Source organism: Bubalus kerabau, chromosome 4 (assembly GCF_029407905.1).
Source record: "Bubalus kerabau isolate K-KA32 ecotype Philippines breed swamp buffalo chromosome 4, PCC_UOA_SB_1v2, whole genome shotgun sequence".
Classification (NCBI taxonomy): Eukaryota; Metazoa; Chordata; class Mammalia; order Artiodactyla; family Bovidae; genus Bubalus; species Bubalus kerabau.
The window spans coordinates 4,632,463-4,704,355 of record NC_073627.1 but is presented as its reverse complement, the minus strand read 5'-3'; the positions used below and the strand labels follow the sequence as shown (position 1 = coordinate 4,704,355).

Below are 71,893 nucleotides of genomic sequence, written 5' to 3'. Positions count from 1 at the left end.
AGGAAGACGCCCAAATGAACTTTGTGGCCAGCCTAGTACTGGTGTACACTTTTGCTAAAACCCTGTAGACTTACTCTAGGAATATTAGAGGTAAGTGAAATTGACGGAGAAGACATAGCACAAAGGCCGGACGTGGGCACTGAAATCAGGCATTTCTATCATCCAATACAGACGAGAATGAGAGCTCGGCAAATTCATGCTGAACAACTTACATGTAGATATATATTGTATATACACATGTATGGGCTTCCCAGGTGGCACGACTGGCACAGAACCTGCCTGCCAACGCAGGAGTCATGAAAGACCTGGCTTCAATCCCTGGGATGGGAAGACCCCTGGAGAAAGGCATGGCGACCCACTCCAGTATTCTTGCCTGGAGAATCCCATGGACAGAGGAGCCTGGAGAGCTACGGTCCATGGGGTCGTAAAGAGTCGGACACGACTGAGTGACTTAGCGTGCACACAGGCATGTGTCCAGATATGTGTGTATTATACATGAAATGATAAAACAGGCACACTGAGGACCTTCAAAATGTAAAGTAAATAATCTGTGTCAAACAAAACTTGGGAAACATCCCATGATACACACATTCCTTTGGGATCTGCACAGCATTCACGGGAAGCCATGCTCTCCCCGGGCTCATCCAGCTGACGACTGAGCGAAACAGCGGGACTGTGAGGGGCCATTTCTGCCCACTTGTCTTTGCTCCTGGCTCTCCACTGGCTGGCCGAGACGTCTCAGAGCTGCAGGGCAGTCTGGGCCCCTCCCTTCCCCCTTTCCTTTTGTAGGTGTCAGCCCTGGATGAGACTCACTTTCCCTGCTCTATCTCCCTTCTGCCTTGCAGTGAGTAAATCTCTCCACTTCTAGTTCCATCTCTGTGTCCCCTACCTGGAGGACCTGAATTGACACAGAACGATTGCATATGCTAGCCTGTGATGAATTGGTAGGTGGAAAGGGAACATGCACTCTAAATTCTTATCTTGCAGCATGGACTCAGAGGTTCCTGTGTGTGTCTGAGGGCTGAGTCGCTCAGTCGTGTCCGACTCTTTGCGACCCCATAGACTGTAGCCCGCCAGGCTCCTCTGTCCATGGGGTTCTCCAGGCAAGAAGACTGGAGCGGGTTGCCATGCCCTCCTCCAGGGGATCCTCCTGACCAAGGGATCCAACTGAGTCCCTTAGGTCTCCTGCATTGGCAGGCAGGTTCTTTACCACTAGCGCCACCTGGGAAGCTGGACTCAGAGGTTAGAAAAACTTTTAAAAAACAACAATCAAGGGGACTCAAATAGGAAGCATGAGATTACAGGGCAGAGAAGATCAAACCTATAACAACTGTGAGGCGCTGAAGCTCCCATCCAGGTGCAGCAGCATCTTCCGTTTACGTCTTTTATTTATAGCAGACGGAGGACCTCCAACTAAGATGGAGGTCCTGAAACGCCTACGTTCTAGGTTTAGAGCTGTGTCTTTGGAATGTTTTGGTAAATCCTTCCATGAAGGCTTCAGAATGTTTTTCTTTCCCTCTGGGCACATAGTTTCAGTCTAGCTTAGGGGAGAAGGCCTAAAAAAATTCCTTTCAGGCTCTGAATGTCAGCTTCCAGTTGCCCAACTTCTGACCATAGATCTACTTAAGAAAAACACCACCACCAAATCTCTCTCTCTATTCCTCCATCTATCCTTCTAAACATCTGCCCTGTATAGTGGACGCTTGGCCGAGATCCTCTCTTCTCTCCAGGGCACCTCATACACATCAAGTTTATGGAAGATGGCTGGAAGTGCTCCAAGGCGGCCCTTACAATTCAAGGTTACCTTTGCTAGGCTAATGGACTTGCTCAACCTTATGGCGACATTTTATTCACCTGAGGTCTTACTCTGGATCCAATCCAGCTTAAGTTGGTCCTAGGCTGATTAAACACCCCTTGGGTTGGTAGGTCGAATCCGGTCCACGCCAGTCCAGCCGGGTTTCTAAGTCTGCCCCAGTCTGACCTCAGAGCTCACCTGACTCTGCGCCCAGTGGGACGCAGGGCCCAGTCTGAAATCAGAGCCCACGTGACACACGGCCTGTTGAGTTTCTTCCGCCAGCCCCGTCCAGTTCTGGCACGTGTCCAGACTCACTAGAAAAAGAAGCGTTCAGTCTGGCGGCTCATGACCTGGGACCTTCGGAGCCTGGACCCGAGGGACGGCTACATCCATCACCCCCAGAAGCAGAGAGCACGTCCCGCCCCACAGCTCAGCAGGTACCTGAGCCTGGTGGCTCGTTGTTGTGGGGGCTCTGGGGGCTCCTTCCATCCCCTCTTCTGACACCAGCACTGTCCAAAGGGAAACTGAGGCATATTAAACATTCTAAGAGTGTATTTGGGCAAAAATCTCTTTCAATCAGGCAGCATCTGATCAGACTGGAGGCAGCAGGGGCAGAAAGGTAGTTGTAGTGGTGAAAATCAGGTTGGCTTTTGCAAAGTTACTTTCTTTTGGCCGTGGGGGGTGGGCAGTGTCTATCTCGCAGATGATCTAATGATGCTGATTGACTGGTTTGAGATTCATTCCTGGGAGAGCTGAAACTAATTAAGTCTTGATGGCTTAGCATCCATGACTTCATTTTGGGTTCATTGTCTTGTTTTTAACATTGCAGGTCACTAGTTAGGAAGACCTTTTAAAACCCCTGTATAGTCACTTGCCTGCGGTGATGGAAGAGCAGGAGAAGACATTTAAAGAAAGTACTTTATCATTTGCTAGAAATGTGATTGTGTTTTCTACTGGTGATTTACACTTAACTCTTTGCTGGATGAATTAGGCTTTGGCCGTTTATATTTTGACATGTCTATTGTCTAATTCTTTAGGCTTTAAAAGCAGTGTGTGTAATTTACAAAGATGCAGCAATTGTGTAGCAGACTTGTTTGTAGATGGAAGGTTGAAATCAGCAAGGTTAGGGTCCTTAGGCAGTCAGGTGTTGTTTAAAACGGTTCATTTGTCTCTTGCCTTCAGTTCTATGTGATCTCCGTCTCTCCCTCCGTTCCTCTATTTCCCTCTGTCTCTCAGTCTGTCTGCCTTTTCTCTTTTGCACCATTTGTGCACCTGAAATAAAGGACTCCCAGATGACAGGGCTACAGGACAGAAGCCGTCCAAACCCAGGAGGCATTTAGAGGGAGACGTGCTCAGGAACCCCTGTGGGGAACTTGCCCTGTGTGAGAAATGAATCTTCTTTGGGCTAAGGCACCGATATTCAGAGGTTGTTCATTTCAGAAGCTGGTATTAATTATTCTCACACAAGTCTCAAAACTGTTACTCTTCCTGTTGATGCAAGTAAAGAAGCACGCACTTTGCAATTTATTTACACACGTGTTTGTATTTTGAGTCTGCGGGGTCTAGGCTGCTGCACAGGCTCCGTCTCCTGGCGGAGAGCGGGGGCTGCCCCCTGGCGTGGGCGCGTGGGCTGCTCATTGCGGCGCCTTCTCCTGTTGTGGGCGTAGGCTGCAGGCGCGTGAGCTCAGTACTTTGGGCTCCTGGACTCGAGAGTGCTCCTGCAGTAGTTTGGCAGGCGGGCTTGGCTGCCCATCCGCATGTGGCATCCTCCTGGCCCAGGGAGCACACTTGTGACCCTGTACTGGCAGGCAGACCCTCACCCCTGCACCACCAGGGCAGCCCCAGAAATACACACTTCAAACACTGCTCATTTCTTACAGCTTAAATTTTACTCTGTTTTTGTAGAGAAATAACTCCAGAAAGAATGAAGGGATGGAGCCAAAGCAAAAACAATACCCAGCTGTGGATGTGACTGGTGATAGAAGCAAGGTCTGATGCTGTAAAGAGCAATATTGCATAGGAACCTGGAATGTCAGGTCCATGAATCAAGGCAAATTGGAAGTGGTCAAAGAGGAGATGGCAAGAGTGAATGTCGACATTCTAGGAATCAGCGAACTCAAATGGACTGGAATGGGTGCATTTAACTCAGATGACCATTATATCCACTACTGTGGGCAGGAATCCCTCAGAAGAAATGGAGTAGCCATCATGATCAACAAAAGAGTCCGAAATGCAGTACTTGGATGCAGTCTCAAAAACGACAGAATGATCTCTGTTCATTTCCAAGGCAAACCATTCAATATCACAGTAATCCAAGTCTATGCCCCAATGACTAACGCTGAAGAAGCTGAAGTTGAATGGTTCTATGAAGACCTACAAGACCGTTTAGAACTAATATCCCAAAAAGATGTCCTCTTTATTATAGGGGACTGGAATGCAAAAGTAGGAAGTCAAGAAACACCTGGAGTAACAGGCAAATTTGGCCTTGGAATACGGAATGAAGCAGGGCAAAGACTAATAGAGTTTTGCCAAGAAAATGCACTGGTCATAGCAAACACCCTCTTCCAACAACACAAGAGAAGACTCTACACATGGACATCACCAGATGGTCAACACCGAAATCAGATTGATTATATTCTTTGCAGCCAAAGATGGAGAAGCTCTATACAGTCAACAAAAACAAAACCAGGAGCTGACTGTGGCTCAGATCATGAACTCCTTATTACCAAATTCAGACTTAAATTGAAGAAAGTAGGGAAAACCACTACACCACTCAGGTATGACCTAAATCAAATCCCTTATGATTATACAGTGGAAGTGAGAAATAGATTTAAGGGCCTAGATCTGATAGATAGAGTGCCTGATGAACTATGGACGGAGGTTCGTGACATTGTACAGGAGACAGGGATCAAGACCATCCCCAGGGAAAAGAAATGCAAAAAAGCAAAATGGCTATCTGGGGAGGCCTTACAAATAGCTGTGAAAAGAAGAGAAGCAAAAAGCAAAGGAGAAAAGGAAAGAAATAAGCATCTGAATGCGGAGTTCCAAAGAATAGCAAGAAAAGATAAGAAAGCCTTCCTCAGCGATCAATGCAAAGAAATAGAGGAAAACAACAGAATGGGAAAGACTAGAGATCTCTTCAAGAAAATTAGAGATACCAAGGGAACATTTCATGCAAAGATGGGCTCGATAAAGGACAGAAATGGTATGGACCTAACAGAAGCAGAAAATATTAAGAAGAGGTGACAAGAATACACAGAAGAACTGTACAAAAAAAGATCTTCACAACCCAGATAATCACAATGGTGTGATCATTGACCTAGAGCCACACATCCTGGAATGTGAAGTCAAGTGGGCCTTAGAAAGCATCACTAGGAACAAAGCTAGTGGAAGTGATGGAATTCCAGTGGAGCTATTTCAAATCCTGAAAGATGATGCTGTGAAAGTGCTGCACTCAATATGCCAGCACATTTGGAAAACTCAGCAGTGGCCACAGGACTGGAAAAGGTCAGTTTTCATTCCAATCCCAAAGAAAGGCAATGCCAAAGAATGCTCAAACTACTGCACAATTGCACTCATCTCACACGCTAGTAAAGTAATGCTCAAAATTCTCCCAGCCAGGCCTCAGCACTATGTGAACTGTGAACTTCCAGATGTTCAAGCTGGTTTTAGAAAAGGCAGAGGAACCAGAGATCAAATTGCCAATATCTGCTGGATCATGGAAAAAGCAAGAGAGTTCCAGAAAAACAACTATTTCTGCTTTATTGACTATGCCAAAGCCTTTGACTGTGTGGATCACAATAAACTGTGGAAAATTCTGAAAGAGATGGGAATACCAGACCACCTGACCTGCCTCTTGAGAAATCTGTATGCAGGTCAGGAAGCAACAATTAGAACTGGACATGGAACAACAGACTGGTTCCAAATAGGAAAAGGAGTACATCAAGGCTGTATATTATCACCCTGCTTATGTAACTTACATGCAGAGTACATCATGAGAAACGCTGGACTGGAAGAAACACAAGCTGGAATCAAGATTGCCGGGAGAAATATCAATAACCACAGATATGCAGATGACACCACCCTTATGGCAGAAAGTGAAGAGGAACTCAAAAGCCTCTTGCTGAAAGTGAAAGTGGATAGTGAAAAAGTTGGCTTAAAGCTCAACATTCAGAAAACAAAGATCCTGGCATCTGGTCCCATCACTTCATGGGAAATAGATGGGGAAACAGTGGAAACAGTGTCAGACTTTATTTTTTTGGGCTCCAAAATCACTGCAGATGGTGACTGCAGCCATGAAATTAAAAGACACTTACTCCTTGGAAGGAAAGTTATGACCAACCTAGATAGCATATTCAAAAGCAGAGACATTACTTTGTCAACAAAGGTCCATGTAGTCAAGGCTATGGTTTTTCCTGTGGTCATGTATGGATGTGAGAGTTGGACTGTGAAGAATGCTGAGCGCCGAAGAAATTGATGCTTTTGAACTGTGGTGTTGGAGAAGACTCTTGAGAGTCCCTTGGACTGCAAGGAGATCCAACCAGTCCATTCTGAAGGAGATCAGCCCTGGGATTTCTTTGGAGGGAACGATGCTGAAGCTGAAACTCCAGTACTTTGTCCACCTCATGCGAAGAGTTGAATCATTGGAAAAGACTCTGATGCTGGGAGGGATTGGGGGCAGGAGGAGAAGGGGACGACAGAGGATGAGATGTCTGGACGGTATCACTGACTCGATGGATGTGAGTCTGAGTGAACTCCAGGAGCTGGTGATGGACAGGGAGGCCTGGCGTGCTGCGATTCATGGGGTCACAAAGAGTCGGACACGACTGAGCAACTGAACTGAACTGAACTGAGGGGATTCCCATTGCCCCACTCTTGCCTTAAGAGATATTCGGCTCTGTGGGTGGATCAAGTCTAATCTGACACCAATTTTGTTACATACAGTTCTCAGGGCAGAACACTATTATTAGACCAGACATTAGGGAACTGAAAGTAAAGTTTGTTTTACAATAAGGTGTTAGCAGTTGAGATCAGATGAATCTTCATGAGTGCATATTCTTTCATATGACTGTTTTATATGAATATGTTTCCATGGACAGTTTTAGACTATCCAATCACTAAATATCCAGAAAAGGAAATAGAGAAAATTAGTTTCTATGGCCACGTTAACTTTTTCTACATTCTTTAATTCTGTATTTAAAGATTTGGCATGTTTTACTAGATTTTTTAGTTTGCTATCAAAATTTTGGAGTAATATGACAGGGAGGCCTGGTGTGCTGCAGTTCACGGGGTCGCAGAGAGTCGGACACGACTGAGCGGCTGAACTGAACTGCACTGAGACATTGTTCTCACTGGTCTCTTAGGTGAGGGCTCAAAACAAAATTCAGTCACAGAAGTTATTGAGTGTGGTTTTTCCCCTTTCCCCAGCAAAAATGTTAGCTCCTGAAACATACAAAGTCAGTGTTCGTTATTGTCGTTTGCCAGAAATTATCGTTCGTCCCCCTTGGAAGTTGATAACTCCCCAGAATAATCAGAAATAGAAATTCTAATGCTGAAGACTTGGGACACCATATGAGTCATGGGATGCCAATCTTGTTGATAGGAACCCTGTTACACACTCAGGTGTTCCAGTTCAACGAGATGGCATTTCACGTAATTGCTTCTATAGGTTCTAAAGGTTGTCTCTTTATCCTTTACGTTTTATGTGGAAACACTTAAGCTGTCACAGCCTCTCTCAAATCTTATGTGCAAAGTTGGGTTAACAACTCCACTTGTTAGTAAAGATTTAGCAGTCTTGCTTATCTCTACAATTGTAGAGATAAAAGAATACCAATTCTGCACCAGGGCGGGCCTTGCAAGTTGCTTTGGTAGGACTAGGCAGGGAATATATATCCTTTTAATTAATTAAGGAATAAATTACTCTCTCAACATGTTGAGACTTGGTTAAGTGCTGTCTGTGAGGGAGAACAAGCAAACAAAAGCTACAGAATACCCAAATTATTGGTCAGTAAACACGAAATGCGGCCCGTGGACCTTGCCTCTTGTATAGCAGCTGCTAACTAAATGTAAAGGTCATCTCCCCTTTTGACCCAACATTATGATCAAAAATGTGAACCCATGCTTTTAAAAATAACTCCTCTGGCACCGAGAGTGACAGAAGAGAGAAAAAAGAATAAGAAAGCAGAGTCATAAGTTTCACTGCTCTTCCTGCCAATATATACAAACCGACATCCAGAACACAGCTCATTTACATGCCTGTTTATTTTGCTTTCATGGCTGTCTAGAAGCCGAGACCTTTCTCTTTCTGTACACCGGGACAAAGAGATGTGAAGATAAACCTGGACGCAGCCGAGCTCCCCGCAACGTCTTCAACCTTCCATCCCCACCTTGGCGAATGCCCTTATCACCGAGGGGCTTTGGTGTACGTGTGGACGGGTCACCAAAGATTTGGAGAGCATCCTCTGAGTTCTTTTGTTTATTAATATCAGATTGGAAGGTTTTGCCCTAAGAGTTACAAATCCTGCTTGGTTTTAGGAAGATTTGCAGTAGGTGGAAGGAACACAGCAGGGGATGGAATCGTTTCACGGGAACAGAAGCTTGGGATTGGCGGGGCTCGTGGAGGAGGTCACAGCATCCCTGAGCAGCAGGGGATGGGGAGAGATGGAGGCTGATGGTTTCTGTCCCCATTGTTGTTAACAAGCACTCTGCATTGGAGATGGCTCCAAGCACTTTATGAACATGAGCATATTGGGTCCTAGTAACAAGTCCTGTGAGGTGGGTATTGTTCCTATCCCCATTTTACAGATGATGCTCATGAGGCTCAGAGAATTTACGACACTTGTCTGAGGCCACACAGCATGTACGTGAAAGGCCCTGCTTTGAGCCCAGAGACCGTAGCCCCTGACGCCTCTGTTCTTCCACCTCTGTGAGCCCATTCCCCATCTTCCTGCCCCCGTGAAGCTCCCACTCTGGGAATTGGGAGCTGTTTTCCTCCTCCGATTTGAGCCGTTCCTTGACCAGGTTTCTCTCTTCACACTGAGTTCCTGTCATCCCTGTGGGGATGGAGGTACTGATTCCTTAGACCCGGCGTCAGGCTGGCCTTGCTTCTAAGGGGATTTTCAGAAATTGAGTCTTCCTGAAATCAGTTCTCTCTTTGACAGCACGCTTTTCTCTCCTTGAGCTGCTGGTTTCTCTCTCACATTCTGCTTTCAAACGACTGCCTTCAGTTGCCATTCCATCTTTTGGAACCTGTCAGGCGCTAATTTCTCTGTTCTCGTCCCGCCTCCTCCCTTCCTCCTTTAAAAATGAATGGCAGCGGTTTGAGTGGAAATAGAAAACCCTTAGAGGAAGTAACAACAAGGAGGCCCAGCACTGCCTCAAGGAGGAGGAAAACTCCCTGGGGAGAGCTTTTATGTTTTTCAAGAAGAAGGCTGCATACAGGCTTCCCTGGGGGTCCAGTGGTTAAGACTCCACACTGCCAGCGCGGGGGGCATACGTTCCATCCCTGGTCTGGGAACTAAGATCCCGCATGCCACTTGGCCTGACCAGGAAAAAAAGAAATGTCCACATAAATCTCTACAAACTCAGCCTTGAACACAAGCTAGAACAAGCTTTGAAAAACTGCTTTAAACGTGCATAACCAACAACCAGTGGACAGAGTGGTTAATCCTAGGATTGCTCTGCTGAAACGAAAACTTGGTGGCGAGATGGGTGTCGTGTGCTTTGGAGGTTCCTAGCCAGCTCACATGTATGCCCTGGAAGAGAATTGCCATGAACAAAGTGCTGTTAATCTGCTGTAGAAGCAACAGGTCCCCAAGGGCTTCCAAATAAAACAGGCATCTATTCTCCAGGTCGGCAGCTCCTTATGTTCATGGTACTTTGTGCCACTGCAGACTCTCAAGTAAATGGAACACCTTCCTTGGCGTTTTATTGCCCTTTAAATGGATGGGTCCAAACAGCCTGAACCCTCACGGTCTGGCCACCCCTGATCTATCTCCTGTCGTCCTTTGATCCGTCACCATCTGCAAACTCCTGATCTGTTCAGCGCCCCCCTTGAACTCCATGACTCCTCTGTATTTTAATTTCTCTCTCATTATTCATAGTCCACTGGGCTTTTATCTTTGCACTCACTCTTCCATCCTTTTGGAATTCGTGCTCCTACCCTTGCTTCTGCACCATTTTTCACACAGCTACTTCCGCTCATCAGCCTGGGTCTTACCTAACCCTCGGGAGCCTTTCCACCCAGCCCCTCTCTACAGGGATCAGGTGCCTGGAGTTTGTTTTTCCTCTCAGAGGTTTATCCCACACGAGCATTAAATTGGTCAAGACACTCTTCAAAAAGAAGAGTTTTTAATACGTGTGCTGGGACAGCAGGTGTAAGTCAGGCATGCCCAGGGAAAGCTGGTCTGCCTCGTCAATTACTTTGGCATTTCTCGAGTTACTTATTTCCCCCACCGTTTATAACTTACAGAAACGGAAGAACTGTTGCGTGTATGTTGTTTTTTCATTTGCTGCATCTTGTTGCTTGATGCATGATTGGAGCTCAGAAGTAATTGACTATCGTATGTAACAGCAAATATGTAAAATATACATACAAAATAGTAAAATAATGTATTTATAAACAAGTGTTTCACAGCAAGATACAAAGTAATCTGTGTCTATCCCGGCTGTCTGTCAGGCAGTGACCTGGCCACCGTAAACTGAGGTTCTGGTTTTTGTGGTCCTCATCTCTGGGTGAGGGTGACTGAGGCACAAAGAGGTCCAGTGAAGCGAAGATTCAGCCTCATCAGTCAGACACCTAACCACGGGTTTCAGCTGTGCGGTCCGGTGTTTGCCAGCCTCCTTGGCAGTTGCCAAGAGTCATCTTAACATGCTGTTCTCTTTGATTTGTCTCCATTGGGTCCAGTAGTCAATATAGGTCATTATTCATGTGACTTACAGGGAGGAACCTGAGGAGAATACAAAAACAAACAAAACAAAACAATCCACATTGTAAGGTTAGGGGAGATGTTGGAAGGAAAAAAAAGGGAAAAATCCCTAAAAAACTAGACTGGATGTGTTTGAATGAGAGTCTTTCTGGCCAGGAATTGTCAATTAGGACCAAGCTAGTTGAAATGCTGCATAGAATTTGAACAGATGCTGTGTAGCTTCTGACATTAAACATCATCAGCATGGCTCTTAATAAGTTTCCAGCTGAAGGGGTCGTTCCTGTGATCTGTGGGACAATTCTGCACCTGAGCCAATATTTCTCTTTCTCCTTGTCAGTCTTGAAGGTAAGGTAAGTTCACAGAGATCCTTAACAAATCGAAACAGTGGCATTTGTGTCAGATGACTTCTGCCTTTGTAGCTTCTAACTGGAGTTGCTTTCAACATATAGGGATTCTGTTCTCCTTTATCTCTTTCTAGTTTGTATTGAATGGAACTCATGCTCTGATCTAAGACAAAATACATACCTCAAGCCTCCTGCCCTCCTGTATCACTCAACATAGCTATGTGGATGCCATGCGTTAGAACTGTTTTGGCTTTTCATCTTTCTGCATATATCATGCCTTCCCATTGTAGCACGTTATAACCTGATTGGGAGAAACTATGATTGTCCTCTGGTTCCAAGAATAACCAAACAAGGCTCAAAATACCAATCTGATATTATCCCAGGCTAAGCTGGGTTGGAAACTGAACACAACTGAGCTCATAAGCCTTTTAGTCTAAGGGGAATATGGTGAGGGTCAAGGCGGGGGCACTGGAGTCCTCACAGTGTCCCGTAAGTAAGACTTTGCCCATAGAGCTAGTAGTTAGAGGGCAGTTTTGGTCATTCAACATCAGTGTTTCACAACTTCTAAGATACTTGCCAAGTGTGTGAATGCTCATGCTTTTCTGCTGGAAAGCTGAATGAAATAGAAAATATTAAAAAATAAATGACAGACTTGAGAATTCCCCAATATTTTTCAGGGAAGGGGGTTATAGGTTAGAGCCCACATTACTTTTTAAAGAATTCTACTTTAAGACCTATTGAGATATTTTAATTATATTAGAGACTTAATTACCATTTAAGGTCCAATTTTAGGGCTTCCCTTATAGCTCAGTTGGTAAAGACATTGCCTGCAGTGCAGGAGACCCGGGTTCGATTCCTGGATTGGGAAGATCCCCTGGAGAAGGAAATGGTGACCCACTCCAGTAGTCTTGCCTGGAGAATCCCATGGACAGAAGAGCCTGGCAGGCTACAGTCCATGGGGTTGCAAGAGTTGGACATGACTTAGTGACTAACCTCCCCTCTCCCACTCCCAGTTTTAAGTCACTGGAAGTTTATTATTCTTTCCAAAACAAGTTTTTATTTTGCTACAATTTTTAATTATAATCTTTGTTTTAAATCTTAAGATGTTGGAGTGTATGTCATCAGAAGTGGACTTTGTTTTTATTTTTGTTTTGTCAAAGGAGGGACATAGGAATTCTTAAATTTTTAATTTAAGCTTAACAAACAGTCAATCCTAAAGGAAATCAGTCCTGAATATTCATTGGAAGGACTGATGCTGAAGCTGAAACTCCAATACTTTGGCCACCTGATGCGAAGAACTGATTCATTGGAAAAGACCCTAATGCTGGGAAAGATTGAAGGCGGGAGGAGAAGGGGACGACGGAGGATGAGATGGTTGGATGGCATCACTGACTCAATGGACATGAGTTTGAATAAGCTCTGGGAGCTGGTGATGGACAGGGAAGACTGGCATGCTGCGATCCATGGAGTGGCAAGGAGTCGGACACAACTAAGTGACTGGACTGAAAGAATAAAGGGAACTCTCCAGATATTCTCTTTGGTGCTCTGATTTCATGAGCTTTCTCTCTTTGCACAAAGTCACTGAACCCTTCAGGCAAAATTTTCCAATTATTAATATTAGTAGTAGTAGTACTTCTAGTTTCCGGAAATCCAGGGTATCCATAGATGTTCAGACATAGTTGGATGTTGACCAGAATCAAATAATTATACTCCATGTAACTGTATTCTTATTCACCTAATGTAACTAACATGAAAGTTATCATCTGCAAACAAAACAACATGAAAGCAAAACGAAGCAAAAACGACCGTTATTGCGTCTTTCTGTGTCAGAAGCGCGCTGGAGAGCTGACGATTCAAGGATGGATGAGGTACAGTTCCTGAACTTGCAGAATCTGCAGTCTAGCGGTTAAACAGAGATAATCAAATAGCTGTCATCTGGCGCACTGTGTTCTGTAGGGGCATCCCTGAAGGCTCAGCGGTAAAGAGTCCACCTCCAGTGCAAGAGACACAGGTTCAGTCTGTGGTTTGGGAAGATCCCCTGGAGAAGGAAATGGCAACCCACTCCGGTATTACCTGGAGAATCTCATGGAGAGAGGAGCCTGGCTGGCTACAGTCCATGGGATCACAAAGCGTCAGAGATGACTGAAGCGACTAAACAGCAACATGTTCTAAGATGAGACAGATACAGGGTTCTGTCAGAACACTGGTGATGAAGTGGTTGATCTCTCTGAGGGAGTCTTGGGGGGTTATAGAAAGAAAGATAAGCTTTGAGTTAGATATTAGAGGATGAGTGGACTCTCCAGGTAGTCAGGGGAGGCAGGCCATTCCTGGGAGTGGGAGGAGGTCCCCTGAACACGTGGGAAAGATGGGCGGTCCTCCAAGGACAGGGCACAGAGCAGAGGGTCGGGAGAGCGGATCTCGGCAGGAGCACGTGTGCCAAGGGCCTTACAAACGGCACAGAGGCGTTACCTGCGGGGTCCCTGCCAGGTCAGGGGTGATGGGCTAGTGAAGAGGCACCGACCTGAGAGCATGCTGTGTCCATGCAAGTCCTGATTCTGCCGTGACCGGGGGTTGGGGGGGGTCTCCCTCGAGGCGAGTTCTTCACCTTCCTTCTCTCCAAACGAGACGGTCCCTGCAGCATGAAAATTCTAATCTTTAGATTGAGGGTAGTGTTTCATCTGGAGAAATACGAAGCTAGAAAAATGAGCTTTGTTTGCCCCTGAAACTAGAAATACGTTTAAGTCCTACTCCAGTGGCAGTCGCGTCAGCTTATAAACAGCGCTGAATTTATATGCTGTAATCAAGCAGAAGACTTGACGTATAGGCTGACTATCTACAAATACCCTCAGAGAAATATTACAAATGAAGAATGGGACATCTCTTCCTTGAAAAGTGGTAAGAGAAAGAAATAATGGCCTGAGACAAAGGACAGGGCTGTTTTTCTCAGACTAGACTGAAAAGCCCGTCTAATCTCCGGGAGCATCTGGGCTGTATCGCAGACTCCCTCGAGGGGTCGGGAAGGGCTTCTCTAGACGCTCGAGGGCAGGCAGGCGAGCTCTTGACCCGTGGAGGAGGGGGGGTGCCGAAGGAACACGCTGGCCAGGGCAGGAACCTGCGGCCTGGAGTGGGCCAGCAGTGGGCTTCGAGACGCTGAGAGCTGATCCTATCTTACTGGTTCCCAGCTTTCCACTGGCACACGGTGGAAAGCTGGGAACCAGTGAGACGGGATCAGCTCTCAGCGTCTCGAAGCCCACTGCAGCAGGCACCCAGGGTCTCGCTGCCTTTTAGGGAAGAACCTCTGCCTCCACCTCTGCTGTGTACTTGGCAGGGCCGTACTGCTCCACGCACACGGGGAAACTCTGGGAGGGAGAGAGGGCATGTGGGCATGTGTCAGACACTCACGCGGCACCGCAGGCTGCGTGGCGCTCTTCAGCCAACAGGATCGCGATTCAGTCTCCGAGCAGTCCTCCCAAATAAGCAGTGTGTAGTTTTGATGATCTCTCCTTTGTGTAAAACGAAGGACCTGAAGCCCAGAAAGGATGACAGCGCTCAAAGTAAGGGCCGGCGTCAGGCTTTGAACCTGCCATTCTCTGATTCCCAAGGCCGTGCCCGGGTGCAACTTCCTGGGAGAGGCTTGTCGCCAATTCTCTGTCAGATGGGTTCCCTGCTGGGGCGCTGCTTGTCATCTGCTGGAAGATTTCCTCAACAGAAACGGGCCGTTGGAGTCTGTTCCTGCAGGTGGTGGGGCATGCAGCCTGTAATGGCTGACACGTGACCAGCGGAAGGGCGTCCATTTTTCTTTCTTTCTTCAGTTAAGGCTCTGAATTGGATCCAGCTGTTCTTTGATGCAGAGGCCAAAAGACCCCAATATCCTGCTCTTTGTTTTCCTGGAAGTTATTGGCTATTGTTAGCCGTGGAGGCCAGGTCGGAAGCCCTTAAAGAACTAGAAGTTGGGTCCATGGTTAGTGGGGAGCAAGGTCATGGAACAGCAGAGATGATGGTATTTCAAGATGAAGCCTCAGTTTCAGGTCTGACCCAAGCCACGTGTGGACCCTCATGGGCCATCATCTGTAAACAGATCTTAATAGAGAAGCCAACCAGTCCCTGTTCATTTTTCACTTGGAGCAAATAATAATGTCATGATCCTAACAGTAATTCTCACGATTATCAAGTCATTTCTGAATGCTCAACACAGAGCTCAGCTGCTTATGCACGCCATCATTATTGTTTAAATCTCTATCATTTAATGAGCACTTCTTACATCCCACGCTCTTGTACTAAGGCCTTCAGCCTTCACTGCCCTGTAGGGTAAGTGTTGATACAGTCTTCATTTTTAAGGCAAAGAAATTGAGCCCTAGGTTAACCAGCTCTTAATACACGTGATTAGTTAATAACAGGAGCAGGGGGGACTAGGATAGAAATGTTTACTGAGATTCTCAAAGGGCTAGAAAGCAGCTGCGGGAAAATTAAAAATGAAGGGACAAAGAGCACGGTTAGTGAGAGGTCTGAGCAGTGTGCCCGCCTCGTGTACTGTGCCAGCCCTAACCTCTTTTAGCGCCTCTTTTTATCTCCTGGTTTTGCAACCAGAGGGGGCTGACCGTTTGAATTGGCACAGCCTTAGACATGTCTAGAAAAGGGATCCCCAAATTTCCTACTAAATCGGAACTCTGTTGAGGTGAGCAGGCTTGGGCTTTGTCAGGCAATATACCTTTATGGGTCAGCTTGGTTAGAGTAAGAAACTCACTGGCAACCGAACTTGGAACTCAGAAGGGGTTTTCGTCTTCCAAATGTCAGACGTGATAGAGGGCTGCTGCTGAGTCACTCCCCTTTCCAAGGACCAGAGGCATAATCCCCAGCGGAACAATGAGCCGCAGCCCACTGGCGCCCACGGAGCTCACACAATGGGCAGATGTCCGAGCTCCACTGGCCACGGCCCAGAGGCAAACAATAGAGCCGCGGCCAGCTCCTGCTAGAGAGAGCTTCTGAAGCCATGGTATTGCCTTGGCCAGCCAAAAATGCAGTACGAGACCACAGTCATCCACAATCCTCTCACTTCATAAAGAAGGAGAGGACTGGAGGGGTGGGGGGGTCGGGGGAGCTTACGTCCTCCGATGGAGTTTGAGGGAAAGTGCCCCGAGATTCTGCCTCTCTGCCCTTTGGGATGATGGGGTGCCCCAGTTTTAGGAAACATGGGGGCTTACTCCCTGTAGGCTTGGGACTCCATGAAATTAATTGGTCCCAAATAAGAAGAGTGAGGCCCCCCTCACTGCCAGCCTGGGACCCTCACGATCTTTGGTCTTCTCCAGACTCACTCTTTGTTGTAAAGGAGCTCTTTTTTAAGGGGGGAAATGTAGAGAGGTAGACTTGGGAAGGAGGTTTTTATTAAACTCTCCCCAGTCAGCAGTTGTTTTATCCCGTAAAACTGCCTCATGTTAAAGGATCAAAATGACACTGAATTATCTGAGCAGATCCTGTTTCATATCCTCTAAGATGGATGCAGATTCCAAAATTCAGGATAAGCACTTTTTTACAGTTCCTAGAATTCTGTGTATTTGTGTGTTTACATGAAGTGGTACTTCCCTCAAGGTAAATAAAGCAGGTATTAGTTTTCCTCTTTATGGGAAAGATTAGTGATGAAATAACTTGCAAAGGATAGATCACAGTGAATGAGCATCGGAACTGGGGATTTTAATCCCGTCTCCGGGTTATAGGCTCTCTCTGCTGTCTGCAGAGCTCCTCTCCATGTGGGTCCCTCCCTGTTCTCTATCGCTCTGCTCCATTAACGGCCCAGCCTTGGCTCTGACGCCTCCATAAACAGGAGGAGAGTGATGGGGCCTAGGGGAAACCATGTTTGTAAAATTCACCTGGAGCCAAGCAACAGCTTTTGCTTTCTTGGGTGTATTAACTCTGGGCACGAACCATTTGTCCAAGAGGAGCGATTTACTTTTAACTTCATGGAGAGGGGGTGGTTATTTCCTAAGGGATGTTTAGAGGTGACTTTTCTCCAGTGAATAAAACTCTGTCAGTCACACTAAGACACTAAAAACTATAAAGTACAGATGCTTTTGGCTGTGTGGGATCAAAAACATATAAACATAAAAAAAAAAATCACATTTAGTAATTTAAAAGAGGTTTTCTCAGAGCCACTGAATAGCTACACACAGTTCCCTTGGGACATAATTCCAAAAGCTAAGAAGACTTTTGCTAAATGAGGGGAAAATAAAACAGAACAGCACCCCCTTAACTTCGAGAAGACTCCAGCCAAGCCTAGATTTGGAATGGGTTCTAAACCTGGCAAAAAAAGCACTCACCCATCCCTACTGGAAATCTCTCCAGAGAGTCAGTTCCAGCTTTCCAAAAACTTGCAGCCCAAATATGTTTGGCTCCACATCTGAACCTTTGTAATATTTGACATCTATTAGAAATTACCAAGTCAACTTCAGAAACCTAAAATCGAGCCGAACTCGGATGGGTGGGTGAAGGCCAACCAATAAGACGGCCATGTAGCTTAAGCGAACCCCGAACCCGGCCTGAAAGCCCACGGGCAGGCTCATTCACACTCTTGGCACGGGCTCAGGGATCTTTGGAGATATTCATGAGGAAGAAGAGGGAGATCTTGGTTTTCTCTCCTAATCCGTTGCTTCCACACGGCTACTGGATTCTGTGACCTCAAAGGAGCTCTTGAAACTAGGATAACAATGGCCCCAGTGAAAGCAGAGTTCTTTAAAAACAAGGTGATAATTTTTCCTAATCTGAGTTAACCCGGTGGAGCTGGTAACAGAATAAGTGAAGGACTACTTTGACTTCACCGAGAGACTGACAGCTTTTAAGCTGGGAAAACCCAGATAAAGAAAAGACGGAAAAGCACTTACAGATCAGATAAGGTATTAATCCAATCTGGAACTCTCTAGAGAGCAGAGAGGAAGCGGCCAGTTAGAGGGGTCTGGTCTGGCCTAAAAGCTGAGAAGACCCTCGGAGCAGCTGACGGGTGTTTCTGTGTGTTGAGCTGACTGCTCATTTCTTTAAAGGCTGCTGCTTGTAGAAAAGCTGCCTGTCCGCTTTGTCTCTCCTAAGCTTTGGGGGTTGTGTAATCTTACAGCTTGTTTGCCAATGTCAAGGCTCATGGACAAGCTGTCTAAGAAGTAACCTACCCCGTGTCCATTGGAGGCAGCAGGAAGTGGCCGAAAAAGCCGTGTGCCCGGCCCTCAAGCGTTCTGCCACCTAAACAGCAGCATGCCCTTGAGGTAGATCATTTCTCTGAGCCCCAGCGTCTTCAGCAGTAAATGGTTGTTAGAATGTGTTTTTCAGAGTGTTGTCTTAAAAATGGAATGAAATAATGTACAGGCAGTCTCTTAGCACTGTCTGCCATAGGATCCTTTCTAGAAAGGTTATTTAGGTCTGCAAGGAAACGTAAAGTCGGTCTTCCCTTCTGCTCATTCATCGCTTCCCCTTCTCATGTTTTTCCTGGCGTCAGGCAATCTACGCTAATCTCCGCAGCACGGTTTCACGTCGTTATGAGAAGCGCTGAACTTCTAGCCTGCAGTGATCTTCCACCTCTAGATGAAAGCGCAGGAGGAGACAAGACAGTATATATTCATTTTCCTTTCTCTCCTTCCCTTCCCTTCAGCCTGTTTCATGATCCACTCTGCCTGCTTTCCTTGCCTTCCTTGTGGTTATTATCATTAATTTTTTTTTAAGATGTGTGTTTTACCATGTTTGGAATGAATGATTAGCATCTTTACCTGGGCAGGAATGCTGTAAGGTCTAAGCAGTAGCTTTTGACTGATGTTTTGTGACCGACTGAAACACTGATTGCCTCTGTGCAGCATGGGGAGCTTTCAGAAGCCCCTCGTCCTCACCCCGTGTCTCCCACTCTGTACAAAGGCTTCGCCATCTCTTCCAGGTCCCGTTGTCAATAGGCTGATAACGTGATTGCTTTTGCTTTATTATACTTGTGTAGGTACTGTGGCAGCAAACAGAGTGCTTGGCAAGATTAACCAAACTACTGATGAACTGTAGTTTTAATTTGTGTCATTAAAAAAAGCAGGAAAAAATATTCCTTCTCCTACCACTCTGTATTTTTTTGTCATCATAGTTAACCTTAGTCACAGGGCGCAAAGCTCATGTCAGCGTTCAGGTCAGGATGTCAGAGGCTGTCTCAGGTGAAGTCGTTTTCGTTTTCACGGCTACTGGGCTCAGTCTTTGAAAGACGGCATCAAGCAAGTTACCAGGGGACTGGAAGGCCGGGCAGAGGAGCGGCTTCTGGAGGTTTTGATGTTGGGAGTCTGGCGGCCTCTTCTCCCCGGCCTGGTTTTACGGTGTATGAGTGTGTGAAATCGGGCAAGTCGTATAACCTAAGTGGATGCGGTCACCTGGGAAAATGGGCCTGTAAAACTGACCTCTCAGAGCTGTTCCAGGGGTTCAGCGACGTTGCAACGTGTGAGGTGCTTGGTCCAGAGGTGAACACATTTAGTGTTAGATGACCCTCAGCCACTGGTGCTCTCACGGACACAAGTCAGCGGACTCGATGGACATGAGCCTGAGCAAACTCTGGGAGATAGTGAAGGACAGGGGAGCCTGGCATGCTGCAAAGAGTCGGGTGGCAAAGAGTCGGACATGACTTAGTGACCGAACAGCAGTAAAAAAGCCTTGGTGGGGTTGAGAGACGCTAGTGAAGATGACAAGCAGTGGGCAAGACTTTGAGGACTGGACTGAAGTCACCACAGCACCGATCTTCTGCATCACATCCATGACCCACTGGTGACTTCTCTGCTTTCCCCGGTTGCATGTGGAGATGATGCATTTGAAACCTCATGGAGCCATTGGCTTTCTGTGGCTCTAGCTTTGGGGATTTTTGACATGAAGCTCATTTGTCTGCTGGAGAGGCCATCTCTGTGAACAAGAGGGAGATCGAGCCTGAGTCCCAGTGTCCCTCCCCCTCCCCGCCCACCCTGTCTGCGGCCCCCACTCCTTCTCTTCCTGCCTCACAGTCATTTATATAGTCATCTGTGTTTTGAGTACTAATTAGGAATGGGTCGTTTGTTGAGACTGCACACAAGACAGCCCTAACCCACGTGCTCTACATGAGCTTACCAACTGGTAGTCTCGTGGTGAAGGGGAGGGGCGGCCCGCATAGACGTAGAAAAGCAAATACACAGTGTGGTTAGAGCTACAGCGAGTACTGGGTGAGACAGGAGCCTGGATAATAGGGGAGATGCTTCTGATGGAGGATCTGAGCAGAGAGGGGAGGCAGGTGCAGAGCGAGTGCTGTGATCTCCTGGAGGCAGAGCGTGTGGCCGAAGGGGGCCCTAGCAGAGCCTGCAGAGCACCGGCCAGGAGGCCCCGGACGCTGGGCCCCGGACGCGGGGTTGACTCTGAGCAGGATGTGAAGCCCACAGGGGATTCTGAGTGGATGAGGGAGATGATAAAATGTAGCTCTCTGGAGTGCTCTTCAGAATCCCATCTGGGACATGGCTGTAAATGCTGATTAGCGAAGAGCAATCAGACGAGGCATGTTCTCAGAATGGAAATTTCTGCTTTTCCGTTGACTGTTGATATTTAGTTTAAAAACAAACAAGCAAGTGAAGTGCTAGTCTTTCTACTCAGAGATGCAGCTGAGAGCTTTCCCCTCCGTCCTTCTCATTCCCTCTGTTGTCTGTTCTCCTTGGTGTAGGAAGTATTATTCTTCCTGCCCGGTGATTCCATTGAGTCATGGACACTCATTTATTTCAACAATCTATATAAGAAAAACAAGCCCGAGTCCAGGCAGGCCAAGGGTGTCGTTTCAAGTCTGGATGCTTTAAGGCTCACGGGTTGGAGATGGGGAAAGAGCTGACATTCCAGCTGACCGAAAGCAGGGATGAGATGATGTCTCTGCTCAAGTCATCGGGCAAGAGAGCTTTCCCCTTACTCATGGAGGGGTCAGCCCTTTTGTTCTATTCAGGCCCTCAACAGCCTGGATGAAGGCCACCCGCAGGAGGGTCATCTGCTTTACAGACTCTTACCAATTTCAATGTTGATCTTGTCCAAAAAAACCCTCACAGAAACACCCAGCATACTGTTTGACCACATATTTGGGAACCTCGTGGCCCAGTCAAGCTGACGCCAAGCAGCAACCATCACACTGAGCCTTGGGCTCCACGCCTGTGCTGCATGTGTCGGACTGTTGCTGTTCAGTCACTCGGTCGTGTCCAACTCTTTGCGACCCCATGGACTGCAGCCCGCCAGGCTCCTCTGCCCATGGGCTTTTCCAGATGAGAATACTGGAGTGGGCTGCCATTTCCTGCTCCAGAGGCTCTTCCTGACCCAGAGACTGAACCCACGTTTCCTGCGTTGGCAGGCGGGTTCTTTACCACTTGTGGCATCTGGGAAGCCCCGCGCGTTGGACTTTTAATGCTCCTCCCAACACATACGTGTACAGTGCAGTGATGTAGCAGTAGTGAAACAAACACACGAGATATAAATACATCAGCAGATTTGGGGGGAGGAATATTCTCCTAAATGAGAAAGGAACTTAGAAACAGGATTGAATCTAAACTTATGACTTGGTTGAGATTATTTGTCACAGGTTAACATCCACCCACATATGCTGCGTGCACTGAAGATACAGATGCGGGTGTTTTAAATACTTGGCAACGAAAGTCACAGCACACGTGGCACATACATTTTAATATGTCCTGAGTGCGAATCAGTGCCTTAGTAAGCTCCTGATTCATTGCACCTCGGAGTGACCCAGGAACCTTTCAGCACTCCACGTGGCATCCGGCCCTCTTGCCTTGGCCTGGCCCAGAAAACTACAGCTCCCTGCCCCACTCTGCATGCTCAGCAAGGGTGCGGGAGGAGACATTCCGTTCCAGGCAGCCCCGGCTCCGTTTAGAGAGCCCTGGGACAATCGAGGGCTGACGTGTCTTGACTTCGAAAAGAAAGTTGAAAGTGAAGTCGCTCAGTCTTGTCCGACTCTTTGTGACCCCATGGACTGTAGCCTACCAGGCTCCTCCGTCCGTGGGATTTTCCAGGCAAGAGTACTAGAGTGGGGTGCCATTTCCTTCCCCAGGAGATCTTCCCAACCCAGGGATTGAATCCAGGTCTCCTGCACCGTAGGCAGACCCTTTACCGTCTGAGCCACCGGGGATCAAGCGCGTCTTGAGTTCGGACTCTGCTAAATGCCCCGCTACTACTTTTCTTTCCATCTCTCACCTTCCTATAGCAGGAGGGAAATGAGGGGAAAAGGAAGTTGGCAGAAATGCCTCCTCAGAGGAAGAAAATCTCCCTGGACTCAATGTCCCACTTGAGGAGCCCTCATTGCATCTCCTTTGATAATTGATTAACTCTAGGAAAGTGTTAGTTCCTTCAGTCGTGTCCGACTCTGTGTGACCCCGTGGACTGTAGCCCGCCAGGCTCCTCTTTCCACAGGATTTCCCAGGCAAGAACACTGGAGTGGGCTGCCATGCCCTTCTGTGGGGCTCTTCCCCACCCAGGGATCCAGCTTGTGTCTGCTGCATTGCTGGCAGGTTCTTTACCTTCTGAACCCCACTGGTTTTGAACTATCCCACAAGAACTTGCAAAAGTTGGGAGGGAGCAGGGACTAGCAGTGAGAGTAAAGAGGGAAAGAAAAGGAAAGCAGGCGCCTGCATGTGAAAGAGTCGTATGTGGGAGAGTCCGGTGCAGGGCCGCTGGAGTTCAGCGGCTCCGGGCAGCTGGACTCGAGAGCCTGCTGAGCCTGACTCCAGGCCAGAGGTTGAGGCCTGTTGTTTTGAGGTCTGTTGAATTGTAAAGTGCTTTCGGTTTGTACTCGGGAATCCTTTATCTTCTCTGGTTCTCCTCTTGGTTCGGAACATGGGGACTTGGAGGTATTTGAAGCTAAGTTGAAAACAAAGGCTTGTTTTCTGGTTGTAAGAGGGAACTTTATTTTAAAAACAAAAAAAAGTAAGGACCTGTTTACTTGACTCCAAGGAGGGAAATGGAAATGGCGTTAGGGGTGGGCGGTGAGCCTGAGCCGGGCTCCTGGTTGGAAGCGAGTGTCTTTGCAGGCCCCTGCCTGAGGCTGAGGGTGTGCTTGTGTGTGGATGTGCGCTGATAATACGCTGCCTCTGTACTGACTGAGGAGTTCCGTGAAACCGGGACTTGTTACAGAATGGCTGAGCAGTTCTGCGGGTCTCGCCAGGCAGCAGAGGACACCAAAGAGCACTCAGCCCCTCTCCTCCCCCCGTAAGGCGATGCTCCGTTGGGTTGCAGACACCTCCCCTCTAATGTCCTGCCCCCCGAAGTTTCTCCGGTCAGGAAACTCACTATGTGGCACAGGTTTAATTACACATGGTACACAGGCCATTGCCACAAAGTGAACTCCCTCCATGGGAGGAGTTTTATTCTCTTCTTTTCGGGGAAATGGGGGATTTTTAAAGTGCTGGGATGATACTTGTGTATAAAGGTCCAAATATGGGTTTTTCTTCATCCCCTGATGGAGGAGAAGTTTACCCGAGTAAATGTCTCTGTGTGAGAGAGTGTGTGTGTGTATGAGAGAATACTACGTGAGGGTGTATGTGTGTGTGAGAGAGAGGTGTGTGTGTGAGAGTGTGTGTGTGTGTGTGAAAGAGTGTGTGTGTGAGAGAGACAGTGTGTGTGTGTGACAGAGAGTGTGTGTGTATGTGAGAGAGAGTGTGTGTGTGAGAGTGTGTGTGAGAGAGAGTGTGTGTGTGAGAGAGTGTGTGTGTGTGTGAGAGAGAGAGTGTGTGTGAGAGAGAGTGTGTGTGTGTGAGAGAGAGAGAGTAGTGAGAGAGCGAGAGTGAGCAGGGGAGGGCGGTGGGGAGGAAGATGGGCGTGGGAGCCCATGCCTGAGGATGCCCCCAGAACACACAGAAGCAATTCTGGTTGGGTTGTCAGGAGAAGGACCAACTCTGTAGTGTGAGTTATTTAAAATGAAGTCAGCTCAGAAACAGAGAAGGCAATGGCACCCCACTCCAGTACTCTTGCCTGGAAAATCCCATGGATGGAGGAGCCTGGTAGGCTGCCGTCCATGGGGTCGCTAAGAGTCGGACACGACTGAGCGACTTCACTTTCACTTTTCACTTTCATGCATTGGAGAAGGAAATGGCAACCCACTCCAGTGTTCTTGCCTGGAGAATCCCAGGGACAGGGGAGCCTGGTGGGCCGCCGTCTATGGGGTCACACAGAGTCGGACACGACTGAAGCGACTTAGCAGCAGCAGCTCAGGAAACTGTCTGCAGAGACTTACTTGAGCAGTGAAAAGGAAGACAGGAAGCAAGTATATGGATGTGTGTGTGTGTGTGTGTGTGTATGTCCGTGAGCGATGGGATGGGTCTGGGGGGAGGAAGCCCCAGGATGGGCGGATGCAGCAGTTTGTCTGTGTTCCTCTTACCCCACGTTCCGGTCTCTGACAGCGCTCTGCATGCATGTCTGTAGGGTTGGTGAGAAAGCCGGACTTAAGCCACGTTGAGAGAAAACTCAATAATGCATTTCTCTAATAATGCATTTCATCTAATTGCTGATGGTCCCAGTTTTAGAATATCTGGGATTAGGGTAAAGCAGTGTGTCTATCCAGGTTTTTATACAGTGATTCACATCTGTGATTTTTCTTTGACTATTGTAAACCGGGGGTCTGGTTGGTAGACCTTTTTGTTGTTTATTTATCCCTAGTGATGAGTATATCCATTTCTAACCCTGCTAGCAGTGTTATTTTATTTATTTTTAAAAATTGAAGCATAGTTAACTTACAGCATTATGTTAGTTTCAGATATACAACATAGTGATTCATTATTTTTATGATTAGCAGGGTTTGCTCTTCCGTGTGTGTATGCGTTTTGCCTTGCCCTGCATGGCATGCAAGATACTAGCTCCCCACCCAGGGACTGAACCCATGCCCCCTGCAGTGGAAGCACAGAGTCTTAACCACTGGATCGCCAGGGAAGTCCCCAGCAGAGTCATTTTAAATAAAGCATTTCTCTCCTTCTGAAAGGAGTAGTGTATTCTAAAGGGAACAGCAACAACAAAAATATCAATAGCAATAACATCTGCCATCTGTTGAATTTAATTATGTGCCATACTGGAATATGGTAGTCACAACCCAGATTGTCTTCAGACTGCTGGATTCAAATCCTGACTCCGTACTTTACTAGTTATGGGCCCACAGGCCTTTTATCTAGACCCTAGTCTCTTCATCTGTCTCTTTCTCTCTCTTCTTGAATGTCCAGTCGTGTCCGACTCTTTTGCAACCCCATGGGCTATGGCCCACCAGCCTCCTCTATATATGGCATTCTCCAGGCAAGGATTCTGGAGTGGGTTGCCATTTCCTTCTCCAGGGGATCTTCCCAACCCAGGGACTGAACCTGCATCTCCTGTACTGGCAGGCAGATTCTTTACCACTGAGTCACCTGGGAAGCCCCTCTCTTCATCTTAACATGGGTTTAATGTTACTTCCTGGCCTTAGGGGGTGGAATGAGACGATGCAGGGAGACAGCTCCGCGCTGTGCCTGTGCCTGCTGAGCACGACGCAGTCAGCTGTTGGTGCTGCTCTTTCTTCTCAGTTTCGTCTCACCCTCACAGCCACTCTGAAGGATGGATATCATTATGCCCACTTTATAGATTACGAAAGAGAGACTTCCAGACTGAGTAATTGATACAAGTTTATGTATCTTGTGAATAATGGAACTGTGGTTTGAATTTGCATCCGTCATCACCTTTTTGCCCCCAGGCTGGACTACCCAGTAGCCTTTCCTGCGGTCTGACTTCTGAAGACAGCACACGTCTCTTGGCAGATCGGCCCTATGGCAAGAAGAATGCTATTTACTTACTCATGTGAGTTTGTTACTCAGAAGCCAAGCATTTTTCCTACATTGTCTCTAATTACCTTACAAGAGATATATGAAGTTGACTTTCTTATCCCACCTGGGAGTACATGAATAAATAAAGTTTGGAACACTCTAAGCTATTCTGATAATTGTAGGTTGCAGGACTTCCCTGGCGGTCCAGTGGTTAAGACTCTGTGTTTCTAATGTAGGGGACATGGGTTTGTTCCTTGGTCAGGGAGCCAGATCTCACCTGCTTCTCAGCATGGCCAAAAAACAAACAAAAAAAACAAACCAAAACTGTAGTTTCCTCAGGAATACCTGCTCAGCTCCTGCTGCAGGGTCTTTGCATTCACTGCCAGGGGTGTTTGCCCTCCCGATATTCATATGGCTCAAACCCTCAACTTCTTCAAATGTGCTGTCTTCCTTGCTTATCCGGTCCTGACACTTGTCAGTTCCGAAACCTCCTTGTTGAGCTACTACACTTTTTTTACATCACTTGCCTGTACATCACAGCCCATATATTATACTTACCTGTCTACCAATGACATGTCTCTCCTCACTAGGAAGTTAGCTCCACAGAGCGGGATTTTGGTCTCCTTTATTCACTGCTGTAACCACATTACAGAAAAGAAAGTGAAGGTGTGAAAGTGTTAGCCACTCAGTCCCGTCGCTCTTTGCCGCCCTGTGGACCGTAGCCCACGAGTCTCCGTCCATGGGGGTCTCCAGGCAAGAACACTGGAGTGGGGTGCCATGCCCTCTTCCAGGGCATCTTCCCGACCCGGGACTGAACCTGGGTCTCCCACATTGCAGGCGGATTCTTTACCCTCTGAGCCACCTGGGAAGCCCACTCCCAGAGGAGGGGGTCAGACAAACAGAGGGCCCGTGACAGCTGCTTCTCTAATTAGTGGATGGATGGACATTCCCTCACGTTTTCCAGCCGTGGTAAGCTACAGGGCCTGAGTTTTCTAACTGCCGTCCTGGCATATTTTCTACCGTGTGCATCACCTTGGGACCTTCAATCATTTGATACTGGACTCTTCATGCAGTCTACTTAGAGTCATCTTTACAATGATTTTTTTTTTTCCTTGAAAAAGGGTGCTGTGGAGGGCAAGGGTGGTGCAAACGATAAGCTAAGCTGTCATTTGACGCAGACCTTACGTTGAAAGTGTGTAATCCACACAGAGCTGGCTGCTCTCTGTTCCGTTTCCACACTGGGCCGCGTTCAGATGAGCACCAGCCCAAAGTGACATTCATTGCAAAGACGTTTTTAATCTTGAATGGTATAAAAAATTGGTATGTTTTTATTCCACTTAATACACACTCCAGAATTTTCGAAAATGGGCCACTCTCACTTCATATACATACTCCCTGCCTACCAAGTCAGGTCCCTCTCGCGTTCCACCCACCCCACATATTCTCCCTGAAGCTCCTTTTTCCTTTTTCCCCTCTCTGCCTCCATCCGACCTTCCAGATGGACTCTGTTGTGTTTTTTTTTTTTTTTTTTTTTACAAGGGATTCCTTTCTCTTCCCACTTGACTTACCCAGCAGGTCTGGGCTCCTCTCAGTAATCTCCCCATCCATTACCCGGATCCTCACCGCACAGGGTCAAGAATCTGCAAGAGAGTTCAGGGGAGGAACAGTGATCGTTACTCAAATTCACTTGTTTTTCCTTCTGTCGTATATACTGAAGCCAGTGAGATTAAGCACATCCTCTCTTTTCATTTAGAAGAATGCAGTAATCTGTTAGGTCACATGGAAACTTGTGCCCACCAGCCTGGGGTGATAACCTGAAACGCTTCATGGACCCGCTCCTCTGAGAGATGGGGAGGGAGGTGGGAAGAAGGTCTGAAAGTAGGAAGTTGGAGAGAGGATTTTATGTTTGTTTTATAACATTCTCCAGTCTTAGAAAACTTAAAATGGTTTATGTGAGCTCCAATTAACCTAAACATCTTAACCTGTCAATCATAGCCAGTTTGTTGACCTAAGATGGACAGATAGTAAGATAATTACGAGGGGAAGAAGTCCTACTCCCACCTCTGTTATCTTGGCATTAATTTCAGGGTTTTGTTTTCCAACCTGGCTAAATAACACTGAAAAAATAAATGCACTCTGATCATCTTAGTTCTTTAAAGGCATATATATGTTTAATGTTCTTTGATTTTTGTTTATGGCAGAGATTCACGACTCCCCGGCTTATCTCTTCAAACAGCCTCTTTCCCTATCCTGCCTCGCTTTTGGTTTTTGGGTCTATTTTCCTATTTAGTAGTCCCCGTTTCTGAAGTTGTCTTTGTGTGGCTGTTGCTTTTTTTGTTTCTGCAGAAAATAAGGGAACAGCAATTAGTAAGAAGGGTTTCCCAGGTGGCACAGTTGGTAAAGAATCTGCCAGCCAATGTGGGAGATGCAAGAGACACGAGTTTGATCCCTGGGTTGAGAAGATCCCCTGGAGAAGGGAATGGCAGCCCACTCCAGTATTCTTGCCTGGAAGACCCCACGGACAGAGGAGCCTGGTGGGCTCCAGTCCATGGGGTCACAAAGAGTCAGATACAACTGAGTGCGTATGCGTGAATGAATACATACACACACAATTATTTAGGAAAGTCAAAGACACAGCCTCTGAACAAGTCTCAGCTCTTGGGATGGGATGGACTGAGGCCGTGTCTCATGAAGCTCCCCGATTATGTCTCTGGGGCCAGGGGTACCATATTGGGTTCCTAAGGAAGGTTCTAGAAACCCCCCCTCTGGTTTGCCCAAAGGAGCGCCACACCTCTTCCTCTTCCTCCTCACTGGCAGAGATCTGGGGCTCCTCCTGTATCCTGTTCCACGCAGTTTCCTCTCTGGATCAGTCTTGTTCAGGCCTGTGGTTGGGACACTTAAGTCCTTACCCTCTGAGACTGTAGGCTCTAAACTGGAGAGCCGAAAGACAGTGCCACTTCAGGGAGGAAGGGGAGGACACCTTGGCAGGCGATGCTAGGCGCTTTTTGGGGCGGCCCGGCGCTCTGGCTCATCCATTCTAAAGCCCCACTGGACCCATCATCACACGTGGAGGGGCCGGCAGCTCTCAGTGACAGACAGGCGAGCCCTGGACTGGACCCCACAGCTGATAGTCCTCACCCCAGGTCAGCCTCCAGCCGCGGTGACTGAAGACAAAACCATTTCATCCTTCTGCACAGTGAAGTGGTTAGCCTAAGGAGTCAGTGAGTTTATTGATGATGTGTTCTATGAAGTGTGAATTAAAGACCTTTCCCTCTGTTCTACTACAGAGAACAGGCTTTCCTGGGAGCGCACTGCACAGGCAGAGGGAGAAAGTTAAGTATTGTTGTAGCTTTGGGTTTTGTTTTTTGTTCTAATAGCTTCACTCTGACTGAAGTCCTAGGAGTGTGTGACCCACTGCAGTTGGGCCCCTCGCTGCTCTCCTGGACAAGCTCTGGTCTGGGAGTTAAGAGAGGGCGTCTGGGCTCAGGATGGAGCCCCTCGCTGTTAGCCGTGTGGTGGAGAGCCAGAACGTTAATCTTGGGGTGCATCTGTTTTCTCAGTCATCTCTCATAAAAAATATTTCAGAGGTTGTTTATAATATAAAGAATGTACAAGAGCCTCGTTTATAATAAGCACTCCTTAATGTTATTTATTTCCTGATTTCTGAAAGTCTTAATGAAGACTCACAAAAGCCCCAAAGCAGGCGCAAGAGGGGAACGTGTGGGGTGTTTTGATTCATTCAGCGCATAGTGAGGCCTTTGTGCCTCACGTGACTTCTGCGTGCGGTCAGAGAGGCAGGGAAGAGCACGACGTGGCTTCCAGCTTCAAAGGGCAAGTAGGGAGCGAGTCAGTCAGTCCAATCCAGTCGCTGAGTCGTGTCTAACTCTTTGCGACCCCATGGACAGCAGCATGCCAGGCCTCCTTGTCCATCACCAACTCCCAGAGCTTACTCAAACTCATGTCCATTGAGTCAGTGATGCCATCCAACCATCTCATCCTCTTCTCCTCCCACCTCCAATCGTTCCCAGCATCAGGGTCTTTTCAATGAGTCAGTTCTTCACATCAGGTTGCCAAAGTATTGGAGTTTCAGCTTTAGCATCTGTCAATCCAATGAATATTCAGGACTGATTTCCTTTAGGATTGACTGGTTCGATCTCCTTGTAGTCCAAGGGACTCCCAAGAGTCTTCTCCAGCACCACAGTTCAAAAGCATCTATTCTTTGGCGCTCAGCTTTCATAATAGTCCAACTCTCACATCCATATGTGACTACTGGAAAAACCATAGCTTTGACTAGATGGACCTTTGTTGGCAAAGTAATGTCTCTGCTTTTTTTTTTTTAATATGTCTATTTGGCTCCTTTGCCCATTTATTTTTGGAGAAGGCAATGGCACCCCACTCCAGTACTCTTGCCTGGAAAATCCCATGGACAGAGGAGCCTGGTAGGCTGCAGTCCGTGGGGTCTCGAAGAGTCGGACAGGACTGAGCGACTTCACTTTCACTTTTCACTTTCCTACATTGGAGAAGGAAATGGCAACCCACTCCAGTGTTCTTGCCTGGAGAATCCCAGGGACAGCGGAGCCTGGTGGGCTGCCATCTATAGGGTCGCACAGAGCCAGACATGACTGAAGCGACTTAGCAGCAGCAGCAGCAACCCATTTATTTTGTTTATTTATTGAAGGATAATTGCTTTACAGAATTTTGTTATTCTCTGTCAAACCTCAACATGAATCAGCCATAGGTATACATATATCCCCTCCCTTTTGAACCTCTCTCCCATCTCCTGTCCCATCCCACCCCTCTAGATTGATACAGAGGCCCTGTTTGAGTTTCCTGGGCCATACAGCAAATTCCCATTGGCTATGTATTTTATGTATTCCCATTGGCTATGTATTTTACATATGTGTCTAGCTTGGTCATAGCTTTTCTTCCAAGGAGCAATTGTCTTTTGATTTCATGGCTACAGTCACCATCTGCTGTGATTTTGGAGCCCAAGAAAATAAAATCAGTCTCTGTCTCCACTGTTTCTCCATCTGTTTGCCATGGAGCGAGTCACAGCCCCAGGCCTGTGGTGGCTTCATGATGAGGTGAGAGCAGAGCTGGGCTTGCTGGCCTGGGGTGTAAGACGCAGCAGCCGCGCCCACCGGAGGCGCAGTGAGCTACACCCAGGAGTGAAGTGGGGACACGTAGGACACCTTACACAGCTGATCAGCTGCAGTAGGTTAGTGTTACAGCTGCTGGCTGGTCCGGCGGGTAAGACTCCCTGTTCCAATGCAGGGACTGTGAGTTCCATCCCTGGTCAGGGAGCTACGATCCCACATGCCTCTTGGCCAAAGCAATAAAACATAAAACAGAGGCAATATTGTAACAAAATTCAATAAAGACTTTAAAAATGGTCCACATAAAAATCATCAAAAAAATAAAGTTAGTGTTGCTAGAATTTTTTTTTTTTTTTTTTTTTGGTGGGGCTTGGAGAAGTATGTAATGTATTAGCAAGCAACCTAGGGCGAACCATCGAGATTGTACCACTTAGTCACTTTTGATTATTCCTCTCAGTCAGGGTTCTTAGAGTGTACATGGAGACAGCCTGTTGTAATTTTGAGGGAAAAAAAGCCAAGATGAGTCCTGTTACCCTGAGGTATGGTGTGTCTCTTAAGTTATAAGGATTTGTGTTGGGGAATAAAACAGTAATAGCAGACTGAGCATGTCAGAGTTCTACCAATTTTTTTTTTTTTTTTTTGGCAGAATCACGTGCAAAGGCCAGCTTTGTCAAGTCCATCTTCCCTTCTAATTTTCTTCAGATAAATTAGTAGCTCACGCTCTTATTGGCATGTTGTTACCAAGGAACTGAAGAGATAAAATAAGAAACTGGGAGACAAGTACACAAGCTTCCATATTTTCCTTGCTTACTCGTAGAAACTGATGAGCATCCCTCAGGGCAGCTTCTCATTGGACACAGCTGCGTGTGGTCCCAGTGTCATTTCAGATCCTGTCACCCATGTGAGGTACCCTGTGTCACTCCTGTGAGGTCCTGGTGTTCTGTATGCATGTATGCCTTATGACATTGATATTTCAGGTACCACGTCTGTGAATGGTGTTGAGAGAAGTGAATAACACTAGAGGTATAGATGGAACATGTTAAAAGGAGACTCAACTGTTAAACATGTGAAAAAAAATTAAGTTCACTCTGCAGTTCTTTATCTCTCTACAGAATAACCACTGCTGTGCTGCTTCTGACTGCTGGGTCCCCAGTCCTCCCTCACACTTGAATGTGATGGTAGGTGTTGACCATGTTCCCTGTACTCTCCTCTGATTGCCGACTTGCAGTGATCTTCTTTCACTTGTCTCCTGAAGTCCGGGCCAAGTCCACGTAAAAGTTCCATAAAAAGAAAAGAGAGGAAAGTGAAACCCAGAAAGCGACCTTGAATTCCCAAGAAACCCGAAAATGTCCGTTTTCCACGTGTTTGGCTGTATAAACCCTGGGTGTTGCAATTACCCTGTAGACCTGAACATTACCTGCTGGATCACACCTTATCTTCCTTACAGAACCCTCTTTTTTGTAAAGACAAACATTTCTGCTGATGATGACATAAGTTATTCATCTAAAATCTTTCTGGGAAAACATTTTATTTCCAAGAGTTAGGGAAGAACCTAAGTGCTTCCACCATAACATACTTTGTTTCCTTTTGTTTTTTTGGTCTTTCTCCCTCCCTTCATAAACTTGAGGTCAGCTTACATTTGACTTGACTGAAATTGGGACATCATGCAGACCTTACTGGGGGCAGACTGTGGCTCTTGTGTGGAAAGAAAGACGACCCATGAAGCGAGTTTGCGAACTTTTAGCTTCCCTTGCTCAGGCGTCCAGTTGCCCATTTGGCCTCACTTTTCACATTCTTTCTGGTTCTGTTCTTAGAACCTGAACCGTGGGTTTAGAGAGAATCCTGAGTTTAAATCCCCGGAGTCAAGTAACGCAAATGCACCTACTTGGCAAGGTTGCATTTCTCCACTTTGATTATATCACTATTTTCACATTTCAATTAATGAAATTTTTTTTTTTTTTTTAAAGCCAATGCAGGCAATTAAAAGCATTGCATTCCCTTTGTGCGAGAAGGAAACGTGAAGGTGCTTCTGAAAGGTGAATTCTGTTGTTTTAATTGGAACATCCTGCTGCTGCTGCTGCTGCTGCTGCTAAGTCGCTTCAGTCGTGTCCGACTCTGTGCGACCCCATAGATGGCAGCCCACCAGGCTCCACCGTCCCTGGGATTCTCCAGGTAAGAACGCTGGAGTGGGTTGCCATTTCCTTCTCCAGTGCATGAAAGTGAAAAGTGAAAGTGAAAAGTGAAAGTGAAGTCGCTCAGTCATGTCTGACTCTGTGCGACCCCATGAACTGCAGCCCACCAGGCTCCTCCGTCCATGGGATTTTCCAGGCAAGAGTACTGGAGTGGGGTGCCATTGCCTTCTCCAAAAATAAATGGGCAAAGGAGCCAAATAGACATATTAAAAAAAAAAAAGCAGAGACATTACTTTGCCAACAAAGGTCCATCTAGTCAAAGCTATTGAGCTATTGAGTTATATGAGTTTTTTATAGTTTTTTTTTGTATTTTAATGATTTATCAGCTATATGATTTGCAAATCTTTTCTCCTATTATGTAGGTTACTTTTTCATTTTGTTGTTGTTGGTTTTGGGTTTTTGGTTTTTTTTTGTTTTTTGTTTTTTTTTTTTGCTGTGCAAAAGCTTGCTAGTTTGATGTGGTGGTTTAATCACTAAGTAGTGTCCCACTCTTTGCGACCCCAGGGACTACAGTTGGCCAGGCTTCACTGTCCATGGGATTTCCTAGGCAAGAACACTAGAGTGGGTTGCCAGTTCTTTCTCCAGGGGTCTCCCTAACCCAGGGATCAAACCCACATCTCCTGCTTGGCAGGCAGATTCTTTACCACTAATCCACCTGGAAAGCCCTAGTGATATAGTCTCATGTATTTATTTTTGCACTTGCTATCTGTACTTTTGGTGTCCTATACAGAAAATCATTTTCAACATCAAAGTCAAGAAACTCTTCCCTTATAATTTCTTCTAGAAGTTTTATTTTCAAGTCTTTAGAAGCTCTATACAGTCAGCAAAAACAAGACCGGGAGCTGACTGGCTCAGATCATGAACACCTTATTGCCAAATTCAGATTTAATTTAAGACAGTAGGGAAAACAACTAGACCATTCAGGTATGACATAAATCAAATCCTTTATGATTATACAGTGTGAGTGAGAAATAGATTTAAGGGACTAGATATGATAGAGTACCTGATGAACTATGGACGGAGGTTCGGGACATTGTACAGGAGACAGGGATCAAGACCATCGCCATGGAAAAGAAATGCAAAAAAGCAAAATGGCTGTCTGGGGAGGCCTTACAAATAACTGTGAAAAGAACAGAAGTGAAAAGGAAAGGAGAAAAGGAAAGATATAAGCATCTGAATACAGAGTTCCAAAGAATAGCAAGGAGAGAAAAGAAAGCCTTCCTCAGTGATCAATGCAAAGAAATAGAGGAAAACAACAGAATGAAAAAGATTAGAGATCTCTTCAAGAAAATTAGAGATACCAAGGGAACATTTCATGCAAAGATGGGCTCGATAAAGGACAGAAATGGTATGGACCTAACAGAAGCAGAAGATATTATGAAGAGGTGGCAAGAATATACAGAAGAACTGTACAAAAAAGATCTTCATGGTCCAGATAATCACGATGGTGTGATCACTCACCTAGAGCCAGACATCCTGGAACATGAAGTCAAGTGGGCCTTAGAAAGCATCACTATGAACAAAGTTAGTGGAGGTGATGGAATTCCAGTTGAGCTATTACAAATCCTGAAAGATGATGCTGTGAAAGTGTTGCACTCAATATGTCAGCAAATTCGGAAAACTCAGCAGTGGCCCCAGGACTGGAAAAGGTCAGTTTTCATTCCAATCCCAAAGAAAGGCAATGCCAAAGAATGCTCGAACTACCACACAATTGCACTCATCTCACACGCTAGTAAAGTAATGCTCAAAATTCTCCAAGCCAGGCTTCAGATGTTCAAGCTGGTTTTAGAAAAGGCAGAGGAGCCAGAGATCAAATTGCCAATATCCACTGGATCATCGAAAAAGCAAGAGAGTTCCAGAAAAACATCTATTTCCACTTTATTGACTATGCCAAAGCCTTTGACTGTGTGGATCACAATAAACTGTGGAAAATTCTGAAAGAGATGGGAATATCAGACCACCTGACCTGCCTCTTGAGAAACCTGCCTGGAAAATCCCATGGACAGAGGAGCCTGGCGGGCTACAGTCCATGGGGTTGCAACGAGTCAGATACGCCTTAGCCACTAATCAGCAACAGTAACTGAAGGTTTACATTCGTGTTGCCAGGATCAACAGAAGATTTTTTTTTAATGACATATTTTAAAATAAGTGTGTCATTATCATTTCAACCTATTGTCCAAGAAATGTTTACTCTGGCCATGGGTTAAGGGTTAAATTGAAGCTTTGGGATTCTTACGGTGGTGTTAGCATGGCAAGCGTCCTAGGTACACCAGAACCCGTCCTAAGCCACAGCCACCGTTCACCATGCTCTTTCCAGTACATGGACGCACAGGAAGGGCCCTGACGCTAGTAACTGGGAAAGTCCTATTTCACTCTCGGCCCAGCTCACATCGGAACTCCACATCGCAATACCCTGCTAAACTTGGTCATAAAACAGGATCTGAGGGATGTTTTCCACCTTCCTCAGCTCAGACTCGAATCTGTCCACAACAGATTTCATGCCAGGACAGAAGCAGGAATGGAGGCTGGATGGGCCAGTCTCAAGTGGACACATGAGAGATGCGGGCGGTATCTACTTCTCCATCATCTGTGTGCGAGAGCGTGGAGGGCCCTCAGAGAGAGAAGTGCATCAGCTCGTGTGACCTTTACACAGTAGTGACCAGGCAGCTCCAGGCTGGGGCTCGGCTACTCCCGTGGAACGTAGGTCATGGAAAGTGCTCTTCTCAGAGGGACGGGAGGGAGCAAGGTCTTGAGGGTCTCCTCTGGAAGTCTGTGTGACATGGTTCCTCAGAGGTGTCAACCTCTGGATGTGACCTTTGACTAATTTTCTTGTCTATTTAGCATGTAGATATGTTATTCATCGCACACACTATGATCTGTTGTCGTTCTGTGGCGAAGTTGTGTCCCACTCTTTTGCAACCCCGTGGACTGTAGCTCCTATTCTTGTGAAAAATATTTGAAAATAGAAAGAATGATACCTACAAGCTGTTGATAGTTTGTTACAAGAGACAAAGTGTGAAAGGTAAAAAATAAAACAGTTAAATGACATTTCTTAAATTTCTCACAAGCTGTACTTTGACTCTGGGGAGTCTTAATTTTTCTCATTCTCTCTAGTAACTGTACTTTAATATTTTCCCTATAAATATAAATATATTTCCCTATAAATATAAATTATATTTAATATACCCTTGGAGGAAAGTTTTGTCCCCCTAGAGACAGTTGAGGATGTCTGGGACATATTTTGGTTATCATGACTGTGTAACCGGGGATCGCTCCCGGGGTCCAGTGATGAGGGTGTAACCAGGGGTCACTCCCAGGGTCCAAAAGGTCACGACTGTGTAACTGGGGATCGCTCCTGGGGTCCAGTGGGTTATGACGGTATAACCAGGGGTCACTCCCAGGGTCCAGAGGGTCATGGCTGTGTAACCGGGGATCGCTCCCCAGGGTCCAGTGGGTCCACACCAGGGATGCTCTGCACGTTTTACAATTCTTAGGACGGTCTTCCCAACAGGGAATTACTTGGCTCAAAATGTCAGCAGTACTGAGGTGCAAACTCCTGGTGTTTAGCTTGTTAAATAATCTCTCTTTGGACCAATATCTCTCAGAGATAGAGCTCTACCTCTAGTTGTGAGCACCTGCCTTCTGTGAAAACTACACATTTAGGTGGTGGTTGCTGCTGCTGCTAAGTCGTGTCAGTCGTGTCTGACTCTGTGTGACCCCATAGACAGCAAACCACCAGGCTGGGCCGTCCCTGGGATTCTCCAGGCGAGAACACCAGAGTGGGTTGCCATTTCCCTCTCCAATGCATGAAAGTGAAAAGTGAAAGTGAAGTCTCTCCATCATGTCTGACTCTTAGTGACCCCATGGGCTACAGCCTACTAGGCTCCTCTGTCCATGGGATTTTCCAGGCAAGAGTACTGGAGTGGGATGCCATTGCCTTCTCCGTAGGGGGTTATTAGTGACTTCCTAATCACCAAATCTGGGCTTCCCCGGTGGCTCAGTGGTAAAGAATTTGCATACCAAGCAGGAGATGCGGGCTGGATCCCTGGAGAAGAAAATGGCAACCCACAAGTATTCTTGCCTGGAGAATCCCCATGGACAGAGAAGCGGGTTTGCTACAGTCCATGGGGTTGGAAAAGAGTTGGACACGACTGTGTGACTGAACAACAACAACAAATCACCCAATCTAACAGTGTTTCATCATTTTTTATATAATTCAAGCTGTAGCAAGGTTTAATATTTCTGGTTGTTCTGTAATTCCCTCTTTGCCATCTTTTGTACGTATCTCCCCTTGTGCTTTAGTGATGCTTTCTATTTATAGTTTTTTTGGGTGGTCTGATTGCTTCCCACGTTTGTGCTACTAAAAGAACGCCAGTGACTCTGGACTCTGTTTCTCTCAGACAGAATGGAACTTCATGGAGTCTTTATCCGTGCTGGGCTGTACTTCAGTCCCTCTCATAGAGGACACTCCATGAATTTTCCAGTACTTCACTGCCTGAAGCCGAGTGGAAGCTCCTGCCCTTTCTGGTTTTCATTTCCCTGCAACATGTGTTCTGTTACGTTAGTAGCTAATTCGTACCAGTCTGAGGGAAATCCCACCACTGCGGTCCTGGATTTTGTGACCTATGACCCACAGGGGAAACTCTGGATCTATGCTGTTTTGATGCATGAAAACCAAACCCAAATAAAATGAAGAACTGTTATCTGGAGCTCAGCCACCAGCTAGTCTCTTTATCAGCCCAGGGTTGCTGGAGAGTGATTTGTCATGGACCCAACGTCAAGTCCACAGGGTTGAAAGGAAGTATAGACTTGACTATTGTCTATATCACTCAAAGTGATAGCTAAGCTGTGTTAATCCAAGAAGAGCAAGTGGAAGCGTTGGCCCTTTGGGACACTTGGGAGCTCCTAATGAGAATGATTTGGCAACATATGTCTTCTCGAGGGTTTTTATTTCTTCCCAGGCTCCTTACCTGAGGTGTTGGTTGCTATTAGAACAGAATCTTCTGTGAAATTTTCTTTTTCTTCATAATTTCAAAATTTTGTCTGAATTTACCCATTTGTGGGCTTATTTCCATTAATAGCATTGAAAACAATTGGAAACAAGTTGAATCTGTTTAATCTCCATTCTAGAGTGTTTAGTTTTGAGTTCCAGAAAGTTTTTAATTACGGACTTGATTACTGTTTCTTCTGCTAGTGTTGAAATAGTGCATTTTTTCCATCCTTGGAAATAATTGTAATTCTTAGCTTCTATATTTATCATCTCTCCTTTCACCAGATTTGGTCCTTTGCTTTTTACCTCTTTATTTTGGAAGAGGTATTACCAAGGTTGTTTGGAAATAACTGATTGAAAATTTTTGCCTTTAAGATCCTGTCATGAAGACTTTAATTTTGCCATTTTAATTTTAGTTGTTGCTCATTCTTTTTATTGTCTCATGTTTTTTTGTGCATGGGTGGTTTTTTTTGTTTGTTTGTTTCAGCTTATTGCATTTATAGCAATTTTTTGGTCTTTCTGATTCATCCTTTAATATTGTTATCTTTTATGTTTGCTCCTTATGGGTTTTTTAATACTTATTATTTATTTCTTGTTTGGCTTCATACATATATAAATAAATATAAAATATTTATAGTTTACTTATTTTTATAATATGTATTATGAAAATATAAATAAGTATTATTTATTCTTTGTCTGCATGGGGTCTTAGCGGCAGCGTGGGGGAACTTGGATCTCTGTTACAGCACTCGGGATCTCGAGTTTCAGCGTGTGCACTCAGCTGTGGTTCTAGTTCCCTGACCAATGATCAAACCTGGGCCTCCTGTATTGGGAGCACAGAGTTTGAGCCACTGGACCACCCGGAGAGTCCCTACTGCTTAACAGATTTTAATGTTTGCTGTACAGAAGACAGTTCTTTTATACTACTGAGCATTGTCTTCTGGTTTCTGGACTTGAATCCTTTTCAGAAGTACCTATCTTCTGAGTTTTCTCGAGGTTTTCTTTCATCTTATTCTAAGGGCCCTCTGTCCTTAAGTCCATTTAGCTGTTTTTCTTTTTTCCCATCCTTAAATGAAGAGAATCTGTTCTCACTGAGTGTTTGTAAACACACGAGGTGTGTGCAGTGCTCTTGCTTCTATTCTGTCCGATATTAAAGAGAGAACTTTCGGCCCAGGACCCTGCCCAAAGTGGTTATTTGTCTAGAAGCTCTGCTGTGCTGAGATAAGGTATTCTTCTAGAACATGTATAAATTCAGTATGTTTGAAATAGGCACCTTTTCCATCAATACTGACAGTGACTTAATTGTGAACATATTTTGTAGGGTGCAGTGAGGAAGTCAATCACAGCTCCATACACTCTCCATTCCATTCTGGCCTCATTTCCTTGGAAACACAGTCCCAAATGGACAAAGTGATGGGAGAGTTTGCAGGGAAGAGGAGAGGGAGGCACAGATTTCTTAATATTTCAAAAAGTAGTATTGCATAGTGGAATTCTGATTGCCTAATTTTGAAATTGTTAGCTATTTTCCCTTTCTATCTTGTATCACCACTTAAATTTTAAGTTCCAGGCTTGAATCTTACTCTAATTAACCCCTTCCTTTATCCCTTTTGGCTTCCCCAATCTCTCAGTTGGTAAAGAATCTGCCTGCAATGCAGGAGACCCCAGTTCTATTTCTGGGTCGGGAAGATCTGTTGGAGAAGGGATAGGCTACCCACTCCAGTATTCTTGGGCTTCCCCGGTGGCTCTGCTGGTAAAGAATCTGCCTGCAGTGTGGGAGTCCTGGGTTTGATCCCTGGGTTGGAAAGACCCCCTGGAGAAGGGAACAGCTACCCACTCCAGTACTCTGGCCTGGAGAATTCCATGGACTGTATATCCATGGGGTCACAAAGAGTTGGACATGACTGAGCGACTTCCACTTTCACTTTAGCCCTTTCATAGTGATTAATATAAACAATACACCGACTATGTAAGAAATTTAGAGAATGTAGCAAATATTGTTAACTAAAACAACAATTTCCATCTCTTCCCTACTCCTTATAAGCAAAATTATATGTTTGTTTTGCATGAACTGTTTAGGGAAGGTCATGTGGTACCATTAGGTCCAAGGAGAAATCAGAGGAAGTATCCCTAAGGGGCTTGTAGGAAGAGCTTCATGGCCAATTACTAGCAGGTGTCAGCAAGAGAAGCCTCAGCTCCCACTGCTGGTCTTGCTGCGTCTGCTTGTGATGGCTGGAACCACAGCAGCCACCTTGTAACTCTAAGGGACACAAGTTGAGAACAGAGCCGGCGTGATAAGGATGATACAGCAGCAAGATGGAAAGTGACAGACCTTTGAGAGCATCTTTGATGTGCTTAATTCTCCAGTTCCAGATCTGCCCTAGCTGAGAACATCTTGGCATGTAAAATAATTAAGCTTTTTCTTTGGCTTAAGTTTAGAATTTCATTTTATGGAAATTAAAAGCATTCTAAGTGATTGGAAGAATGAAACTTACTCATTAAGGCAAGTATGTGTGTGTGTGTTTTGTAGATGATAAAAGAAGAATCTTGTAGTTATTTTGTTCACAAAAAGTAGGTCATCCAGAAATTGAAATACAAAGTAATGATTGGGCCTCCCAGGTGGCTCAGTGGTTAAAAAAAAAAAAAAAAATCCACCTGCCAAGGCAGAGGACACAAGAAATGCAGGTTTGCACCCTGAGTCAGGAAGATTCCCTGGAGAAGGAAATGGACCCAGTATTCTTGCCTGGGAAATCCCATGGACAGAATTAACTCCTTCTCCAAAACTGGTTTATGTTGCTGGTAGCAAACAGGTTAAGAAAAATAATGAAGTTCTTTATGTAGAATACAGCTGGAATTTTAAACCAATAGGAAATGAGGAACAAGACTAGAAAGAAACATCTATTCTCTTCCTTAACCCACCCACAGAAGACTACATTACTGCAGCTGTCCGAGAAAGCCCAGGCTAAATCCAGGGCTTCCATTTGCATGGTGCATATTAAAAAGTAGGAGTATGGTCAGCTGCCGTCTTTCTTGTGGTCGATGCATCTCGTTCTTCTTGGGATTTTTGCAGAGTAATGATCTAGTTTCATAAGACATAATACCATGTGAATGAATCTGTGTCACACTGTCACTTTGAATTCACTGGGGTGACTCAGAGCTCCCAGTGGAGCTCAATAATTTGTGTCTAGTTCCTACACGCAGAGTAGCAAACTGTGAGAAGCCACCACCAGGGTTAACAGACCCACTCTCCAGAGTCCTTCTCAGATCCCAGGTCATCTGTGGAAGAAAGAAAAAAAAAGATTGCTACTCAGCTGCGCAGTGATGCTGAAAACGGAGAATGATTTTCGTATTTTAAGGAAAATCTAAACCTAATTTGGATTTACTTTCATTACTTCCACTCTGCTCTTGAAATGTATCTATACCTGTACAGTCTACCTAGGAGGTTTGGCAACTGAAAGGTCAAAGAGATTTGGAAGCATATGAATCATTGAGCTATTTCCCAATTAAGAGCCACAAATGCCCCTGTTTTACCCTAGCACTGTTCAAAGGGCAGTTATCAAACCGTGTCTTAGTTACCATGAACGTCATCATGGGAAATATGGTCTTTCTGGTGGTTAGAGGGATTCAGGGTTCAAGGGGAAATGACCTTTATCAAAGACCCCTGACCCCACTGGAGCTACACGTACAGAAACCATGACTCACACTCTAATAATCATTAATCCACATTCTGTCTTTTCTCTGTATATTTTGGACAAATAGCTCTTTCGCGAGGCAGAAGAGGCTGTTTGCCCATGCTGTAATATGGCACATGATATGCCAAATCAATGATATCAATAATTTAATAAGGAAAATGATAACCACATTTGAGTGTAATCACGGTGAGAGGGTAGCAGGCAGGAAGGCCAGGGGTCTCCAAACGGAGGAGACAGGCTGCAAGGGTCATTTTTTCTCTCTCTCTTAAGCGGCAGGAAGAAACAGACTAGTGTTACATTTTCCCCTTCTCTGTACAGATTTAAAAAGAGCTTTCTCTTAAAACTCTGTGTTGCCACAGTGACACCTGGTTCCACCTGAACTTAACTTTTCTCAAACCTTGAGCTAACCAATGAATTTTTCTTACGGAAATGTTTGTCTTAAGCTGTGTTAATGTGCTGTGTATTTACCCCAGACCCTGTCTCCAAGTCTGTTCCCCCTAAAGGCTCAGAACCGACCTGACAAACCAGTATGTGATACTCATACACTGTTCTCCTAATCTATGTTAATGAAACTATGTATTTGTATGGGAATCTGCCTTTCTTCAAGATTCCCATCAATTGTGTTATGACTAGGGATGACCCACCTGGTGTCAAGATTATCTCAGATTGCATCTTGTGGATGAGGGGTCGGGTGCCATTTTCTGAGTTCTGAGACATTTCCTTTCTTTAATTAGCAGACTGCTGGTAGCTATACAACATTCCGCTAAAGACTTAGCAGGGGCGTACTCTTTCTGCCCCCTTCAGAAGCTTTCTCTATCTCTTTTATACTTTAATAAAACTTTATTACACAAAAGCTCTGAGCTATCAAGCCTTGTCTCTGGCCCCGGATTGAATTCTTCTCCTCCAGAGGCCAAGAATCCCGGCGTCTTTTGTGGTTCAGCAACAACCTTTCAATGGTTACCAGAAGGCGGGAGGCAGAAGGGTTAGGGGGAAACCTAAATTGGGAGTTTGGGATGGCCATATACACACTGCTATCTTTAAAATAGATAACCAAAAAGGACATACTGTACAGCACAGGGAACTCTGCTCAGTACTCTGTAATAACCTAAATGGGAAAAGAATCTGGAAAAGAATAGACGCATGTATAACTGAATCACTTCGCTGTATACCTGGAACTAACACAACATTGTTAATCATTTATACTCCAATATAAAGTAAAGAGTATAGAAAAGGACTGCAAAGTAAATATATAGATTTTCCTGCTTTCTGTTCATTTGGGGTATATGTTCCACTCTCATAAAATGTAAGTGGCTGGGCAGAGGTGAATTGCTATTTTTGAGAATTCCTTACATTAAAGTACACTTTTTTGATCAAAGCCAGTTCAGCAGTGGGAGGTTGTCTTTGAGTCTGGAGTCCCCAGAGCACTTGATACCCCCAGGTGTGAGGCTGTGGGGGAATTGTTTGTATGGAAGTGTACCTGTAAAATGTAAGAAATGTCATGTCAAGAAAGAGAAGGTGAGTTGGTAAGATTACAAGCTTTCCATTTTGTTGGGATTTCTGTGTCGTACGTAGAGATACGCACATTGCAGAGAAATGCAAGTTAATTCAGCATGACATAGAATCTCAGAGTGAGAGCTTGTCAGAATGGCTTGGTTTAGTTCGTCTGAGCCCCGTCAAGTTATCTGAGCTTCTCTAAACTTCAGTTTGCTCATTTGATAAATGGGAGTAATAATAGTATCCAAGGATTAGATGAGATAATGCCATAAAACGCTGATGAGAGCCTCACTCTTACTACTGTTATTATTAATATTCCCCAGGTACTTGCATTTCAAATGCTTGTTTATTTCCCTAATGGGAAGTCAGCACAGGAATATGAGGCAATGATTCCCCTCCTTTATTTTTTTCCTACACTTTGTACTTCCATTTCACTTTAAACAAAAAAACCACCTTCTGCCCTTCTGGTTCAGTGTTAAATATAATACATATTAAAGATCCCATGATGAGTAAGTTTTAGAGCAAGCAGTAAAATCTTACCAGGGAGTAGAAAGCACAAGCTAGTTTCAATGGGCATAATTTGCCTAATACTTGACCTTCAGAACCTTTTGTAACCTCCCTTTGGATTCCACCCCATGTTCTCCGTGATGATAGAACACTTTTTCAGGGATGCACTAGCTTCTGCCCTCCTTCATCACAGCAGGCCTGGGTCGTGCCTTCACTGAGGTTGCCCAGATGCTCTGACCTGTTACTCAGCACTTGCTGTGGGGAAAAAAAAAAAAAATACAGCTATGGACTTTGGAGAAATGCAAACTCCTTTCCAAAAGCTAAGCAAAATGGAAAGGGGAGGAAACCATCGATTAGGTAAAGGAGAGACGAGCAGAATGAGGCTCTCTCCACTTTGGAAATGGAACAGTGAGAGAAAACGTCCGAGTGCAAAGATTTGCCTTGTTTTCGTCCTTCGAGGGTATTTGTGCACAGCGTGCTTACAAGTTATACTTTGGCTAAAAATGGAGTTTGTTCTTGCTCCAAATCTTAACTTCTTTTGTATTGCTTTTGGCGCATCTGCCCTAATGTATCTGTCATGAATTCAGGAGACTTGCCGACATTAATCCGTCCTGAGTGTGTCCTCCAGAGACGTGAGCACGACCGTGTGAAAGCTTCAGCGCTGTTACACTGCTGGGGTGCTGAGACCCTTTGCAGGCTCTGCAGCACCTTCAGTGTCTGGTGCCCCCCACCTGCCTGTCAGCCCCGCCGCGCCCGTTCTCCAGCCCCCCTCTCTGCTGCAGCTGCGCTGAGGGCCTTCGCTGCTCCTAGGGTGGCCAGGCGCACACCTGGCTGTTCACCTCCGCTGTGCCGGCTCCTTGGAATCCTCTTCTGTGAGACACTTGCCTTGCTCAGCCATTCACCCTTCATCTTCCCATTGAGGACTGCTCCGAACGCCCCAAGCAAAAATGCAACTTCTTTCAACTCTTAAGTCTACACTGTGTTTTTGTCTTTTCAAGTTTTACATTTGTTTTCCATTTCCTTTTTATTGGTATCACCCTCTGAAATGTAAGTGCCAAGATGCCTAGGGTTTTTATATTCCCCCCCCCCCCCCCGTGTATCTTTACTAAGTAGAATAGTTCATAGTACTTGCTCAATAAATATTTGCAGATTTAATTGGTTAAGTAATCACTGATTCAGCCAAAAGGTTTCAGGGAAAGTGCTTTTCTCCCAAATTAGCTGTTGAACAGAGTGGGCGCTGGGAACGATCCTTTAGGTCTGCGATGGACGGAAGTAGTGTCTGTTTTCAGTGCATGAGCATTGATGGGTCAATATTACCCTTGAATCTGAAATACTTTGAGGAGAATGACAGGGCTTAAGGGACCTTTCGACTGTGTGACCACTCGCTGCTGCTGAGAAAATGGACAAAATTCACTTCGTGGTACTACATGGACTGCAGCCCACCAGGCTCCTCTGTCCATGGGATTCTCCAGGCAAGGATATTGGAATAGGTTGTCATTCCCTTCTCCAGGGTATCTATCCCCGGCCCAGGGATTGAACCCGAGTCTCCTGTATTACAGGCAGATTCTTTACTGTCTGAGCCACCAGGAAGCACTTTATGATATCACAGTTCTCATTAAAGTTCCATTTTTCTTTCTTATGTTATCCTCCCTTTATTTGGTGCAGCAAATTTATAGTAACTGCTCATGCAGTGAAAGGGGCTGACTAGAGAGGCTCTTAGATCACATTGCAAATGGAATTCTTCTCCTTTCTCAGTCCTTAAGAGTTACCCCTCAGTTTTTGAGGAGAGGGCTTGGAAGTTGATGAGGTCTCCAAGGAACCACTTGGAAGGTGGACAAGAATAACAGTCCCGGTCTGAGCACCCTGTCCCTGTCAAGCCCACACCGAGGAGAGGGAGCGTGGGGAGTGTCATCTGAGGTACCCGGTCCAGGGCGGGAAGACTGTCTGGAAGCTCCTGATGAATGAGATGCTAGACTTCATCTGCTACGTTTCATCCCGGGCCCTGCTGCACATCCCGCCTCCGCTCAGGCTGATGGGAAGCAGATGTTTGCTGAGCGGGGATAGCGTGCTCAGAAACACGGAACCCAGGACTCAGACACCCTTCCCCTTTTGTTCCTCCCCAGAAACAAATTGGGGAGGGAAAATTACACCCAAGTAACGACCCTGCAAGAGGACTTAACTGCAACAGGTTGAAACCAATCCTGTGTTTTAAGGATTTGTGTAATTTTAAAAGAAAAAAATATATGTATAATTGAAAGTTAAATTCAGCCAATTGGATAGTTTCAGGATTTCTTTTTTTTCACGTCAAGTCCTATTTCTGCCGTTTCCATAGTATCTCTTTGTCTCTGACTCCTCATGTTAATTCTTGTTGTCACTTAGATTCTCTTGACCTCTTTTCTGTATTATTTTTTACTATAGCTTTCTAACTTGCTTCCCCACCTCCTCTTCTCCAGCCCATTGCAGACCCTCTTCTGCTCTGCTGGTAGATTAATTACTTGTCTTAGGTCTGATCACGGTGTTGTGTTCCCAAGGCCCCTGCACAGATGTGCTTCCTGATGGAGTCCACACGGAGGTCAGAAGGATGCTCAAAACTTCACTGAGTTCCAGGCCCTGGTTGCTGTGGTCCCAGCTCCTCCCACGCCTCACCTGTTTGGGCCACCTTAGCGTCCTCTCTGGGGCAGGGAAGAAGTGGTCCTCTTGTCAGCATCCTGCACAGCTGAAGAAGCCCAGTGCGGACTCGCTGTGCGTCCACTGTCTCCAATGGGGGAGACTACAGGCCGAAGGGGTCTCTCCTGACACAGCTGAGCTGTGTCGCGCTGTACAAGAGGTGGCGCAGGTGAAGCAAAACTGTTCTTACTTTCTTCAGTGAGTCTCTCAGAAACTTTGCTAAAGGTGTACTAGAACTCTTTCACTGGACTTCTGGCTTCTCACAAAGACAGTCTCATCCATGAGTGGTTGTCAAAAATCAGCATTCTCTTAGAGGCTGACAATAGAAGACTCCTATTCTGCTGTCTTGCTGGTATCTTCTGTGCAACTTCTTTTTCTGTGGACATGGGTAGGACTTTGCAAGGTCAAGTCCGTATCTTATTAGCTCTGTTGAAGTCCTGAACAGGCCCAAGTCCAGGACCATAATGGCACAATAGAAGACACTTAATAGAACCCTGAATCAATAATGACTGCCTACACCTTCCATTCAACATTCATCTTAAATAAATTTAAGCACACGATCTTATATCTACTTTTGTGAAATAGTTAACCATAGATGTGTATCTTGTAGACAATATTCTGGTACTTGTGGTATTTTGTTTGTTTCGCTTTGATTTTACAGAACTGATGTGAGAGATAGAAACCCTGTTCGTAGTATAAGAAGCCAAAGGCCAACAGACGCTCTCTGGCCCCCGATCCCTGATCCCGTCTCCGCTATAGTTCTTGTGTGTCTCTCTGCTTTTCAAAGTCAGGCTTCTCAAGGATGGAAAGCCAGATTCTTTCAATTTCATTTCTAGGCCCGGCAAGGACTATGGTACCTGCGCATAGTAGGTGCTTAAAGCATGACTAGAAAAGAAATGAATTGATCAGGGCATTTCAAGGCTGGACTAAACTTGCTGATTTTCACCTCAGGGAATAGAGAGATGTGAAAACCCATCAAATCCAGTTATTTTGTGGCGTGCCCCCCTACCTGCCCCCAACAAAATGATGTGCCTGAATGGCTTCACTGCGGGTTTTCCGGTTTTCCAGTTGTTTGACCAGTCTGTCTTCTTTTACCCCACCTTCAGGAGTAGATGAGAACATGAGCATGCCAATGAAAGCCTGAGTGCATGACTTAGCAAATGCCAGAGGCTCAGTAAAGAGCGCTGTAAATTAGGGGCGTTCATCTGGCTGCAAACACTGCTGTCCCCTCACTGGTGCACACACACGTGCACCCATGCTGCTTTGCGGCTCAGTAGACAATCAGCGCACATTAGTAGAGTGAATGCAAGGTCCCTGTCGAAAGGCATTTGCCATCTCTCATAGCTCAGCTGGTAAAGAATCCGCCTGCAATGCAGGAGACCCCAGTTCGATTCCTGGATTGGGAAGACCCCCTGGTGAAGGGAAAGGCTACCCACTTCAGTATTCTGGCCTGGAGAATTCCATGGACTGTATAGTCCACAGGGTTGTGAAGAGTTGGACATGACTGAACAACTTTCACTCTCACTTTTCATTCTGAAGGTAATAATATTTTCAAGCATTAATCCCCAAAGAGCTCTACGAAAGGAAGGCATTTAATTAAGAGAGGATGTGCGCTCGTGTGCCAGAGGACTGAAAAAGAGCTGGATGCGCCTTTCATATTAGTTCTTGCCCATGGTGAGCCTGGCAGTTGGGGAAGAGGGGCGGAGAACGGGCTTCTAGATTTGCCTCTTGTTGGACTTTATGGAAATAGATGCAAGAGTTGGGATTCACTGTTGTCTCTTGGCAAGCGAAGGTTGAAATGTTGATTAAAGCGATCACTGATGATCTATTAAATCAAAGTCAGTCTGTTCATTTGAGAAACATAGTAACAGTCAGTGAAGAAGGAGAAGAAAGGGAAGAAGTCGAGGGTGGCAGGGGGAGGAGAAGGAAAAAGCAGATCAGGAGATGCTGCCATCTACCAAGTGCCAAATGTGTGAAGCTTTACGAGGGGTTTTTAGGGTAATAGCTTATTCTGACTTTAAAGATAAGAGCATCTTGTGAAGTAAAGATTGTTTCCCATTATCCAGATGATGAAATCTGCAGGATTCTTAAGATTAAACCCGTTGCTTGAGCTTACACATGTTAAGTAACTGAGCCAGGACTAGAAGCTATGATGCCTGAGTGCAGATTCCATCTTTCCTCACCCTGCTTCCCAGAATAACATTTATCAGAATCCTGGGTTAAATAAATGAAGCTTCTTAAAGCCCATGGGACAATCATGTGAACTGCAAATCTTTAACTGGCTGCTATAGTGAACATTGCTTCCTGAAAATATTTGACTGCTAGTATTTTTTTTCCCCCTTGGAGCATATTTTAGAAATCCTGTTATTAGGAATACACTGACAAATGCTATCTTGGCATCAATATTATTTTGGAATTATACTAGTATCTGGTTTTATGGTCTCCTTTCTTTCAAAACTATTTATGGCATGTAATTTATCAAATCACTTTGCTTTTAACATATAAATATCTATTTGCTGAAGTATCTCTTTCTCTTTTGGAAGCTTGCTAAGGTATCAAACCACAAAGTATTCCTTTTAAGGCAGTATTCTTGGAGATATGTTTGGCTTAAAAATATCTAAGTTGCATCGATAAGCGTTTTTACAAAAAATAAAGTTCACTGTAAGTTCTTAGCCAATAAATATTCCTGTTTCATAAGCACATTTCTGTCACTTAGATTTTGAAAATAGAGCTCTTCTCATGGTCTTACCATCAAGAAAATGTTAGAGAGTATATTAAAACTTTTCTATAGCTTATTTCAGTTGAATCCAAGAAGTTATAGACTATGGGCTGTGTACAGAACATTGTGGAAAGTCCAAGGAATATTAGAATGAGATAGGATCTCTGGTCACTGGTCTCAGAATCTTACTGTCTAGTAGCCTGTGGTATTATATATATATATATATATATATATAATATCTATATATTGCCTGTAAGATACATCAGATGAGAGTAGGTTAAATAGAACAAGAGGGCTGGGAAGGACTTCTCTGCTTAGTAGCTAAATGTTCAACAGCTTAACTCCCCCGACACAGGTGGCCTACCACAGGGAAGCCAAGGGTGTGTTTCTCCATAAGAAATATCACAGAGGAGAATAAAATCTTGAAGCAGCATCCCCAGACCAATGAGTTTTTCAAGGCATGCTAAGATTGGCAAAGGGTGCAGGCGGCTATGGTACTGGTGTTTATATTGCATGGCAAATAACTGTCTCAGTTCTACATGACTTAGAATCCTAAACTGTTATGGGGAAAAGGAATTTTCAACATTCTTTTTCCAAATCCCACACATTAAAAAAAAAAAAAAAAAGCAGAACGCCAAGACACATCCACCCTGCTGGGAATCCATCGCCTGCGCGGGGGCACTGACTACTGCGTCTGGAATTTGCTTGTGTGTAGGAAGCGTGAAGTATATTAGTTCTTGGAAATTTGATACCAGACATAGACAGGTAAGGAAACACCAGTCAAATGAACTTTATAAAGAAGTGACTTTGTGGATGGGGGAAAGTTAAGGTTTTTCAAAAAAATTCTTTTTGAAACTGAGTTTTTAAGTACTTAGAACTAGGGTAAAGCTTGTCCTGTTTGATTTCTGTTATCTTCATGCCTCAAGAAACTCATAAGTATGCCCATACATTTTGAAATGAAATAAGCACACATTTCTAACCTCCTCTGTAAATGTCAGAAAAGGAGGGTAGGGTGGCTGTTTAAAATTTATTGTTAGACTAGCCAGTGTAAGACCAGAATACTTGCAATCTAATTCCTGATTGGCTGTGAAGTATTGGAGAAGTTACTTGTGTTATGCAGACCTCTATTTCTCTATTTGTAGAAGAGGAGCAAAGTTGTTCCTTATAATCTATGGTATAAAAAGTGGAGCATGGAAGTCAAGACGACAGACTTGGGTCAGTGTTGTTGTTGTTTAGTGGCTAAGTCACGTCCGACTCTTCGTGACCCCATGGACTGCAGCACACCAGGCTTCCCTGTCCTTCGCAATCTCCTGGAGTTTGCTCAAATTCATGTTCACTGCGTCAGTGATGCCATCCAACCATCTTATCCCCTGTCCCTCCCTTCTCCTCCTGCCCTCAGTCTTCCCCATAGGATAAGTATCTTATGAACTAATTAAAAATATATTCAGGGACAAAAATTGGAAAGAACCACAGGTGGGAAAAATGTGAATATTTAGAGTGGTGATATTTGGATAATTTTTATAACCTAAAAAAAACTCCATTGTAGATTTTTATTCTGTTTGAAAGATGTAAATAATACTATGGGATTCTATTTCCAGCAAGGCTTAGTAGCTCCTGCCAGACCAGTCCTCTAATAAGTAAAAACACCGAATTCTGGACAAAACACAGAAAATGAAGATAAGTATATGAAGGCATCGAAGGTAAGCAAAGACAGGCAGACAGTGAAAGGAAGTTGCTGTCGGAAAGAAGGTGGCAGCATGGGTGAGTTTGCTTTTTCAGAGCTTTTAGCCTGAGGACAGGGCCCAGTCAGTCTGTGTTATGTGGAGTGGCTGAATATCAGACAAAAAACCTAAGTCATATTAGCCGGATTAGCTTGAAAAATCAAAGGAGAGAGGCTTGGGTGATCACAGTACCTGGAAAATAGGAAGGGAGAATTCCAGAAGGCGAAGCTTTACATTCTGTGTTGATACTCTTCCCAGATTTCTGGTTGACTTCCCCTGGTTCCATAGCCAGGCAGACAACTGAGGCTTTTCAGCATCTCAGAAGCTTGGTCAGAACACAAACTAAATGTGTAAAGGCAGGGGTGGATCTCTCTTGTTCTTTGGGCTGTGCTGACGGATTGTGTCTATAAGGGTGAAGGAGGCAATTACTGGAGAGGGAATGGCCTTAAGTATTGAAAGAACCTAGTTCATGAAAAGAATGCCCCTTCCGCTGTAGGTTTTTTTTTTGCCACAGATTTCTCTAATGGTTGCAAAATCTGTCATTTCGTCGTTAGTATTAGAGGCAAGAGTGGAAAACAAAATGTTTCTGGGAGAGGAAATAATCTGACTTAAACAATGTAAAATGCTGTTTAGCTGGGTGGGATCACGTGCATAACAGCTATTTTTTGAGAGCTTGTCCTGTACCGGCACACTGCTAGGTGCCACAGATCCGGGTCTGACTCATCGTGTCCCTAGGGAGCGTGCACTCTTTTCCTAATTTACACAAGTAAAACCAGGCTCAGTGAGGTTCAGGAGCTCCGGTACGTTTTGTAAGACTTAGCCAGCTCCCGAGAGCCCTGGTGCCTAAGCGTAAAGGAAGCAGGAAGCTTGCAGGCAGAGGGAGGCTGAGGCGCCATGCGGAGAGAGTGGTGACCCTGAAGACAGGCTTTCTGTTTGACTCTGTTCCCTGTGGCTATTCTGAGACTGACGCAGCTTCACACAGAAAAGGGCCTCGAGGAGAAAAGGTTGTTGAAAGACCTTGGAGGGGTCTGATTAATGTCTGACCAGCGGGAGCTCTCTCCCAACTTCCATATCCAATCAGCCGGGAAGTCCTTCCTTAGAGATTCTTTCTCCTCGAAGCCCTCAGATATGCCTCTTCATGTTCACCCCGGCAGCATGGTCCTGGCCGCCAGTGTCCCTTTTCTAAACCGCATGCCTCTCCACAGTGGCCTCTTCATTAGCAAAAGCTAATCTTTCTAAAACAGAAATCTCACCAGAGCACTCCCTGCGTAAACATTTCAATGACTCCCTAAATCCCTCTCCATAAAGTCCATGGTCTCTTGATGTTGGACACTGATTCTAAATTTTTCCTATTATACTAGCCTTTGAGCATTGCTTTACGTACATCCCAAACTGTTTTACTGTAGGGCCGCACGTCATGCTCATTATTGAGGCTACTTTTCACTTTGCTGATTCCATCATCTTTAAATTTCCTTGGCTTGGCTAAGGGTCCAGGGCTGGTCCAATAGAGTGGCAGTCACCGCCATGGTCTTCTTCTCAAGACACACATGGTCAGTACTCACCACGGGTGACATGGCGAGGACGCAAGACCTATCTCAGTTCTGTCTGGTCTTAGAGATCTCTTTATCCTTATCTCTGTTATCATATTGACATGGAAAGGGTGTGCATGGAGAAGTAGCAAGCTTAACCCCTGAAACAATTCTTGCTTTGCCCTCAACGAAGGCATCTAGGAATGCCTCAAGGAATACTGTGAGGAAAGTATTTTGGAATAGATAGGAAGGGCCATGGAAGCTGAAAGGAGGTATGATACCTGGAACACAAATACTGAAAGATAGAGGAAAGGTTCAGTTTAACCCACAGCAGCTTACAGCTTAGTATGAAAAGAATGCCAGTCCCTCATCTGTTAGAGCTTCCTGTTTAAAGAGGATGATCCTGGGGCCAGAGAGGCCCCATGTCTGGCCGAAAGTGGCACAGTGAGTTACAAAGGAAAGGAGAAGCACATTGAAGGCAAGTCAGAAAGGCTAAGCCTGGACTCATTCTGGAGATGGTGTAGTAGAAATAGAGCCCATAGGAAGACCAGGTGATGCAGAAGGTGAAGCGAAAGTATTGCCTTCATTTTTTTTTTTTTTTTGGTAGAAGATCCTTCATATAAGCATCTCTATCATTTCAACTTCTTCATCAAAAGGGAAGAAATAAACAGAAGCAAATAGTTCAAGAAGATGTGCATGGAATTTAAGAAAAGTAATGCAGATGATTTAAAACCATCAGCAGAACTGGGCATTTGGTAGAACAAAGATAAATGGCTTTGAGAGCCCAGTCGGAAGTTAGACATGCTAGAGGTTAATGGTATTAAAAACAAGCAAGAAATCTGGAGACATAGCCCATGCGAAAGTGAAAATAAAGAAGCAGGAGAAAGTCTACTGAACGTTGAAGAAGAGACACGTGTGGGTGTTAGGAGAGGAGACTACAGTTAGACTGTCGGACTCGTTACCCGAAGAAGGAAGTCCGAGAGAAGGTTGCCTTCTCGCCTCTCCCCTTGCCTGCCTTCATTTGACTTCATTTCCTTGGAACACCTGGGCCTTTTCCTTCTCAACCCCATAACACAGTGTTAATGCATGCGTGTTTTGAAATATAGACAGATGATAACAAAGAGGAGAGAATAAGATACATTTACCCAAGTGGAGAGAAGGTGAGAGGATTTATAAGCAAAACCAGCTAAAGATGCATCTTTAAAGCCTCGAGGAAGAGTGGTGTTCTTGAGCAGATGAGCTCCCTGCGGAACTTAATAGGGAACTTGCAGATTTTTAAATAAGCTATAGGCTGAGAAATACATTCAAGTTTGTAAAAAAGGGCCTATTGGTTTGAAGAAGGGGGAAGAATAAACACCCTAAACCACATTGAGCACCAACTGTGAAATATTTACAGGAATATTATTATAAAGTCTAACAGCAGTAGGTGGCAGAGTGATGCATGAGACCCAAGCAGAATTGAAAGGGAGATGGCATGTGGCTGACTTCCTCTGAGAGAAATGATGAAATACTGCAAGAAGGAGGATGGCCAGGTCACCCAGGGAGCAGGGACCACGACCAGCCCAAGTCTCCTCCAGAAGACAAGGACGCTTGTGTGCAAGTCAGGGAAATGTGTGGGCAGGACTCAGGAATATGTGCTTTTTCCATGTTTCCAAAGAGTATAGCAAGACTCTTAGGAGAATAAGCTAGAATATTTCGATGGCTTGGAATCACAGACTTATTCGTGTTTTCCTTTGTAGGATGAATCCAGGGAATTTTTCTAGATGGTTTCATCCCTCTTACCACTACCAGTCATCCTCCGTCCAGCAGTTTATGACTCCTGCCCACTTTCCTTCATTAAAATCTCCCACATTCCCTCAGCAGTGTCACTGGTCTTGTTCAAATTTTTATTATTTATCACCCACACTGGTGCTTTGTTTTTGTTGTTTAGTTACTCGGGCGTGTCCGACTCTTTGTGACCCCACGGACTGCAGCCCACCAAGCTCCTCTGTCAGTGAGATACCCAGGTAAGAATACTGGAGTGAGGTGCTGTTTCCTCCTCCAGGGGATCTTCCTGACTCATGGATCAAACCCGCATCTTCTGCATCTCATGCATTGCAGGCGGATTCTTTACCACTGAGCCACCAGGGAAACAATTAGTATTGTATCAGTGCTAAAATGGATTTTGGTAGTTTTGTAGCTGTGTAAGATAATATCCTTTTTTCAAAGAAAAGCACATATATAATAAAGTGACACTTAGTAACATACTCTCAAAGGTGCATGAAATTATATAGATGCATGAATGGAGAGATCACTTCTTTTCCTATTGGACGTTTATCATATCTGGGTTGATATCGTTGCCTGTAATGTTATCATTTGTCTTTAGTTTAATGCCCCTGAGGATGTGCACCCTTTTTGGATGTTTCCACATTGACTGATCCGCTCTGCTGTGAGATGTCCGAGACCTGCTGAGAAGCCACTAATACCAAAACGTACTGTTCAGTTGAATGGGTGAGCAGCAGTCTGTAGTGGGAAGAACCAGGGGCAGGAGCCAGGGGACCGGGTCCTCAGCTGTGCTCCTCACTAAGCAATCGTAGCCATTCACCTCGTCTGGGCAGTGTCATAGTTTATGGAAAGGAGGTCGGAGAATGTGAGTCTAAGATTCTGCTAGTCCTAAAGCTCTCTGTTTAAACATGTGATACAGAGAAATAATAGCAGAACACTCATTCATAACATGGTATGCAAATAAACCGGAAGGAAATAAAAGCATGAGTTATTAGCCAAAGCAGACAAGGCAGATGGCATTCTGTTGCTGCCTAAGCTGAAAGGTACATCTCTTCACACAGAAAGAACTGGAACCCACCCAGAAAAGTCTTAAGTGATCATAGATGACAGGAAAGAACAACAATGATGGGTTCAGGAGTGCACATGCTCATCAGAAATAAATTAGACCAACTGTTACATATACAGCCATACATACATATACATACCCATATACATCCTAAAAATTCACCAGAAGGACTAATGTTGAAGCTAAAGCCCCAATACTTTGGCCACCTGATGCTAAGAGCCAACTCACTGGAAATGACCCTGACGCTGGGAAAGACTGAAGGCAGGAGGAGAAGGGGATGGCGGAGGATGAGATGGTTGGATGGCATCACTGACTCAATGGACATGAATTTGAGCAAACTCCAGGAGACGGTGAAGGACAGGGAGGCCTGGTGTGCTGCAGTCCAAAGACGACTGCAAAGAGTTGGATATGGCTGAGTGACTGACCGACAAAATACAGTCATTACAATGAACAACTTCAGTCTATGTAGATGTTAAGGAGGCAAATGAGGAGACAATGCAACAAGTTACATAAGGGTATGGGGTCAGTGACTCACACACACACACACGTCATGCCATTTTAAAATACTATCTAAAAGTGTAACATACGTGAAGGAGAATAATGGTAAATACCAAAGTTTAGACAGTAGTGATCTCAGGAAGAAGAGGTCATATAAAAGGGACAAGTGTAATAATTTTGGAGACCAATAGACAAGAAGCAACAGCTTTAGAATAATTTCTTAAAATAAATTTGACCCGATTTATCAAAATGGTAAGATTTTATGATAATGGTAGAAAAAGACAAAATGGTGTTTCTTATGTTATTCATTATAACTTTCTGAGTGTTCTGAATATTTTATAATGAAAGACTACATCCCCAAACAAGAAAGTGTGTAAAAGTGAAGGATGAAGTTGTCTTAAAGTGTTCAGAATAAAAACTTTGGAGAAAGGTCCTTAAGAAACAGAGTGATAAGAAAATGAAGCTAGGCATAACACAAGAAGCGCTTTTGCAGGTTTGGTCAAATAACCTGGACCCTAGACTTGAGGGTCACCTGTTTGTATTTTGAAGGCTGTGGGCTGATCTCATACCTTTTCTAAGTATTCAGAGAGAATTGAGCTGCATATTTCTGGCTCGTGTTGTCTGAATTCAGGCATCTAGATTTTAGAGTATAAATCAAGCTTTCTTTTCCTCATGCTTCTGTGCTCAAGTTTGATGAAAAAAAGACATAGCTTTGTTTGGGAGGTGGGAGTTTCCTCTTTGGGGAACAGGAGCGAACGTGTTAGATGGCCATTGTTTCTGACAGTTCATTTGTGCAGATGAAACAATCCATTCATTTGGTGAATCCATGGAATCGGTGGCTCCCACTTTGTACTCCTTGAAAAGCAGACAGCATTGCAGGCCCTGGATCTACATTCCACAGACGTTCTGGTCTAATGGAATAGTTCTGGGTCCCTGGAGGGCAGTGAATGGCTCTGCGAGAGTGTTGATGGCTTCGCTGTGACACGGCGTGTGTATTTCTCACTGTTCTTGCTTGGAGCAGTTCTTTTAAGAGTGCTTTGACGTATGATGTGGTAAGAAATGCCCCTCAGTGACCATTTATGAGGGAAGTTGCTTGTGGACTTAGGTCCTAGCGCTGAAATGTGACCTGCTCATCTTCGTCAGGCAGGGATGCCTCTAAATGGACTTCCCTGGTGGCTCAGATGGTGAAGAATCTCCCTGCCAATGCAGGAGACGTGGGTTCAATCCCTGGGTCGGGAAGATTCCCGAGAAAAGGAAATGGCTGCCCACTCTAGTATTCTTGCCTGGTTGAGTTCATTTTTAATAGCACTTTGACTGAAAATTTGCTTTGAAACAAGCATCTCAAAAACTGTATTTCCCTTCTATGTCCAGTTGGATATTTTTGGAAATCAATATTCCTAGCATACTCACTCCAGTGTTCTTGCCTGGAGAATCCCAGGGACGGGGGAGCCTGGTGGGCTGCCGTCTATAGGGTCGCACAGAGTCAGACATGACTGAAGTGACTTAGCAGCAGCAGCAGCAGCAGCATACCAAGAATTAACAGAAAATAATCGTAAATGGGGTGGGAGAGAGTTTATCAATGAGCTGCAGGCACACATTGCTCCACAGAAATTGTTCCTGTTACGTTCAATACTGATGTGACGGCGGGGGTCTTTCTCAGCTGTATCAGGGAGGTAACTGCCCTGCTACTTCCAGGGTCACCCTGGTTCTCCACACTCGGGCAGCTGTGAGCAGCTTGGCTCCTCGGGCCTGTCAATAAACCATTCATGACAGATCTGCAGCATTTTTAGATAAAAATTCAATATCAAGGTCATGACCTTGAAAGATAATTGCATGTGTTTGGAAGACCTTGAACAGCGAACAGCCAGGTTAAAGATGAGTGAGGGGCAGATACTGCTGTCAGCCCTCGTCTGCTTGCCCTGTCACAGCCAGAGCCCCTGGACCGGCTCATCGCTGATGGAAGGAGATGCTCTCCGTTTATCCAGGAGCCCTGATGAGAGGCCGGGATTCCTTGTCCTTGGAGATGACGGGCCTGAACAAGGACCATGGAGAAAAAAATAAAACATCAGAAAGCGTAATTGCATTTGCAATTAAGGGGCACAGGAAGGGGTGGCACAGGCAGAGGTTCTTGACCAGCCTGAGTCCTGAAAGGGGAAAAGGGATAAAGAGATTCATCCTCTGTTGGAATTAATTATCCTTGGCTGTGCCCCTAAACGAAAGCAATTTTACAGCCATTATCAGATGCCTCTTTAGTAGTCAACTCTCTAACATCTCCCTGCTTTACTGTGAAGCAGAGGAGCGCAGCAGTCTCGGGAACAGGGCCCTGTGTGTTCTGGTGACTGACTGCAGAGCTGAATATTGGACAGTTAAGTAGGGTTCTCCAGAGGGCTCCAGCACTGCAGTTCCTGGAGAGACCGAGTGGCCCGCGGTGCCCTGCCTCCTGATTCTGCTCAGCTCTACCCATGGAACCGATCTGGTTACCCATGGAGCTAGTCTCAGACTGTTCTCTTTAACATTATCAGAATGTGGCATGGTGGTTTGAGTGTGCTTTTGGAATTCTGTTTAGTTCAAATCGCTGTTTCATAACCTTGAGAGACGTGGAAACTTATGAGCCTCAATTTCTTCACCTGTGGAATGGGGAAGACAGTGTTATTTATTAAGCACATGGTGTATTAGTTGGGATGAACTCTGCAGATAGTAACAGGAAACCCACATTTCAAATTGACCTGCCTGGTAACAAAATTTATGCTCTCACGTGAGTGGAAGTCAGGGTGAAGTATAATCATTGGCTCAGTAGCGCTGCTTAGGGCTCAAACGTTTTCTATTGATCCCTTTGGCCATTTAATGGTGGCAGTGTGGTTGTATTAACTGCAAATGTTGTAACCAGGAATGATGTCAGGTGAGAAGAAAGATTGTCTCATTCCTGTAAATTCTTTTTTAGTGGTTTAGTTGGTAAGTCATGTCCAACTCTTGAGACCCCATGGACTGGAGCTTGCCAGGCTCCTCTGTCCATGGGATTTTCTAGGCAAGAATACTGGAAAGTTAGTCACTCAGTCATCTCCAACTCTTTGTGACCCCATGGACTTAGCCCACCAGGCTCCTCTGTCCATGGAATTCTCAAGTGGGTTGCCAATTCCTTCTCCAGGGGATCTTCATGACTCAGGGTTCGAACCCTTGTCTCCTGCATTGCAGGTGTTCTCCTGCATTCCAGGTGGATTCTTTACCAACTGAGCCTCCAGGGGAAACTTTTTAGGAGTAAGAAAATCTTTGCTAAAATCCCCTCACCAGATTCCCTTTCATGACTTATTGACTTGGACTTGATAACATGCTCATGCCCTGATCAACACTGAAAAGAATGACATGATAATGGGGATCTTAAGATAATTACTCACAGTAGATGTCAGGGAGCAGTCGCCATGACTGCTACACAAAGTGTTTTGTTAATTATTCAGTGAGATACTGCACATAAAACATTTTATAGAATCCCAGGCACCAAAAGGAAAGATGTATCCATCTGAATGCAGAGTTCCAAAGAATAGCAAGGAGAGATAAGAAAGCCTTCCTAAGTGAACAGTGCAAAGTAATAGACGTAAACAATAGAATGGGAAAGACTAGAGATCGCTTCAAGAAAATTAGAGATACCCAGGGAACATTTCATGCAAAGGAGGGCACAAAGGAGGGCAGAAACGTTATAGACCTAAAAGAAGCAGAAGATATTAAGAAGATGTTGCAAGAATACACAGGAGAACTACACAGAAAAGATCTTCATGACCCAGATAACCATGTTGAAATGATTATTCGCCTAGAGCTAGACATCCTGGTCTGCAAAGTCAAGCAGGCCTTAGGAAGCATCACTACAAACAAAGCTAGTGGAGATTATGGAATTCCAGTTGAGCTATTTCAAATCCTGAAAGATGATGCTGTGAAAGTGCTGCACTCAATATGCCAGCAAATTTGGAAAACTCAGCAGTGGCCACAGGACTCGAAAAGGTCAGTTTTCATTCCAATCCCAAAGAAAGGCAATGCCAAAGAATGCTCAAACTACCGCACAATCGCACTCATCTCACACGCTAGTAAAGTAATGTTCAAAATTCTCCAAGCCAGGCTTCAGCAAAATGTGAACCGTGAACTTCCTGATGTTCAAGCTGGTTTTAGAAAAGGCAGAGGAACCAGAAATTAAATTGCCAACATCTGTTGGATCATTGAAAAAGCAAGAGAGTTCCAGAAAATCATCTACTTCTGCTTCATTGACTATGCCAAAGCCTTTGTGTGTTTTACAACAAACTGTGGAAAGTTCTTTAAGAGACGGGAATACCAGATCACCTTACCAGCCTCCTAAGAAATCTGTATGCAGGTGAAGAAGCAACAGTTAGAACTGGACATGGAACAATAGACTGGTTCCAAATTGGGAAAGGAGTATGTCAAGGCTGTATGTTGTCACCCCGTTAATTTAACTTATATATGGAGTACATCATGTGAAATGCTGGGCTGGATGATGCACAGGGAATCAAGATTTCCAGGAGAAATATCAATAACCTCAGATGTGCAGATGACACCACTCTTATGGCAGGAAGTGAAGAGGAACTAAAAAGCTCTTGATGAAAGTGAAAGAGGAGAGTGAAGAGGCTGACTTAAAACTCAACATTCAAAAAACGAAGATCATGGCATCCAGTCCCATCACTTCATGGCAAATACATGGGGAAACAGTGGCAGACTTTATTTTCTTGGGCTCCAAAATCACTGCAGATGGTGACTGTAGCCATGAAATTAAAAGACGCTTGCTCTTTGAAAAAAAAGCTATGACCAGCCTAGACAGCATGTTAAAAAGCAGAGACATCACTTTACCAACAAAAGTCTGTATAGTCAAGGCTATGGTTTTTACAGTAGTCTTGTATGGATGTGAGAGTTGGACTGTGAAGAAAGTTGAGCCCCAAAGAACTGATGCTTTTGAACTGTGGTTTTGGAGAAGACTCTTGAGAGTCCCTTGGACTGCAAGGGGATCAGACCAGTCAATCCTAGAGGAAATCAGTCCTGAATATTCATTGGAAAAGACAGATGCTGAAGCTAAGCTCCAATATTTTGGCCACCTGATGGGAAGAACTGACTCATTGGAAAAGACCTTGATGCTGGGAAAGATTGAAGGCAGGAGGAGAAGGGGACACCAGAGCATGAGGTGGTTGGATGGCATCACTGACTTGATGGATGAATTTGTGCAAATTCTGGGAGTTGGTGATGGACAGGGAAGCCTGGTGTTGCAAAGAGTCGTACAGGATTGAGCGACTGAACTGGCTGAGGCACACACACACAAAAAAAGCTCTTAGTGAACTGTTCATTACTAGCTTGTGCTCAGTTTACTAGTTTATACTAATGTGGAAGTGCAGATACCACCTCTTATGTTTCTCTAGGAACTGGTTTGTTCTAATAAGCCAGGAGACTTTAAATGACAACAATAAACGGTAGACTTGTTGACATCAGTGTCGACATTCAATGAGCATGAATTCGGAATCTGTTTTGTGGGCTTGGGGTACTTTTATAGAAATCCATGCATTTGTTTGAGCTTCCCCAGTGGCTCAGCGGGTAACGAATCTGCCTTCAATGCAGGAGATAAGAGTTCTATCCCTGGGTCGGGAAGATCCCCTGGAGGAGGAAATGGCAACTGGAGTCAGTATTCTTGCCTGGAGAATCCCATGGACAGAGGAGCTTGGAGGGCTACAGCCCATGGGGTTGCAAAGAGCCGGCTTAGTGACTAGCCATGCATGTAACTGGAGGAGTGACATCCTTGGGAGTTACATCTACTGTTGGGACTGGGAAGTCGCTGAACCATCCAGGAAGAAGGAAAATATTATTATGAGCAGAACAGTTTCTCAAGCCCGTCCAGAGCCCCTCGCCTTCTTCCAGCACAGTGGTGGAAGATCTCTCCAGTGCTTTCAGCCCACACCGAGGACCTCAGAGACGCCTCTTCCTCCTGGCAGCCCTCCCTCTCTCCTGCTGCCCCTCGAGGTCCCCGGAGTTCCTGCCAGCTTCAGACCAACATCTGGTAGAACCCAGCTGGCTCCGGGAGCGGGGGAGGTGTTCCCTCAGATAATCACTGTTGTTCTTGCAGTGTCTCCAACTGCAGCAGGGTCCTAACCGCAGGCTGGAGAAGGAGATGAACAGGCCCAGGGGTTTAAGATCGCTCAGTGTGGACTGAAGCGGGAAGGTCCGTGAGTTCCTTCACCCATCTCCCAATTCCCTCCCAAAGTGCTGAGGTTGAAAAAAAGGACACGTTCGTTAGACTAATGAGGTGTCAGGAGTTTTCCCTCTTCCCCTGTGTTTTATTTGTTAGAGGATAAGTTCTGAATGGGGAACAGGCGATAGCTTGAACTTAGGGTCTAATCGAGGGTCCTCATTCCGGCTGCAAACTTTAAGATGCTTCGTAGGCATTTTCTACATTTTCATTACAATCAATATGCAAGGTTGGCTGGGGTAAGCCTTGTAGCTTTTTGCATGACCTGCCTCCACTCTGGATCACGGCTAATAAGTAACAAGGGGACTTTCTCAGGCTCGGTGATGGGACGTTTGTTTGAAAGGGGCAAGGCAGGTGCTTCTAAAACCTTTACCTCAAATGTGCCAAGACTCTGGCGCCTACAAGGGTGGTTTGGGACTCTTACAAGACCAGCCATTCTCTGGGAAGTTTCCAAGAGCTTCCTGTTACTAGTCAGGCAAAAAAGACAGAGATGAAGAAAAAGTAAAAACAGCTTCATTTCTTTTGGGGAGTTCAGCATAATTTTTGTGGTTCAAGACAGATTCAGAAAATGCCAAGCTTGCAATAAATGTCACCTTTTGGTAATGCTGTGGGTAGACAGATGGTTAGTGGGCCCGTTGATGGTGGTGTTGGTATTGTGGGGGCGGACTGGAGAAAATCCTTCTTCAGACCTTTCAGAATACTTTCAATAACTATTTCTTGACATCAGCAAACTCCTGTCGATTCTAAATTCAATTGGTGGTTTCTCTTTATGGCCTTGAGCTTTAGTTGCAGAATCATGTATTGATTGTCTTCCTAATTTTTAAATACTTTATTAGCAAAATAAATATATCTAATAAATACTCATGGAATTACTGCTTTCAGTGCTTTCGTTGGTACCTTAAAAAGGGGAAAAAAAAGAGATATAGAGAAGGAAACTCTTTTTGTTACCACAAAAGCATTATTATTATTATTTTTGTTTTTTTCTTGTAGGAAAGGAATACTGTTAAGCTTCTTAGATGCTGCTGGTTGAGCTACCACTCAGGAAGGACTGATGCCTCCTTTTTCACAAAGTTATTCAGGACATGTTTTCTTCTAGAAATGAACATTTTGCTTCCTTCCCAAACTGCAATACTGCACTTCAGAACTCACAGGAATACTTGATGTATAGAAGACTAACTGTATTTCAGAGTAAAAATATAAAAGAAAAATTATTCTAAAAATCTGTTCAAGAGAACACTGTATGTGTGTGTGTGTGTGTGTGAACACTCAGTTGTGTTTGACACTTTGGAACCCCATGGGCTATAGCCCACCAGGCTTCTCTGTCCATGGGGATTCTGCAGGCAAGAATACTGGAGTGGGTTGCCATTTCCTTCTCTAAGGAATCTTCCCGACCCAGGGATTAAACCCGCATCTCCTACTTTGGCAGGCAGGTTCTTTACTGCGGAGCCACCTAGGGAGCCCTCAAGATTGTATAATGCTGTTGATTTTAGATTTCATGTTGAGCTGACATTGGTTTGTGACTATATTATACAGAGTTCATGTGCGTGACATTAAGGCGGAGCCCTCTTGGTAGCTGCACTGTCAGGAAGAAAGAAAACAGGTGCTGTTGACTTTGGTGAGCTAAAGTCTACCAGCACCCTTCTGTCGGTTTCAAAGCCTCTTCCCTTGTTCCCCCAGATACACACACACTCACACAAATTTTCTTCTTGTTCATGAGTGGCCAGTTTATCTGGAGATCTGCTACATCAGGATCAGGCAGATTCATAGAAAAGAGAACTTTGCTTAAGAGAGAATGATCTTTGCAGGAGCTAGTATTGATAATAGCCTCCATCAGGGACCCTCCCTGTGAGGGTGGCTGCAACCTAACCAGCGTTTCATGCGCACGAAATTAAGGAATCCCAGTTACTCAGTTAAAAAAGTGTGAATTCCAGTTTCAGCATTCTTTCAAGTGTTTTAAATTACTGTAGTCTTTGCCAGTGTTTATTCATCCACTTATTTATTCATTTACCTATATATGCAGTAAATATGGGTTGAATTTACAATGTTTCAAGTTACTATTCAAGAACTGAGGATGCAAAATGAATATACATGCACTCTGCTGTCAAGAATCTCCCAGCCTCTTTCTAGAAAGGGAGATACAGACTCATGGTTATAATAGGAAATAGTAAATTCAGTGATAGAAACATTTAGAGGGCACTCTCAGTGCTTAGAGGAGGGGGAGTGGGCATCACAGCTTAGGGGTTACCAGAAAAGAATTTCTGCAGAAAATGCTGTCTCAACTATACATTAAACTCTGGGTAAAGAGATAGTTGTACAAAAGGAGATGATCTATGGTAAGAGACTCCAGGCTTCTGGAATAGTTCATGCAAAATTGTTGAGTCAAGAATAGCCTGAAATATGGGTGATTATGAGTGGTCCAATGCTGCCAAAAAGCTTCCATCAGGGAGGGGAAATGTTAGCAGATAAGGTTTTAGGAGGAACTGGGAGTAGTTCTCAGGGGGCCTTCCTGTGACATTTAAGAGCTTGGGTTAATCTTATGGGAAATTAGGAGTAGAATGGCTTAAATCATGGCATGACTAAATGTTTGTTTTAAAATACATTATTCTCTGTAGAAGATAGATTCCAGCAGTGATATGCTAGTAAAGGTTTAACAACTGCCTGTCTGAAAACAAAAAATCTTTACTATAGCATTTGCTGATTTCCATGGTGTAAATACTTCCACTGGGCAGGTTTTAAGCTACCGACTTAAAGCCACTGAACCGGGAGTTGGGACGAGAAAGGGCACAGTTGACTCCCAGGAGCCAGTGGGGTCAGCTGCAGCCCACCGCTGGATTGGAGGGGATACACTGGAAGGACTGAGGCCTCTGAGGAGGCCTAAATAGTTCTGTCAAAGACAACATGGCCTGAAGCCATCAGAGAAGCAGCTGATGTAGAGGCTGCCTTGGAGGTTGTGTAGACGTGGAAAATGTGAAAGAAGGCTCCCATGCTTTTAGTTTGAATCTCAGGTTTAATTGCCACTCAGGAGAGTGAAATCTGGTGGGAAGCATGTGGGTAGAGGACATAGACATGGGACATCCTGACAGCATGTTCAGTTAGTGGTTCTCTGTATGCTCCTCAGTCCGGGAGCCAAGAAGGGGTGGGTGTCTGGAGGAGAGACATGGATATAGGAGTTACTATGTCTGGGTGCTGATTAAAAGCGTGAGGGGATCACATCGGCCACAGAGGCCTAGACGCAGAAGAGCAGAGTAGAGCTTCCCAGCTTCTGTGCTGCTGCAGCGTCGAGCCCAGGCCGTGCACGGGCGACAAGTATACAGACATGCAGACTTCCTCAGTCCGGAGACTGCCTCCAAGTGTCCTGAAGCCACAGAACAGCGCTTGGGCCAGCAGAACCCCGACACTGGCACCCTGGGGCCACGAGCAGCTTTATCAGCCTCCTTGCTTTCACGCTTTGTACCAATTTTATCACCTTCAAAAAGGGTTTCCTGATATGGAAAAGCAGGTGAAATAGTAGCGTGTTTCACAACCACTGAATATATCATTTGAGGGGAAGGGAAATGAAAATAATCTTTAGAAGGAGACAGGAGGGGAAAAGATCAGGAAAGGAGGGTCAAGGAGAACCTAGAGACAGTAATATCAAGGGAATGAAAGGTTTACGCTTTCAGAACGAGCCTTCTTGCTGGTAGTCAGTTACCAGAGCATGCCAATTCATTCGCTTGTCTTCTGTGCCATTCCCTTAGTCACTCAGGTATCATTCAGGGGGTCACAGGCATGTATCAATCCCCTGTGAGGTGAAGGTGCTGGACTGCTTGAAGATTACTTCCTCATTTGGTTCTGGCTGATCGCGTAGAACAGATGAACACTGTCGCTAGTGAGAGGCTGAGTCAGTTCACGGTGGTTGGAAGGTTTACATGTCACCCTGGTATTCCCGTTTCTTGGAGGAAAGTGCAGATCTCAGGAGGCAATTCCCAAAGATCAAAAGCGGATCTTGCCTGGAAAATTCCATGGACAGAGGAGCCCCCCTGGCAGGCTACAGTCCAAGGGGTTGTAAAGAGTCAGGCACGACTGAGCACATGTACACACGCACACGCATGCACACACACACAAGATGGGTGACACAGTATAAAGAGTAAAAGTATAAAAGTAAAAGTAAAAAGTAAAAGTATAAAGGCGTTTGGTTGAGAACCCCCTTTAAGTCACTTTATCTTTAAGGAAAACTTGACCGGATCCTGCGGGCCAGACAGCGGGTTGAGAATTCAGTAGACAGATGAAATCCTTGCCCTTACGGAACTCATGTTCTTGAGGTGGGAGGTGGACTATAAGCAAATGACTAACTGCAATGCTTGGATGTCCGGTGGTGATGAGTGTGTGCAAGAAGATGAAGCGGGAGACAGAGTGAGTGGCTGGGGAGAAACTGTGATTTAGAAGAGGGCGGTCAGGGTAACTCCAGCTATGCGAGCAGGCCGGACTCCTGTGTCAACGTGACCAAGCTCAACCAGTCACCCGTGTGAAAAGCCAATGCATCGCTCCTTTCCCAGCAGAGCTTTTTAAAGAGCGCTCAAGGGCCCGATTTTATATCCCAGTTTTGGCCCACAAGTCCATGACCTTCTTTTGTATTTGTATTAGTTAATGGCTAAACCTTTCCTTGCTCAGTGTCCCAAAATTAATGCCTGTGCTCAAGCTGCCACAAATGTTAAACAAATGGGACATTAGAAGATTTTTCCTGGTGGCTCAGACAGTGATGAATTTGCCTGCATGGCAGGAGACATGGGTTCAGTCTCTGGGTGGGGAAGATCCCCTGGAGAAGGGAATGGCAACCCACTCCAGTATTCTTGCCTGGAGAATTCCATGGGCAGAGGAGGCTGGTGGGCTCCAGTCCATGGGGTCACAAAGAGTCGGACACGACTGAGAAACCTAAACTTTCAAAACAGTCTTAGGTCTCCTGTGGCTTGAAACAGGTTATCTTCAATCTCTTCAGTTTTACTCTTTATTCTGTGTCACCCATCTTGTGTGTGTGTGTGTGTGTGTGTGTGTGTGTGCGCGCGCGCGCGCGCGCATACATGTGCTCAGTCGTGCCTGACTCTTTACAACCCCTTGGACTGTAGCCTGCCAGGGGGGCTCCTCTGTCCATGGAATTTTCCAGGCAAGAATACTAGAGCGGGTTGCCATTTTCTCCTCCAGAGGATCTTCTGAACCCGGGGATCGAACTCACGGCTCCTGCATTGCAGGCAGATTCTTTACCACTGAGCCACCTGGGAAGCCTCCCCACCTTACATCCTTTTATTTCTGGGGGAAAAGAAAAGGCCTGCTGGCAGTTTTATTTCCCCTGCCGATAATACGCCCGCAGAGCCTGGCCGTTTTGCTGGCTGAGAGCTGGCTGGAATCAGGTCCTGGTTCATTAGCTTCCCAGCGCCTGAGTATCCGGGGACCTGGCTGGAAAGCCTGAGATGGGCGTCCATGCCGCAGGGTGTCTGGGACAGAAGGAACAGGAGTTATAATGAGGTCCCCCTGGTCCTTTGAAAATTAGCCTCCCTTGGATGGGGTCCAGGACAGACTTGTGCTGGACTGAGCGTGGCAAATCAGGTGTGCTCCGTTTTACCTGCTGTGTGTGTTCCTGAAAGAGCGAATGAAAATGAATCTGGCAACTCAAATCCCATCGGAAACGATCTAATGAATAGCCCTGAGTGCACCCTTTTGGAAAGTGAATTTATTTCCATACAGGACACAGATTCGTGTATTTGGAGTGTGTCCATTACTGTTTCATCTCTCGTGAAAAATTTGAGAGTGCTCAAATTATGTGACCAATGTGAGAGCTAGGGCTTTATTGCACGAGCTCTTTCCTAGAGCAGTGTCTGTTGTCAATGAACTTCTAATGTGAAAAACTGAATAGCAAATATTTCAGGCTTTGTAGGTCAGAGTGTCTCTGTTGCAACTACTCAGCTATCCTACCGAAATGCAAATGCAGCCATAAGCACAAATGCATTAGCGTGGCCGTGTTTCAATACGACTTTATTTATGGATACAAAAATTTGAATTTCATGGAATTTTCACATGTCATGAGAGGTTCTTGTCTTCTTTTCTTTCAACCCATTCAACAACCATTAATATTGTTTTGTGGGGCATACAAAAATACATGGTCAGCTGGATTTGGCCCATAGGCTACACACATCATTTTCTCCGGGTTTACATGATTTTGTCTAGAGCAGGTCTGGGGCGTTACTTTCATATCTATGTATTTCATGGACCAAGGTCCCAACCAGAGTTCCAACATTCCCTCGGGGCTCTTGGACCTGTTATGTAACCTTTCTGACTCAGTGTCTTTACCTGTTTTATGGGGAGAATGAAACTTGCCTCACATCAGTGGTAGGAAGATTAAATTTTCTGGTGTTTATAGAGCAGGCAACACAGTTCCTGTCCATCATAATCAATAAATTAGCATTCAATGTATGACAGCAGGTGCTTAATAAACAGTCACATCTTCTCCTTTCCCCTCTCATTGGAAAATCATTCTGCTCTCAGAGATTGCACTCAGGGTGAGCAGGCCTGTGGCTTACAGACACGAGGAAGATTTGTGGCCAGCAGCATCTTCCCTCTTTTCATCGTGGGTTGCTTCTTCCCCTGCATCACCACTTCTCGAGAATTTTCCCCTGTTGAGTACTCCTGGCGGTTCCTGACCTGGCCACGGAATGACAGTGTGAGCTGCCCTTCCCTGTCGCTGGATGTTTCGGCTTGCTGGGCTTGATTGAGGTCCTGGCTGCACGGGAGACCTCCTGATTTCATTAGCCAGTGTATCAGGCAGCCGGTTTCTCCTTGATGGGGGGGCCCTCGCAGTTCCCTTTTACCCCACGTGGCCTTTGGAACCTTGGGTTGCTGTTTGTTATCATTAATTTATGAAGGGCGTAGGTTGAAGGGCCTTTTCTTCCCTGAGACTTTTCTTTCCCTCTCTTGAATATGCATGTTGGGTCACTTTGATACATTTTTAAATAGGTGGAAAAATTCCACCGTGGAGAACTCTACCCCGGACTGGAGGCAGAAAGTGAGTAAATGGTGGTGCATGCAGTCAGTATTACAGCGCGATAATGAGAGTGCCTGTGAGAAACAGGGCTCACGCAGGAACCAACCCACAGGTAGAGTAAGAAGTAGGAAGGTCTGAAGGTCTCAGAGACACAGTGACGTCTGCCCGGGAGGAGGCAAAGTGGAGCTTGCTTTTCATCACTCAGTTTTGCAAGAGGGGTATGGCTGTGGCCCTGGTGTGTGTCTGTTTGTGTATATTACGTATATGTATACATGTGTATATATATCTATGAAGTATGCATCATTTTTAATATAATAAAAATGTAACAAAAAACTAAACTGCATTATCTTCGTTACGTTAAATGTAAATGCATATATATCTATCTATCTTAGGTAGAATAGACAGTGAAGCCAGCACCAAGGGGTAGCATAAAATATGAAGTGTGGGCTCCCTACTGTCCAGGGGCCTCGGCAGTAAAGATGAGTGAGGAGGTGGCGCCTGGGACTGCTGCTTTATGACCACCAACAAGGAATTGCTTTACTTCAACATTCCTTCCAAGTTCGATCACTTCTTTCTGCTGTAGAAATGGTTTTAGAGTAGGTTCCTGCCCACTGACAGCTGGATTAGAGTTAAGAATTATTTTTACCAAGCCTGTAAATGCTGAACCTCTATTCTCAGACCACGGAAGCCTGTTTCAGGTTTAGTAACTGATGTTACATTTACAAGCTTCCTTGTGTTCTCTGTCAGACTTCCAGTTCAACCTGGGAAAGAAGAAGCCACTCAGAGTCCTGTCTAGTTCGTGTTAGACAAAGACTCTCAAGAACAATAAAAGATGACATTGCTTGAAAGTTAGCAAACTATTAGACAAGAGAGTAATGTTCTGATGAAGGTAGGGCAGAAAATAATACATGTTGGTGAGGATGTGGAAAAACAGGAACCCTTGTGGATAGCTGGTGGGGATGTAAAATGGTACACTTTCTGTGGAAAACAGGATGGCAGTTTCTCAAAAAATGAAGCGTAAATTTGCCATGTGATTCAGCAGTTCCACTTCTGAGTGTAGATCAAAAAGAGTTAATAGGATGGACTCACACGTATATTTGTGCACCCACACTCATAGCAGTGTTATTATCTAGGCTAAAAGTGGGAGAAGCTCGTGTTTCCATCAGTGGATAAATGTCTAAACTAAATGTGGTGTATACACACAGCGGAATAGTATTCAGCCCTGAAAAGAAATTTTAAACTTGCTATAACATGGGTGAACTGGCTGATTGAAATAAAACAGTAATACAAGGATAGACACTTTATGATTTTACTTCCTTGAGGTATTATACCAAGAGAAAGTAGAGGCAGAAAGTCGAGTGAAGGAAGGAAGGAAGTCCTAAACCAGCGAACGCTGAGCAATAGGCACAATGGAACAGGGACACAAGGCTCAGAAGCAGGCTAAAGCCAGATTCCCCACAGGAGACTCTTGCTGTTTAGTGTCTTTGCAAGTTGGGATTAAATATTTCATCCCCATCTCCCTTCCTGGATAGAGAGTTGGTTTTAGGTGGGGGAAAAAACAAAAAAGATCACTGTGAAACAATCCATTGTTAAAAATATTCGTTCAGGACATAGCACGTAAAATTGTTGGGTATAATGTCTTACTGAATGCACTGTGTGAGTGGTACATAAGAACCAAGCAGTTCTTTCTAGAATAACGTTTTGCTGAATGATCAAGGACTTTCCAGTAGGAAGAAGACTTGCTTGGCTCGGTCGTATTCTTGGCGTGGTCAGTCTCCATTGCAAATGCTTATCTCCCGAACTTCCTCTCAAATGTCAAACTGCAAGCCCACCTCTCACCTCCTTATCACCTATCTTTAAAAATGTTTGTTTTACTCTGAGGATGGTGTGGGGTATCTAATGAGAAGGTGGCAGGTCTTCATTTGCAGTGAGAAGATACTGTCTTAATGTTCAAAAAGTCTTTGATTATTCCCAGTTATCTTGACCCATGGACACAACTGTGAAACACAGCCTCACCCCCAGCTTTGAAAACAGGTGTCAGGAGGAGAGAAGCAAGAGCGCATCCGTCTCGTTCTTTCTTTCATGACTTCCTCTCTCTTTCCGTCTCTCGTTTTCCTCTTTTAAAGCAAAGATTGGCTTAAAGGAAGAATAAATATGAGTGCAAGAAATGGTAGTTGAAGAGAAGGGTGAGGGTGGAGGAAAACACCAGGGTGTTTTTATTTTATTTTTTCTATATAGCACTCTGGGAAGTTTTGAAGTGGGGGGAGAAAAGATTTAAGAAGTGATACTTTTGAACTTCAGCCAAAAGTAAGCCATCAAAATGGGACACTGTCTCTTTAAGTGCAAGTCTGCACAAACGAAAGGAAATTAATTAAGTATCCGAGGCTGGTGTGGCGCCATGGAAAGAATACACAATCTGGGTCCAGCATGCCAAATCCGAAATGAAAATGAAGGTGATCCGTCATATTTGGCTGTTTTTTTAAGACAGAATATATATTTTTGAAAGTTGACTAAGCAATTACCCAAATTAAAGAAGCTGGAAAAGCAAACAGCGGTAAAAATGCTTTAATTTTTTAGAAGGTAAATTAGTTTTAAAATGTGTGCCCTTTATTATCATAATACCAAAGAGAAAGAAAAAAGTGTTCTTTAACTCCTTAATGGCAGCATCTAGGCAAATTTATTTACTGCCTCTGCCAATGATAAAGTTTCCAAACTTAAGAAGACTCAGGCTGCTTCTAAGCTATAAGGAAGAGATGCTCTGTGTACATTTCTGAGTCTGAGATTTGTTAAAGGTCTTCTTCCTTTGTTACCCACGGTCTCCATGCATCACTTGCTTGCCTGACATGTCAGCAAACCAGATGGAATTTCTCCCCATCACCA

At 45.1% G+C, this 71,893-nt stretch overlaps 2 long non-coding RNA genes across 2 annotated transcripts; one reads left to right on the top strand and one right to left on the bottom strand.

Annotated features, from left to right (window-relative positions):
* Positions 1–12,533: 12,533 nt before the first annotated feature.
* Positions 12,534–14,905, bottom strand: LOC129648568 (uncharacterized). Its single transcript, XR_008712788.1, has 4 exons — positions 14,469–14,905; positions 13,588–13,698; positions 13,140–13,303; positions 12,534–13,057 (listed from the first exon to the last, which is right to left on the bottom strand). It is a non-coding gene; the product is annotated as an uncharacterized LOC129648568 (long non-coding RNA).
* A 3,297-nt stretch (positions 14,906–18,202) lies between these two features.
* Positions 18,203–44,870, top strand: LOC129648569 (uncharacterized). Its single transcript, XR_008712789.1, has 4 exons — positions 18,203–18,310; positions 32,052–32,117; positions 32,907–33,111; positions 44,399–44,870. It is a non-coding gene; the product is annotated as an uncharacterized LOC129648569 (long non-coding RNA).
* The last annotated feature ends 27,023 nt before the right edge of the window (positions 44,871–71,893 follow it).